The 72,089-nt window shown below is 36.3% G+C and overlaps 1 protein-coding gene across 2 annotated transcripts; it reads right to left on the minus strand.

The window, feature by feature from the left end:
• Positions 1-673: 673 nt before the first annotated feature.
• On the minus strand, positions 674-53,930 carry DNAJC10 (DnaJ heat shock protein family (Hsp40) member C10). 2 transcript variants are annotated; one of them, XM_058712174.1, is made up of 23 exons: positions 53,476-53,930; positions 51,650-51,998; positions 50,046-50,211; positions 48,401-48,451; positions 35,144-35,226; positions 34,717-34,848; positions 34,235-34,328; positions 33,113-33,190; positions 29,592-29,635; positions 28,550-28,687; positions 24,613-24,702; positions 23,742-23,855; positions 21,214-21,328; positions 16,253-16,380; positions 15,825-15,941; positions 12,672-12,773; positions 11,483-11,638; positions 10,407-10,540; positions 9,292-9,345; positions 8,882-9,029; positions 5,219-5,338; positions 3,285-3,389; positions 674-1,975 (listed from the first exon to the last, which is right to left on the minus strand). In XM_058712174.1, the coding sequence occupies exons 2-23, from the start codon at positions 51,851-51,853 to the stop codon at positions 1,964-1,966; spliced, it is 2,385 nt and encodes a 794-aa protein (XP_058568157.1). In that variant the 5' UTR covers positions 51,854-51,998; positions 53,476-53,930; the 3' UTR covers positions 674-1,963. The 2 variants fall into 2 exon arrangements, with proteins under 2 accessions (XP_058568157.1, XP_058568158.1); XM_058712175.1 differs by lacking the exon at positions 53,476-53,930 and adding an exon at positions 52,739-53,469.
• Between the last annotated feature and the right edge of the window lie 18,159 nt (positions 53,931-72,089).

Consider the following 72,089-nt stretch of genomic DNA (forward strand, 5'->3'; position numbering starts at 1 on the left):
ACCAGCAGCCCTGGCTTTAGAGCCAATTCCACAGGCACATACTTAGACCAAGTTACAGGATACATATTGTTTACTAATTTTTTTTTTTTACTGCCTAAAATGTTTCTTAATAAGTCTGGAATTATATGTATGGGTAGTAGTTTAGGTACCTTTAAACCTGTTTATGGGTTCACTGTCAGAACTGTGAATTATAGACACACGGGAGACAGGGACCATCCCTTGGATTCCTTTTACATATGCTTCACTGTCCAGCACAGTGGTATTCAAATAATTGGTACATTAATTCAATAAATATTTACCAAGACTTCTTTAGGTCTTCGATTTTGACATTCTTATAGAAGCAAGCCAACTTTGAAAGATTTCTAGGCAGTGAAAATTTAATAAATGAAAGACACTTGCCATTACTGATCATAATTCAGAAAGGCTGAATTAAGGTTAGAAGTGGTGGGTGTTCTGAAACTGCCCACGTATATGATGTGGAATCCAAGGTTAGGACTCCAAGGATACAACTGAAGCAAAATAGGAGAGAATATGAGGGATTGGGTTAGATTTGAAAATAAAATCTGTTTTTGTAGAAATTACAGTGATAAAATTATGAGGAAATATTGGGGAAGGAGATAAAGTAACATTAAAAAAAATAAAACGCTTCCAATATAATAAAGTAGAATCCTAGTAAGTTTTTGAGAAAACTGTTGTTGTTTAATTCACTGACCTCTTTTGATCAGAATTTTTACCATTCCATAAACTCTCAACTGTAACTAAATAACTGCACTTTACTGACAATGTTTTGTGAAAATGTGAGCAAAAAACTTCTTTGATTCTTTTAGTCTGAACAACCGAAAAATTAAAAGATCCCATCCTTAGATTTATATAATTGATTTTCTTAAAAAAATAAGTTCAGTTATGACAATATTTATCTGGAAACAGCAGCCTCCAGCAGCAAACTAACAATTGGAATAACCACAATGTCATTATGAGTCATAGTGAACCAAGCCTGCACACTTTTTGTATCTGAGTAACAAATCAGACAAGAGTGAAAAACGTCAACTATGGGGAAGGGAAATAGAGGATCTACATCAAAACAAAGTCCAAAAGGCAAAACCATAAATATTAGAACAATGCTTCAAAAGTCAATTGCTATCACAGGGAAAACATTTATGAAAGCAATTCAGAAAATAAATGAACATAGATCTTTAAAATATAGAACTCTAAATACTGATATATTTGGGATACTCTACAGTGCCCAGTTAATAGCTATAAATATTGTTTTCCTCAGGTATTTCTAGATGCTGTAGAAATCTATTGGATTTATTGTTAAAAATTTTTTCTCAATTGTGAAAAATTAAAATCAGTTCTTCAACCTTTAGAAAGGAAAGAAAAAAGAAAATCTCTTCACTATAATACAGCATGAAAATAGGGTATCTGCTTGTCACGTTGTGTGTTTTTTTTAAAGAAACTATGGTCAGAATCCATTTCACACAATCTTTAAAACAGGTAACTAAATGCCAAGTTTTTCTTTTCAGGCCAGCCACAAAACTTGAGGGAACAGATCCCAGACATGTATGTACATGACAGAGCAGGCTGCTGTTTGAGCCAGCCAGTTTTAGTATCATTTCTAGGGGTCAGCAATCCATGGCCCATGGACTAAATGGCTTGGCCTGTTTGTGCATGGCCCTGAGCTAAGAACAATTTTTAACTTTTTAAAGGGTTGTAAACAAAGCAAACAAAGGAATATGTGACAACTGTACATGGTCTACAAAACTTAAAATATTTACGATCTGGCCTTTTACAGAAAAAGCTTGCAGACCTTTCATTTATACTAATGTTGTACAGAATTCAGACAGTGCAATTCCAATTCCAATGTTCATTTTTTCCGACCCAGAATGCAGCAACGTCCTAAAGAGGTCTTCTTGATATCATTTGTTAGAATTCCTTTTCTCTTTCTTCTTCATCTTCATCATCATTAAAGTTCATCCTACAATAATGTAAAAGTGATTGAAAAAAAAAAGTATGAATTTACATTAAAATGTTGGTTACTTTATAGTACTTTATCTTTTAAAAAATAATTTAATGGATCACCATATGAAATATACCTTGCCTAAATGTAACAATGGAAAGGAAAAGGGATATCTCTTAGTTCTTACCTGCTCATGCAGATACTATCAATTACAGTTTTACAGTCATATTTTGGTACGTTTCTAAACTGAATTTCAATTCTGATATTCTGGCTATGACTAATAACATTTTCTGTTTCAAATGATTTTTTTTTGTTTTTTAAATTTTTTTAATGTTTATTTATTTCTGAGACAAGAGAGAGACAGAGCATGAGTGGGGGACGGGCAGAGAGAGGAGGAGACAGAGAATCCGAAACAGGCTCCAGGTTCTGAGCTGTCAGCACAGAGCCTGACGCAGGGCTCGAACTCACAGACTGTGAGATCATGACCTGAGCTAAAGCTGGACGCTCAACCGACTGAGCCACCCAGGTGCCCCTCAAATGTTTAACTTAAGATAAAAGTCACACTTTAAAACCTCTTGAGGAAGCGAAAATAAATCAAAACACCAGAAAAACATTTTTGTTTCCTAAACCCAAGGAAATAATTGTAACTATCTTTTAGATTTGGATAAAATGTAACCCTTGATACAGGATGTAAGGCTTTTTATACCAGAGTGTGCAGTTCTAATATGGTTCTATAAAGCCAGACATCTCTAGCCCTCCCCTCTCCAGAATATGCGCTGGTTCTTTTGTTCTTCTTTCACCTTATAGGGAAACAATCCAAGAAACTTCTATGTGATTTTATTAAGTTCCACTCAGAAAGCATTCCAGCATTCACGGACTCTTTGGTCTGTTTGTATGTCCTAGAATGACAATGACTTAGAAAAAATGAACACTTCTTCCAAAGAATAGCAGAGGTTGCACTGTTTGATAAAATTCTAGGAGGGGCTGAAATGAGTATGGGTTCTGATACATCCTGACTATACCAAAAGAAAATCTGCTATGCAAAGTATGTTACGAGGCTCCAGTGTATTTATTCCTAACAAGTCAATACTTTACATTTTAACAAAATCTAAATAATTTATGGCCATAGTTCACTATGTTTTAAATGGTTGTACTTGTGCAAATTTCTACACTTTTCAATATACAGAGGTTACATTCTGATTGTCCTATTTTTGAATTAAGAAACTTCAACTTTACTATTTTTTGAAGCTTCCATTGTACCTGTTTATTGATAAATATAAAGTACAGTATAAAGCTGGCTGAAGTCAGCTCTAGATTTAGTCCTTACCTTATCTCTCTTTCCATGATTTTGAAGATTTTTCAATTTTTCATATATTAAGGTAGCAATCTCTTTTGCATCTCTGGTATCTATTTGCTCTCCCCAAATGTTTCTCTAAAATAAAAAACATTCTTCTTATAATCTTTTAGGTGTCTAATCAAAACATGACATTTGCATCTAAGAAACTTGATTATTCCTTAAAGTTCTAAATGTTTAAAACTCTAATTTCTTCAAGGAAATAATGCTACAAAGCAGTTAACTCATAATTTACTTAAATATGATACTGTTATGAACACATTTAAAGTATTTCCTTGGAAAAAATGCATTGCCAGCTCTAACTAATCTAATCTAATTCAAAACAACTAAAATATAAAGAAAAGCCATCCCCCAGAGGACTCAAATCATTCTAATCTTATACATATGTCATTGGCACAGTTAAAATCCTGACCAACTACAACACTAGAAAGTAATGTGTATCTCCTGGTTTCCATCTGCCCACAGTAGGAAGGTGGCTGAAAAGCAGTGAAGGGGGCAGGTCAATATATCAAGCTTTACTTTGGATCTGGAGTCATTTGCTTCCTGCTTCCTAGTGGGAACTCCACACTATCTGTTAAGATCTTGCTTTTGTGTGTACCTGCCCACCTGGTCTGTACTGCTGTTAACTGCAATCACTATTCTGCTTTGGTTTTCAAATCTGGTCTGGTCTTCTGGATGCCACCTGTCTCGGTTTGTACAGGGATATTTTGGTGTCTAATGTCCTCGGGGCTCCTCTAGACACATGGTAACATCATCTTTTCAAAGAGCTCCTTCTATGGCCAGATTAATTCTGTGACTGCTCATTATATTGATACTTTGCTTACATCATTCTACCTGAGACCCCTACTTATGCTACCCATTTCTCAGCTATTCTGAGAATTAGAAAGCAGAGCTAGTGATTCCAAAGGGATGAAGTGAATTCAGATCCTGATATAAGCTCCTTTACTCTGAGATGTTTACCCTAGGCTGTTCTTAAGACAGAATTAGCCTCTTGGACCAATCAAAGTCCTTCACTGAAACATCTAGTTGACAATTCTAGACTTCTAAAATCCATCTAATTTCTTTAACTCTATTTTAAAATATAATTTCCAATAAATAACCTGACGTGTTAAGCTGATACTCCTTCTCAAAAAATATATTTATTTGAAATGTTTTACCATAAAACATGAATACATGGCAAATCCTTATTTATTTAATTACAATTCTATTGTCAAAAATATCATTCTTTTACTCAGGAAGATAGCAAAAGTCATGAGTATTTTCAGCTAGCAATTACAGTGGTTGAAAGATATATGCATTTATATAAATGATAGTAGAGGTTATTGCCTGAGTTTTAAGATCCATTGGTAAATGTCTAATTTTCTTTTTGGGGAAAAAAAAAAAAGCATATTGTCAGTGGCCCAAAGAAGGGAGTTGTGATCAAGCCATGGACCCTAACTTTTATTTTGTAGTCTAAACCACTAATAAATATTCCTCAAGACAAATGTTCAGGTACTAGTCTACTTCAAAAGTATGATAGTATTCTTTTAATTTTTTCCTTTCCTGGAAAAAATAATAATAAAGGTAACATGTTAATTGTATAAAAGTAGAAAATATAGAACTTCACAGAATATAATTATGTTGACTTCTCCACTCGGAAAAAACTACTCTAGTATCCTGCTATGTGTCTTTAGTAGTTTCTGTAATTCATTAGTATAAAAATTTTAAGGAGTGGATCATATCAACTTTGAGACAGAAAAACCTTTGAAAATCACTTGATGTATATGTGAAAAGAAGCTTCAGTAATATGCAATAAAATAAAACATGACAAAGGAAGGAGAAGCTAATGAAAACCTTCACACTAATAACAAACCTTTTCAACTGGATCTGCTAAAAGAAAGGCACATACGGGAACGCCAAATACATACCTTTGCTTTTTCGTAGGGATAAAATTTAACAGTTGGATAGGCTCTGATACCAGCTTTCTGGCATGTTTGAGCATAAGCCTGACAGTCTACTTTTCCAGCTTTCACTTTTCCTTTAATCATCTGAAAAGAGAGAAGTGGGGTTTGCCATTCACTGTGGCATAAACTATTTTGGCAACCACAAGGCAACATGATACTAAAATTTTCCCATCTTTGTAATAATAAAGACTTATTTCAAAAACTTAAGTTTTAATCCTTTCCATACTAATAAGATTGCTTCCAAATTTTTTAGTGGCTCTTATCAAGAAAAACTCCTTCCTGGTCCCCATACCTTGTCCACCACACCACAAACTCCTGATTCTGTCCTCAAACACCTTCTCCCATTCTCTGGTCTCACCTGCTGAGGTAACACTCTTCATTTTGCAGAAGGCTGTCAACACCTATATTCTCCAGTTCCTCTCTGTCAGGTGTCTTACATGCTCTTTGGGGTATGTGCATGTGGTCAAAACAGGATTCTTTTCTTAATTGTACTGGTTCCTCTAGCTACCTCCTTGCTTCTTTTTTTTTTTTTTTTGAGGTTAGTCTTTCATTGCTTTTCCTCCCTCATCATCTCATTTATCAACAGATTTTAGTCTAGCTTCTGTTTTTACTGCTCCCTCCACTGAAACTGCTGTAAGTTCTGCAGTGACTACTTGACCAAACTGAATGGACACGTTTCAGTCTTAATGGGTACCTGACATTGCTAAACATGCCTTTCTTTTTTCTTTCTTGGCATTTATCACTATTCTCTTAGCTTTCTTACTCCTCAGGCTGTACTATCTCATTTCTAGCATGGGGACCTCTTTCTACACCTGCCTCTCAAATTATAGTATTTAATCACAGTTGCATCTATGGTGAACACTTTTTTCACTGTAAGCAATCTCCCAAGGGAGATTTTATATATAAATGTGCCGAGATGTGCTGCCTAGCCCAACCTCCCCTGATTTCACACTCACCTATGTACTGGCCTGGTCAACTAAATAAGCATCCTGCACAGATGATTTCCAACACGGATCCTTTCCCTTTACCTACTCTTCCTTCTGTCCTATTATTCCCTCATTCAAGCCAGAAACTAGGGTCATCTTAGACTTCTTTCTCTGTCATACTTACCACAATTAATTGGACATTAAATCCTATTCTTTTATCTCTTTTACATTTGTCCCATTCTTTCTATCACCATTACCTTCATCACGGTTCAGATAACATCTCTCACTTCAGGACAATTAAAATACCTTTGCTGCCTCTAGTTTTGTGGCCAATGCCGGCTTATTCAAGAGGGGTTAGGGCAGCAGCAAAGCTGCATGCAGAAACACACTTATACTGAAGGTCAGAGAAATTTACAAAATGTTTATCTTTAACATTAGTTGACTTGTATCTTCAATTGCTTATAAAGGAACACCATATTGTTTCTGGTGCTCTCATATTGTTCTCTGGCCTTGCTGGCCTGTGTACAGTTCCATCCAAAGTGCTCTTTCTAAAATGTAAAATGGATCCTACCATATCCAATAGTTTTCCCCTAGTGCTTATACAGAACTTATTCTGAACAATATGAAATCACAAAGAAAGAGGACCAAACCTTCTCCTCCTCAATTATTTACTAAGCCTGAGTTTTTGCCATTCCCCTTCTGTGTTTACACTCTGGTAGTCTGGACCAACAGTGAAGTTGACCGAACATGCACCACTCTCTTGCATCCCTGCATCTCTGCAAATACTGTCCTCTCTGCTCGGAGGACTCTCTAGCCAAACTCCTGGTCATGTGGTAATTCTCATCTCAAATCCCAAGTTTTCGGTGGAGCCTTTTGTCTTTTCCTGGCAAGACTCTTTCTTCCTTCCATGTCCTTGCTCCCCTCTCATTTCACTAGAGCAATGATCCTGCTGTATTAAATGTATTTATTTGCATGTTATCTTCCCACTAGAATAAAACCTCAGACATGTAACTTTTGTCTTTAAATTTCTATAGCTCTAGTACTTACCGTAATGCTTCTAACCTAGTGCTTAGGATTTGTTGAATGATCTTTTTCATATTTAATAACTTTCTGGCATATCCAAGATATAGGTGTGTTATAAAATATATAACTAAGCTAAGTTTTTCAGTATACAAGGGAATGAAAACATTTTGTTAGAATTACTGGAGAAAAAGGAAGCACAAGAGGAAAAGAAGATCAAGTAAGCGGGAAAGATGAAGAACTTATTTGAAGGATGATCCAATAACAAATAATCTTTCATGACACCTAGGAGCTTTGAAGTCCCTTTGCTAAAAAATCCTGATGGGTTAGGATTGTCAGCTTTTGCTTTAGACTGGTGAAACTGGAGCTTTCTCATTCTAAGTGAGTGTTTTGTAGCCCAGGCAAAGCTCCCTGAAGCAAGAATGCTAACAGTCTGGATTAGGTCATTAACAGGATGATGGGGACAGAAACAAGAAAAAATTAGACTGTATTCTGTTTATGCATTCAGTTAAATTTTATAAGCATTTCCTGAGTCAGACTCAGATAAGACCTGTACCTTGCCCTCAAGAAGCTCCAGTCTTATGGAGGAGATAGATATCTAAATATTTATTCACTGTGTAAGTACACCAAATGGAGTACAAGACATCAAAGTGACACTGAGAAGGGCAGAGAATACAGAAGTGCCAATGTAGCTGGATTTTGTAGGATAAGGAGAGAAAGATTCAGATGACTAATAACGAAAAGGCATTTTAGAGAGAGGGAACAGTATCTGCTCAGCAAACCTGGAGTATTTTGCTGTGTCTGAACTGTGAGGTGTGGGGTGGTGACAGAGATAAAGCTGAAGAGGTAGGAAGGGTCCCACCAGAGACCTGCAATCAAGGTTGTAAGTCAAGAAACTTGGCTAACAGGAAGCCAGAGAAGGCAGTATTTTAGCAAGATCAGCAGGGCAGAACTGAATAAGGCAGACTGGCAATGTGAGACTCGTTAAAAAGCACACATGAGAAGTCTGGAAGAGATGAAGAGGGCTTGAAGAGAAAGGCTAGCAGAGGGCATGACGAGGAGATGACAGATTTGAAAGGCACTTAAGAGGCAGGACAGGATCTAGTGATGGGCTGGTGGGCAGCAGAGTAATGGTGGAGGAAGGAAATAGGGAATAAGCAAGAGAAATGAGTTGTCTCTAATGGTTAGATGATGTCATCCATCAAGATAGAGATGTTAGCCAAAAGTATTAATAAAGAAGGAAGAAATCTACCACAAAGATGATACTCATAGGGGCGCCTGGGTGGCGCAGTCGGTTGAGCGGCCGACTTCAGCCAGGTCACGATCTCGCATCTGTGAGTTCGAGCCCCGCGTCAGGCTCTGGGGTGATGGCTCGGAGCCTGGAGCCTGTTTCCGATTCTGTGTCTCCCTCTCTCTCTGCCCCTCCCCCGTTCATGCTCTGTCTCTCTCTGTCCCAAAAATAAATAAAAAACGTTGAAAAAAAAAAAATAAAAAATAAAAAAAAAAAAAAAGATGATACTCATAGAAATGAAATAGGATTTTTTAAAAATTCACAGGAAACTTCTTAGAAAAAAAGAATCATATATACCTTTACCTAATTATTTTATCTAATTTTTAAATAATCTAATTTTTAAAACATGCATGTAACTACAACTTACTTATATAGATAGACAAGACTTACCCTAGCCAAAAGCTCAAACTCTGGAGCAAAATTTTGGCAAGGTCCACACCAAGGAGCATAGAAATCAACCACCCAGTGATTTTTCCCTTGTATAACTTTTTCATTGAAAGTCTGAGGCGTTAGATCTATGGATGCTTGAGGTAAAAATCTGCGGCAAGGGATCAAAATTACTTTTCATTATATGAAACCAAGGAAAACGTCTAAAATATAGCAAAAGTTTCTAAGTTAAAACTGACTTCAAAGAATGACAATAAAGCACAACCCTATCTTGGTAAATTATAATTCTTTACTAAGTAGTTTAAAATGTGAGAGCCTTAAAAAACTTACAGTAAATTTAACTGCAGACATAAGACGAAGGTAAATAGCACTGAATCTATTTTATGCAATGATGCATATTTTTAATTACTCACCCTAGACCCCAAATCCTCAGGGAATAAGCATCTCTATTCCAACCATTGTAACTACTGAAAGAAGAGCAAATATGAAAGTTGTAAATACTATTTTCTATTATTGGATATGTTCAGAAAACAATCTCATTGCAGCAGTTTAAAAGTTTGACTGACTACTTAGCATCTCTCTTCTCAGTTACACCTAGCTACAAACGCTGCTTACATGGCTTCTCAAATACATTTTTCTCTAGTCTTGATGTTTTTTTGTGCTCCAGGTAGTCCTAAATGTTTAGCTGCCTGCTGGACATCTCCTATAGAAGCACGGGAATGGTGAAACTCAAAATGTCCGAGACTTCAGTTTCTGAACATTTACTCTGGTTATTATGTCTATCAAATTCCTACATACTTTTTAAGACCCATGTCAAAAGCCACCTCATAAATGCAGCCTTTCGTGATTTCCTCTCATAGTTGTGATCCTTTCCTTCTTTGAAATTCATAGTCTGTTTTTACTTTTCAAAGAATATTCCTTATATTCTGCCTTGCACTGAGTTGTCTACCTCACAAGTATGGGCACTGACACAGACCTGGGCTGAAACCCCAAGCAGCAGTGTGACTTGGGAAAGTTAATGAAGGTCTGTGGATCAGTTTACTTATCTGTAATAGTAGGAAAGGGTAGTAATTCTTATTTCTCAGGGTATATGTGAGGACCAGTGGACATAATGTGAGCAAAGGATCAAGTACAGTACCTGAAACCAAACACTGACTTAATAAATGTTAGTACTTCCTCTCTTTATCTTCCTCTATACTGGAGTGCCAGCTTCATGAACATTGGGATTGTTCAATTCTTTTTTTTTCATCTTCTGAGGTTCTCCTTAGCACACTATCTTAAAACATGGTGGACTCCCCAAAAATGTTTGTTGGGTTAACTTTTATTTAGTTAAGATAAACAAATAAATAAGCTTTAAAAAAAAAAGTTATCTCTACACCCAACATGGGGCTTGAAGTCATGACCCCAAGATCAAGAGTTACATGCTCTTCTGGCTGAACCAGCCAGGAGCCCCTAAGATAACTTTTAAATTTTAACTGTCTAAATAAGTGGTTATAATAAATGTCTTTAAATTTTAGGCAACACTTACTGATACTGAAAAGCTTTATTTGATTTTTGGGGAAAAAATCTTATCTCAGGGTATCTCCGAACATTTTCTTGGGCACAAAAAGAATGATACTGTTGGCAGTCTATACTGCCCACATTGATCAGTCCAGTTAATGTCTATAAAAGAGAAAAAGGAGAGATAAAATAGATCAAAGTGATAACAATAAAACTACCTCCATAACTATGTTTACAATAGAAAAATCATCATTTTGAGATGTTTCTTATATTATTTACCAGTGACTTTCACCAAATAAAAATGGGTAAGGGTTTAAAACATAACAGTATATAGTAATGAACTGAAAATGTAATGTTGCAGTTAAGACCTTACTACAATTACTGCAGATTAAATAACAGATTTCATACATGTACCTTATGGGGGGAAATGAAGTATTTCTAAAACTTAAGTGTTAGAAACCAGGAACTAATGAAGACCTCTGCAATGGTATTTCAAAGAGTTATTTTTCAAATAGAGACATGCATTGCAGCACACTGACTCATGCTTGAATTTAAAAATTTTACTGAGAAGAGCACAAAATTGTATTATCTTAAATGTTAAATACTAGAAATCACTTTTAACTCTTCCATTTGTTCATTTTTTCTTAGAAATATAAAAGTTGATTTCATTTCCATTCTCATATTGAAATAACTTTTCCCCAATCTTTCATGATTTATAACACTATGTCTATTTGTAGGAAATCTTAAAATTCCAAATGTTTTACTGATCAAAGCTATTTTTTAAGTCCCACAATATTGTGAAGAAACTGTATTGTTAAGCTCTAAAAATAAAGGAGTAGAAAAATTTTAATAGAAAATAAAGGGATCTTTGGGTTGACTTTGGCAGAAATTTGGTCAGATACATACCAAACAAGTGACACAGGAAAAAGTAAGGGTAGATTATTCTATACCATTCACCTATCAGACAGAGTTGAAATCTAAGTGGTGTAATTAAAGCTATTGGGAGTGATAATCTAGAGGTGAGTTCATCTCCATTTTAAAACAATTCTGTTAAATACACATTAATGCTAAATGTTAAGATTTAAATAAACTACTGTACTATACCCGGGCCATTCTTTTCCACTCTGGCATTAGGACTTGACATGGATGACACCATGGAGAGTAGAAATCAACCATCCAGACTTCATCATGTTTTCTTTGTTTAACTAGTTCACTGAAAGTGGTGGGTGTCAGGGAGATCACTGAAGGATTCATAAGATCCTAAAGAGAATTTAACTTTCATTATAACTGATATAAAAAGGTATTGATACATTCTTGGCAAACTGTTATCACTTAGAAAAGTTCCTGGTTTATTTTTGTTTCTGTTTTTAATTTTAGAGAGAGCACAAGTGGGGGAGAGGGGCAGAGGGAGAGCCAGAATCCTAAGAAGTCTCTATGCTCAGCTTGGAGACCAACACGGGGCTCAATCCCACAACCCTGGGATCATGACCTGAGCTGAGATCAAGAGTCGGATGCTCAACCAACTGAGACACACAGAAGCCCCCCAAAATTCCTGTTTCTGAAGAATCAAAATATACTTATTTATGTTTAAAATACAATCTAAAGTGAATTATTTTAAAAAGGACAAATGATTCCTAATTAATTTAGACTTTGCCCATTAATCTTCTGAAATCAAGGTATATTTTCTTGCTATTATGTATCATTAAAATCATCTTAGGTAGGGAAAAGAGGCAACTGTATTTAAGGTGATAGGAGATGGGACAAAAAGCTTAGAGGTGCCTAGATGTCTACAAAGGCCATATAGTTCTATTCTAGAACCAATGAGTGGTTTGGAAATAACCCTCTAATTATTACTGAAAAGCCTACTATTCTATATTTTCCTGACAGTCTGAATGGAGATACTGTACAACTTCCCTAACAGCTCACTTGCTCCAAATACTGTTTTAACAAAGCTTTAGTCTACAATGATGGGGTAATATTAACAAAAGTGTTAGCTTCACTGGGGAAATAATAATAAATAATACAGCACAAAATGAAAAACTATTTAAAAAAAATTTAGGGGCCCCTGGGTGGCTCAGTTGGTTAAATGTCCAACTCTTGATCTTGGCCCAGGTCATGACCTCACGGTTCAAGAGATCAAGCCCTGCATCAGGCTCTGCCATGACAGCATGGGGCCTGCTTGGGATTCTTTCTCTTCTTCTCTGCCCCTCCCTCACTTGCTCGCTGTTTCAAAATAATGATTTAAATTACCTCTACAATTGACAATACTATAAATTAAATTAATTTAAAATACCTCTATGAATTCCAAGATCTGTTCAGCAGAGTGATGTCCTTCATATTCATGAATGTTGGACTGGTTGAATACCACTGTTGTTGGATAAGCCTGAATGTTATACTGTTAGGAATGAGAATACAAATGAAAGATTTTATGCATTTTACCTATTGGTTTCAAATTCATAACCAGCTTGCTTTTAAGTAACAACATTTAAAAAGTCCATTGCTAAATTGCTGGGTTATTGCAAAATTTTAGCCTGGCCAAATTTGGCAAAGAAAATGGATTTACAGTTGCACTGATAAATTACCCTTTTTATAGCTACTCCATTAGCCACAGAATCCACGGAAAATGAAACACTGAAAAGTGAGCAAGGCTAATTATGAGTGTGGGCCCTTTTTACTCTCCTGAACCAAGAGGATAAGGCTGTAAAGAGTAGGCTAATCTCTGGCTTGAGTTTTTGAAACCATAATACTCCAATTTGTCTAGAAGAAAATAAAGGAAACAAAGGAGCAAGGATAATAATGGGTATACAACCATATTTTAAGGAATTGTGACTCATTTCCTAAGAATATGGCCATCTTTTATTCATCATTCAAGGTAGTTTTTATAGTACAAAATACTGTAAGTTCCTCCTCAGAGTAACATCAACACTGGCCCAGGAAGCATTTCTTCGAAGTTTTAACTTTTCTAAAAGTTAACAAGGCTATCTTGTGAATTTACTATAGCTAAACTTTGCATCCTTAAAGTTGATAAGCACTCAGTAGAAAATTGGAATTTTCTGAAATTGACTAGGATTCAAAAATAATTTTAGGAAAAACAATGGAAATATTTATCAAAATTTGTAAAATGAGTGTAAATTCAAATAACTCAGATATAATTGTTGTTTTGTTAATCTACTTAGTGATTGATTAGCATGTGTTGGGAATCTTTTTAGCACTTAAACATGTAGTTTCTAGTCTATTCTTCACAACTAATTACTCATTAGTGAGTAATGACCCCTGGCCTCTACTGCAGGTGAATTTGACACCACAGTTTTAAATCCTTACATTTTACTCAATTATCTAAAGAATATTTAATAGTTTAGATAAAAAGAAAAACTAGAAGAATTCAAATTAAGATAATTATTGTTTATCACATTAAGTTTGTGTCTTGCTTAGCATCTTTTCAAAGTCACATATAAGACATTCAAAACCAAAGGCCTTATTGTTTAAATATAGTTCAGTTAAATTTCAAACAGAATGAAGAGAGAAATCATCTAACAAATACCCACACATCCCCTTCCCTATATTTAAGGAAGATTAACTTCTTTATCACACTGGTATTACTAGGTCTTTTTTCTTGATCCTATTTGCTTTCCTTCATGAAAGTAGGAGCAATTGATGTTCTCAAATAAGTATATATCCATTCTACTGATGTTTTCCTCCTTTGCGATATGTTTATGTATCCCTGGGCAGTATAGTAAAATGTTTGAGCACTTAAAAATTTTCTGTAATTCTGTCATACTCTGTAAGCTATTATGCACTTGTTTTTGTCACCTTACATTGTATTTTTGAGACTTACCCATGCTGGTAAAGATAGACCTAGTTTAAATGCTCTATGATATTACATTGTGTGACTGGATAATTTATCAACATACTTGTAATGTCAGATTTCTAAATTTTTGTATATTTGATGGATTGCTGTAATTTGTACTTTCCTGATGACTAGTGAAATGCAACATTTTTTATGCTGGAATTCTTTTTCTAAAAAAAAAGTCTACAAACTTTCTTATTTTGTCTATTTAAAAAAATTGATTTGTAGCCTTGAAATATTCTGGCACTAATGCTTTATCAGTTACAAGTGCTACAAATAGTCTGTTGTCTTAACTTCATAGTGTCTTTTTTTTTGGTAATAGTTTTAATTTAATATAGTTAAAATCATTCACATTAATTTTTACCTTGTGTGTGTGGACTGAGAGATTACTCCTCACACAGATGCCATAAAGATGTCACCCTACATTAACTTCTACTATGTTTTTAAAACCTATTGTTTTCTTTTCCCTTCCCTTTCCCCTTTTCTCTTCTTCTATCTTTTTAAAAAAGTTTCCTCTTAAAAAATATTTAAAATACACACAAAATCAGAGAGTAGTAAGTTCTCAAGTACTCTTGTAGCTACAATCATCTGCTCACCACACTTATTTCATCTATTCTCCCTTCCAACTCTACCTCTACATCAAGATTATTCTAAAGCAAATTCCAGATGATTTATCATTTCATCCATATTTCAGTATATTTAAAATATAAGGACTTTCCCTGAAATGCAACTACACTGTCATTTTAATATCTAAAAATGAACAATTCCTGATAATTATCAGATACCCTGTCAGTGTTCAAATTTCCCCAATTATTGCTTGCTCATTTTTTTGCACTTGGTTTGAGCAGCATCCAAACAAGAAGACCTAAACACTTCATTTGAAGGATATGTCTTTTGAGTCTCTTTAATCTCTTCTGCTTTTCAATGTCATCTGTCCAGTAAATTAGGTGTTTGTCCTGTAAAATCCTCTACGTGCTGGGACTTGAAGAGTTCATGCCCATGGTGTCACTTAACATGTTCCTCTATCATTAGATTTCCTTAACACTGATGTCACAGCTTGATTTGATTTAGGTTTCATATACTTGTTCCAAGTATGTTTTATAAGTGGTATTATATACTTTCATCATGAGGTATATAATTTCTAGTTATTCTTGGAATGAAGAATGAATATTAATTAACCTAAGAACATATTTTTATGTATACAAAAGTTTCAAAAAGCTTGTTCATTTTTAAAATTTCTAGCTACTAACTACACTTAGAAGAGAATTATGAAGAAAACCTAGAATAAAACTATAGACTGCCAAAAGTGATATTATGTCAAAAATCATAAAGATTTTAAATACTTGAATGACCATGTATTTTATCAAATAAACAATATTTTCCCAAGTTTGATAAATAAGACCATGTCTACATTCACTCAGTTATGTTGTCTACTCATGTTTTAATCCAATCATAATTTTATATCATTTTGTTGAAATTATTTGTTCAAATAATGTTACTCTTCTAAATGTAGATATGAAAGACAGCTTTTGTCAGTATAACTTAAAAACTATTTTACAAAAATGTTGATTAGCATAACTATTTTATACTTAGCCTTACCATGTTACAGAGTCCCTCGTGAACCGTACAATCTAGTGTACCAAACTTAAGCTGACCATAAAGATGCTTTGATGCTTTTCGTAACTCTGGCAACAAAGCTCGACATGGTGGACACCACTACGGAAGAAAAAAATATTCATAAGCGCTGAGCTAAATGAAACAAAAAGACACATTTCTGCAACAAGCAATATATGCTAGATAAATCATACTTAGTGGTAAATCGTGTGTGTGTGTGTGTGTGTGTGTGTGTGTGTGTGTATTTTATCCCTAGAGGGGCAAGTACAATCCTGCTCTCATAGAAGCAATATGTGATAGTGGCCAAAACTGAGTAACACAATTCTAGTGTTCAAGATTATATAGCAAATGTCTTTTTGCTGTGACAAGAGAAAATTTGAAACACTGACATTTGACAGATAAAAATAACTTACTGGTGCAAAAAAATCAACAAGCCATGGTTCCTTGTCATTGGCAGGAAAATTTTGAGGTCCAAGTGTGGTAACATGAGAATTAACACTTTCTTTGGCAAAGGCAAGTATATCATATAGAATCTTCTTTCCTTTGAAAGCGAATAAGAGAAAAATTAAAATTCACGTACTGCCTTTCTATCCATAGAAACATTTCAAAGTTTTTAGACTTAAAATATTAAAGAAAGGAAGATAAACTTATTGACCAAATTGATTTTGGTGAGGTTTCATCCTCAAAGGCAGAGTAATCACTTCATTGCAATATTTGTTGTGTTCTTTAAAAAAAAAAATTCTTTTAATGTTTATATATTTTTGAGAGAGAGAGAGAGACAGAACGCAAGTGGGGGAGAGGCAGAGAAAGAGGGAGACCCAATCCGAAGCAGGGTCTGAGCTATCAGCACAGAGCCCAACGTGAGGCTTGAACTCACAAACTGTGAGATCATGACCTGAGCTGAAGTCAGATGCTTAACCGGGGCCACCCAGGTGCCCCTATTTGTGTTCTTTATGCTTACCCGAGCTATTACTGTTGCCTAATTACTACACCTGTTTCTTCCAACTCAACCTCCCTTACAAATTCAAAACCTGTATTACCAACTGCCCAGTGAAGATATTTACATGGATGTCATGTAAACATTTAAAATATATTAAAATCGGAGTTATTCCCCCCCAAACTTGCTCCTTTTCTCACCTTCCCTATGTTGGCATTGGCATAATCATCCACCAGGTGCCTAAGATTTCCCAGAGTGATACTCGCCTTCTTTCTTTGCTGGTGTACCATGGACCAAGACCAATTAGACTAGTGCCTAAATTCCGTCTTGCCTATTACAATAACCAAGCTGGTCTTTGTGTACTATCTTTCATAACTAATCCATTTTTTCATTGCTACCACAGTTAATTTACAAAAACATTTGTCTGATTACACTGTTCCTTGCTTAAAGGACTTTGATGATTTACTACTGCCTAAAGAATATACTCTTTGGTTTGACAAATAATGATTTTCTCAATTAGCACTTGATCCATTTTCCCATGTGCCCTTTGACTTATTCACTTAATAGGCAATATTAAGTCAAATACCTATTATGTGTCATCCTTGTTTTAAATGTCATAGGGCATGCAAGAATAAAGATATAATCCTCAGAGAATTCACAGCACAGAAGAAATATTTTCACAATTATTTAAATACAATTATAAATGATACCACATTCTCCTGCTTTTTTCTTACTCTGTAGCTGCAGCTTCTTGAACTGGTTTACACATTCCTTTATCTTTGATCATCCTTAGGGCCCTGATCTTGTCTCTCTACTCACCCTTCCACAAGCTCATTCTCACTGAAGGCTTCAACTATCGTTGATATGATGATTATTTACATCTACCTTTTTCAGCCCAAATTCCTCTCCTGAGGCCTAGGCCTACATTCAACTACAGATTGGGGATGTCTACTCCCTATCACCTCCTCCCCTCAGTGTTCTCCTCTTCACTCAATGGTACAGTCACTCAATTGCCAAGTGAATGTCAGAAACTTGGGCTTCTTTCTCTTACTTCCCCACATCTAAACAATTGTCAAGTTATACTGACTTTATATATAAATACTGACTTTGTATTTAAAGGTTGGTCTAAGTCCCTTCAACCACATTACCATTATTTAGATAAGGCAGCCATCTTCTCTTAGATGAATGACTGTATCAGGTTTCTATCTGCCTTCCCTTCCTCTAATTGTGCTTCTATCCATTCTAGGTGGCCAGTTGCTTTCCTAAAATGTAACACTAGTTAAATCATATGTCTGCATAAATCTGAGAGCATTTGCTTTGCCCTCAGGATAAAGTCCAAATTCCTTTGCCTGACAGATGATACACAGAATTTGGAACTCTGAGGCCTTCTCCAGCCTCAAGTCTCAATCCTTTCAAACACTCAAAATTCCATTTTGAAATCCTCCTTTCTAAGAATGGATGAGGCTCTCTCTTATCTCAGAGTCTAAGAGAACTTGTGCTGGTTCCTGTGCTTGGAACATGCTTGCTACTCTTCATTTGGTCAACCATCACTTACACTTTAGATCTTGACAAAGAGATTGCTTTCTCTTACCTCAGGAGATTGTTCCTCCTAAGTGTAACCCATACTTAGCTCTGGTGGTAGCCAGTCTCCAAGGCAGTCCTCAGTGACTATTACCTCATGTACTCACACCATTGTTGTACGTGTTGTACCAGGGTACAACAAATGGTGGATATGATGGTGTGTCCTGTCTGACATTAGATTACATAATAGATATTGTGTATCTCTCTCTGATCATTATTCTGGGAGAAGCCAGCTGTCATTCTGTGAGCAGCCCTACAGAGAGATCCAAGTGATAAGGAACTGGGGCTTTTGGTTGACAGCCAGCAAGGAACTAAGTCTTGAAGCTAGCTGTGCCAGGAGCTAACCCTCCTCCCCCCATAAGTATGACCACAGCAGCTACGGCTGGGTCTCTCACCTAGTCCACCAGCATACCCGCAGCAAATGTGGCTCAGCCCAACAGAAGGGCACATGCAGCCACACAGGGGACGCCCCCCCTTGAATACCTGGCTCTGGTGGCCAGGAGGGATTGGGCTTCTGGGCCCAACAAGACACTCTCTACAGAAGGCCACTCCTTCTAGACCAGATATAACTGATCTACCTAAAACACAAAAACAAACATGAAGAATCAGGCCAAATGAGGAGACAGAGAGAGATAAAGTAGTCATAGAAATATTTAGTAGTTTAGTGGAAGAAAAATCTGAAAAATGCCCATAGTTGAAATGCTACATTTGGCACACTAGAAACGAAAACTATAGGTGTTGTTTACTTTTGTTCACAAGACCCTTAAAGTCTGCACTAACCTGATATGTCACCAGCATTCTTGCTCAAACACTAAAATAGCAGAAAAAAGTGAATTATTTTATTTTTTTAATGTTTATTTTTGAGAGATAGAGCACATGTGCGTGTGTGAGAGAGAGCGAGTATGAGTGGGGGAGGGGCAGAGAGAGAGATAGAGACAGAATCTGAAGCAGGCTCCAGGCTCTGAGCTGTCAGGACAGTGTCCGACACGGAGCTTGAACCCACAAGCTGTCAGATCATGGCCTGAGCCGAAGTCGAAAGCTTACCCGACTGAGACACCCAGGCACCCAAAAGTGAATAATTTTAAAAAGAAGAGTAAAGAGAATAAAGCAACTAAATATAATTCAAAGTATCTTTCTCCAAAAGAAACCTATTTACTAATAAAAGCAAAGTTATTTACAGTGAGTACGTTTATACAAAGCAAGGTAAAAAGAACCACAAAAGACCCCAAAGAGCCAAAGCAATCTTGAGAAAGAAGAACAAAGCTAGAGGTATCATGGTCCCTCATTTCAAGATACACTACAAAGCTGCAGTAAACAAAGCAGTACGATACTGGCACAAAAACATACACTTAGTTCAAAGAAACAGAATAGAGAGCCCAGAAATAAACCCATGCTTGTATGGTCAATCTCTGAAAAAGGAGGTAAGAATATACAATGGAGAAAAGACAAGTCTCCTCAGTAAGTGGTGCTGGGAAAACTGGACAGCTACATGCAAAAGAATAAAACTCAACCACTCTCTTACACCATACACAAAAATAAGTTCAAAATGGATCAAAGACCTAAATGGGAAACTGGAAACCATGGAAGTCCTAGAAGGAAACGTAAGTGGTAATCTCCAACATTACCTTAGCAACAATTTTTCTAGACCTGTCTACTAGGCAAGAAAAACAAAAGCAAAAACTATTAGGACTACACCCAAATAAAAAGCTTTTGCACAGTGAAGGAAAAAAAAAAAAAAAAAGCCAAGCTACTGAATGGGAGAAGATATTTTCAAATAATGTACTTAATAAAGGGTTAATATCCAGAATATATAAAGAACTCCTACAACTCTACACACACACACACACACACACAAAATCCAATTAAAAATGAGCAGAGGACCTGAAGAGACATTTTTCCAAAGAAGACACATACATAAATGGACAACAAACCAATGAAATGATGCTCAACATCATTAATCATCAGAGAAAGCAAATCAAAACCATGATGAGATATCACCTTACACCTGTCAGAACAACTAATACCAAAAAGCAAGAAATAGAGTTGGCAAGGATGTGGAGAAAAAAGAACTGGTAGGCAAACAGTATAGAGGTGGAAAACAGTACAGAGGTTCCTCAAAAAATTAGAAATAAAAATGCCATACAATCCAGTAATTCTACTGTTATTTACCCAGAGAAAAAAAACACTAATTTTTTTTTTTTTTTTTCAAAATTTGAAAAGATATATGCACCCCATGCTCATTGCAGCATTATTTACAATAGCCAAGATATGGAAGCAACACAAGTGTACATCAATAGATGGGTAAGAGGATGTGTATATACACACAGACAACACACACACAAATGGAATATGATTACTCATCGATGAAAAAGAAGGAGATCTTGCCATTTGTGACAACACAGATGAACCTAAAATGAATGATGCTAAGTGAAATAAGTTTGAGAAGACAAATACCATATGATTTTACTTTTGTGGAATCTAAAAAACAAAACAAAGTAGAAACAGACTCATAGACACAAAGAACTGGTGATTACCAGAGGGGAGATAATTGGAGGGATGGGTGAATTGGAGTGGGGGCTAGACTTCCTGCTCTGGAATTAAGTAAGTCATGGAGTACAGAGCAGGGAATATAGTCAAAGGTATTATTAATACCACCATACAGTGACAGATGAGAACTACACTTGTGGTGAGCACAGCATAACGTACATAGTTGTGGAATCACGGTTGTATACCGGAAAGTAATGCAATACTGTGTGTCAACTACATTTCAGTTAAAAAATAATTAAAGAGGTAGAAAGTACAAATAAAAAATTATTTGAAAATACATACACATTTTTATCATTTTTCCCTTCTTACCATGATGAATTTCATATTCTTTGGTTCCTTGTCCTTTAAATACTGCTAGACATGGCTGAAACACATAGAGATTACTACAGATGTCTGGTGCAGAGGAACAGTCAAACTTGCCAACCTAAAGGAGAAAATTTAATTTGATGAAAACAAAATCTTATATATTCATTTTTTAAATATTCATAAAGAAATGCCATTGCTCTAACAGTTTCTAAACAGAAGTTAACTGGCCATGAAAATAAGAGATAGAAATAATTTACAATGAACACTGAAACTAAGTTTAGTGAAGGAAAAACAAAGCCTCCTAGAGAGTTCAAAAACTTGAGAGAAAATATTCTAGAAAACATGAAGTTGCTTAAGACATCCGCTCTTCTGATAATGCAGAAGACACTTATATAATCTTGGAGTGGGAGAGATAGAAAACTTTTTAAGACCTCAAAAGCAGAAATAAGAAAAAGGTTGACAATTTCATACAGTGTGAAAGAAAATTGCATAAAGAATACTAACAGGCAAATGATAAACCATGAAAAAATATTTGCAAGATTTTAGAGGATCCACTAAGAAATAAAAAGATAAATCTCCTTTCAGAAGAAAGAAAACAGGCCAGAGACAGAGAGAAAATAGAAAAATTATGATTTGTTAATAATCACAAAAGATTTTTTCAACCTCACTAGAAAGCAAATAAATGAAAATGAATATTATTAATATATCACTTTTGGCCTATAATGGTGATTACAAAAAATGATACTATCATGATTGGCACAGGTGTGGAGAAATGGCTACTCACATGTTGCCAGTAAGAATACAAAACGATATAAACATTATGGAGGACACTGGTAATGAGGACAATTAAAAAAAAAAATCTTGATTAAGAAAATTCCTCATACTGCATTTTTACGGTATTTTTGACATAAAATAGAAAAAACCTAAGATGGATCTGTTAAACAATTATGGTGTAATCATATAGTGAAATACTACCTAGTCTTTAGGGATGATGGTATCTATATGAAGATAAATATAGATATTTATTATCGTATCTATATTCATCATCAAATATCTATATTTATCATCATATATATTTAAATATGATCTAAATATATTTACCATCATATATATTTAATAATATATATATTGATCACCATCCCTAAAGGCTAAATTTATATACACACACACACACACACACACATACATATATACATATAAATATATACATATGCATATAAGAAAAGCATAAGGGACCTTATAAGGCATTTAAGAAAATACATGACATTGTCAAATGGAAAATTCTACAAAAGAGAATATAGTAGTTCCTTATTTATCAGTGGTTTTACTTTCTGTCGTTTCAGTTTGCATTTGTCCAACTGTAGTCCAGAACACAGGATTCTCTTCTAAAGCACTGTCAGGTCGGGAGTAACTTAACAACACACCATGGTGCTTACATTATTCACCTCACTTCATTTCATCATGTAAGCATTTTATTGTTTCATATCAATTCACAAGGGAGAATACAGTACAGTAAGATATTTTGAGAGAGAGCCCATATTCACATAACTTTTATTTTAATTATCCATTTTATTATTATTGTTAATCTCTTACTGCACCTAATTTATGAATGAAACTTTATTATAGGTATGTATGTATAGGAAAAAACATAATATATACAGGGTTTGGTACTCTCTGTGGTTTCAGGCATCCACTCGGGATCTTAGAACATATCTCCTGCAGATAAAGGAGGGACTACTGTAATAGTGAATCCATTTTTATTTAAAAAGTTCATATATAAATTTACATGTATGTCTATCACAATGGCCATTACAATATGTATGTATGTGCACATATATCCCTATGCCCACATACTGCAACATATGCAGAAAAAGTCTGAGAGGTTACACAGTAAATTTTGTAGGAGAGCCATTAATAGTAGTGAGAATATGGGTAATTTTTAAATATTTGTTTTAATTCATTTTGTTCTTTATATATCCTAATTTTTAAACTATGATTACAAATTAAAGAAATACAAATTTTACTTTATTTTTTAAAAATGTTTATTTATTTTGAGAGAGTGCATGCGTGCATGAGAGGGGGAGGGGCAGAAAGCAAGGGAGAGGATCCTAGGCAGGCTCTGTGCTAGTGCAGAGCCTGACACGGGGCCTGAATTCCTGAACCATGAGATCACGACCTGAGCGGAAATCAAGAGTCAGATGCTTAGCCGACTGAGCCCCTCTGATGCCCCAAGAAACAAGAATTGTAAAAAGGAGAAGACATTCTTCTATAGTATGCATTTCAGAAAAATTTTCTGATACAGATATATCACATGCCAACTATCCAAGAGAAATGAAAGTTAACTGCTTTTAGATATCGCTGTTGGTTTTTAACAGAAAAACAAAACTACAAAAGAAGAACAAAAGCATTTAGGAGTTTCTTAACCTAGAATCTCAAATAAACATTTTTACGTTCCTTAAAATATAACTTTATATATTAAATTAGTAGGAAAGCACACTAGCAGAAGGCTAGGCAGAATACATTTTCCTTACTTGAATATGTTCACTTTTAAGTAGAGTTTTTAGTTTCTTCAACTCAGGATCATTTGAATTTTCATGTTTTCCAAAATTAAAAAATAAGAGCCACCGATGATGAGCCAATCGATCCTTAGAAGTGATAAAAAGGGGGGAAAAAGTGAAAAATAATGTCAGAGTCAAGAAATTCTAAGGGTTCTAATCTTTATTTCTTTGACCTAAATTTTAGCCACCTACCCATTACTTCAAAATACTGTCTAAAATTCAGACCCATTTATGCTTATTGTGTATTTCTTTGCAATAATGCAATGTAAATCAATCCTCTACTAAAGAAGATAAAAATCACTAAGTTATAAAATCTTAAAGCAGACAATTGTACCAAAAAGTGTATCTAATTTTAATGATATATAGCTAAAAATTTGGGGGTAGGGAAGTAAACTATTTTTAGGCTTAGCAGTTTGGTAGGGATACGACTTGGAAGGCTCTGGGATCAAGAAGTAGAAAAGAAAAGTTGATTCTACTGCAAACTGAGTATTGCTAAAGCTGCTTAACTCTCAGTGAACAATATAAATAGTTCTATAAGCAAGAACATAAAATTCCAAAACAGATCCACAGCTGCTTTGTGATAAAAAAAATCTTGACTTTTCTGACACTCCTGCTGAAAGACGTCATTCAGGACTGGTTAAGTTTTCCTGAACTCTACACCCACCACGAAGTTGCAACTCCAGCAATTAGAGTTTAATATAGAGTAACTGGTATGTATATGAAATCCTTTGAAACTGCTACTTTCCGTCTAGTGATGAATGAGACACATGTTGATTTTAAAATGTTAACATGTGAAATGCTACCAACATTTACTACCATTTATCATTATTAATAGAAACATTACCTCTAGTGTATTTGCCGAAAGTAGTTCAAAATCTGGAAGATTATGCATTATTTCCAAATATATTTCTTTAGCATCCAGTGAATGAAGGAACTAAAATAAAAGAATTATACTGTAATCTTTTTAATCAACACCCATTTATTTTAGTGTCCTTTTTTAGAGAACTCTTTAAAAAAAAATCACAAAAGTTAAAGTTTTTAAGCTATTTATTCTAAATGTTGTATTTTTAAAAAAGTGTACCATAGTTTGCCAATCATTAAAAAGCTGTGTAACTGGGCTGTTTCTTAAAAACACTGATGTAGAATTACATTATATGGAATGTTCTGTTAATTGTGGTGCGCATTCTATAATAATCCTCATGATAATGTGGAGTAACCTCTGAATTACTGGGGAAAAACTGTATCATGTTCAGATTAATTTTAATGCTTAATCATGTCTTGTGGAAGGCCAATGCTTTATAAACTTTACAACTCAAGTACTACTTGAAAGATCTGAAACTCCAGTAGAAACTTGTTGGAACTACCCTGGTGTTCAGAGCTTAACTGTGCTCAACATGGGAGTAACCATTTGGATAGAAATGACGAGTATAACATAATAGAAAATGGTTTTTTCTAAGTTTCTTTCCTTAAAGCTTGTTTTTCTTTTCTTAGATTTTTAGCATATTGTTAAAGATCTATATGAAATATTTTCTGTTACCAAAGGGCTTACAAGGCCCAAACAAAACTTTCATGCCATGATACTACAGTTCATTGACATCGGTCACATTTATTAGGAAGGTTTTACTAAAAATACTCCTATAGCAGCTTATATAAATATGTAAGTGACTAATCCACTAGAATCTCGTTATAAACCTGTTTGTTGTAGAGTAAAACGTGGTACTTACATTTATAAAGGATATTGTCTAACCTCTGAATTTCTCCCTTCCTCCCTCCCCTCCCTCTTAAAAAAGTTCTTTATTCATTATACACAGAACATGTCTCCTATAAAATATACACATAAATCACTTTTAAAAAGTGTCATTTGGTGACCATTTTCTCAATTACAGAACACACTACATCAGTTGGGACAACAGCTCTGTCTGCCTCAAAATAACCTAATTATAGTACCCAAAGTCCTCTTTATATCTAATGCAAAGTTACAAACTTGTTTTTGGGATTATTTCCCAATATGTGTTTTAGGACACAAAATTAATAATTTAATATAACCTAGTATATTACAGTCACTGCACAATAAATCAGTTTATTACAAACTGAATTTTTCTCATTATTGATGGAATGCAAACAAATACTGGGTACTTTTAAATGGCAGATAACCACAAAATTACCTTTGATAATGGCATTTTGGGTTTTAGAATTACATTAGGATATGAATGGTATAAAACACTGTTATAAATAACACATCTTAAAACAATGGGGGCCATACTGTAGTGACTCACTATACTGCGTGGACATTTATCAAATTAAGTGAATTTTCTACCCAATTACCCAGTACAATTTTGTTGACAATAAGGACTCAGTAAATAAATGTTTGCTGAATATACAGGTTAGGAAAGGGGGAAAAGATGGATGTCAAGTACTATAACTGAAATTTACCTGGGAAGGAGAGTGTTTAAAGAAGATATAAACTACATATGTCATACAAGTAAATAAACTCAGAGGCCAACAAAACAAACCACCAAGCAGAAAACACTGTTGCTAGAATACATAAGGCAAGATTTGCCAATAGTGAAAACGGAATGGTATTTAAGAGATAACCAAGAAGATGTTTATGTTAGACCATATGTTTTCTCATAGACCATATGTTTTCTCAATCAATTCACTTTGAGACAGACCACAAGCTATTTTACTTTTTTAAAAACTTGAATGCTTTTTTTTTTTTTTTTTAATTTTTTTTAAATTTTTTTTTTTTCAACGTTTTTTTATTTATTTTTGGGACAGAGAGAGACAGAGCATGAACGGGGAAGGGGCAGAGAGAGAGGGAGACACACAGAATTGGAAACAGGCTCCAGGCTCCGAGCCATCAGCCCAGAGCCTGACGCGGGGCTCGAACTCACAGACCGCGAGATCGTGACCTGGCTGAAGTCGGACGCTTAACTGACTGCGCCACCCAGGCGCCCCAAAAACTTGAATGCTTTTAAGAGAGACAAAGACTATTTAATTCATCACTCTCTGTTACTACAGTATTACAGTATTTCCAGAATCACTGATGTATATCTCCTAGGGTTGCATCTGAGCTTGCAGTTTTATATCAAAAAGCAGAAAGATCTCACTAAAACATGAGATTGTGGTACTGAAGGCAAGAGCCTATGTTAAGGGAAGAGGCATGCTCATACACTGTGGCACAGTATAAATAGAAATTTTCTGTAGGGGCAATCTGGCAAAACAAAATTAAAATTGCCATGGCTATTTCATCTAAATAGGTAATTGAAGAAGTGCACAAAGATGAACAAACATTGTTCATTACAACACTGCTTATAATCATGAAACAGTAGGTAACTTAAATATCAAGAGAGCACTGATTAAGTAGGTCACATTTAGTCAATGGATTGTTACTTAGGGATTGTTGATATGTATATATATCTCTAGCACATAGCATATAATATACATAGGCATTATATATATTGTCCACTTACATGCCAGATAATCTTCTAGGGATTTGACATAGAACAGTAAAAACATCCAAATTTAAAAATGTATTGTGGGAGAAAAATAAAAATAAAAAGGTAAGATATTAGTGTATATTATAAGGTGATAAATGCTCGAATAGCAGTGGGAGTGGATTTTAGAAAGATTTTAAAGAGCCACAGATTCTCCTGACATAGGTTACAGAATATGAGAAAAATAAGAATCGAGAAGGACTCCAAAGTATTTGGCCTGAATGATAATGGATGGGGTTTTTATCAACTGAGATTGGGAAAACTGTGGGTAGAGCAGATTTATGGGAGAATACTAGGAGTATAGTTATAGCCATCTAAGTTTGAGACATCAATTCATATCCCAGGGGAGATGTGGAATAATTCAGGCAGTAGGATATATATATATCTGGAGTGGAGGCCAGAGGTCTGGGCCACAGATAAAACTGGAGAGTTCTCAGCATGATGTCATAATTCAGGTATATGTAAGTAGAGATCTGGAAGAGTATTTATCAAGATTTGATGGTGCTTGTCTGTGGGTGATTTGGTTTTAGTGAATTTTCCATCTGTCTTTATACATTTTTTTTTTAAAGATATTATTTTTAAGTAATTTCTACATGCAACGTAGGGCTTGAAGTCACAGCCCTGAGATCAAGAGTCACATGCTCCACTGACTGAGCCAGCCAGGTGCCCAGCCTGTATACATGTCTATACCCATTAATGAATTTCAGTAATGAATATGTTATTTTTGTCAACATCAAAAAAGCAGAATTAAAATACAGAGACATAAACTTATGAAAGTTTGTCTTTTATTATTTTCTTTTGAGGTTCTTTAGGGATCTATCCAATATCCCATTATTTATCTCAGCTTCTTGATAACTAGCTTGAACCTTGGTCTCCTCATTCATAAAATTAGGGAGGTGAACCATACTGGTGATCTCCAAACTAAGTATATACCAGAAAATCTAACAGGGTACTTTAAAAAAAACAGATACTGACTCTGAGCCAAACCTACAAATGATCTATATTTTAACATTAGAAAATACACACTTAAATGAAAACCAATGAAAATTCATACAACCTAAGAATGTTTTCCACACTTTTGGGCTGTAAATTTTAATGGTTGATACCATTGTAAAAAATAATCCTTATAAGTAGACTTTACCATTAAACAGAATCCCAAAAGTTAAATATTTGTTCTAAATAATTAAACATTATAAATGGACTTGTTTCCTTGTTTACAAAATGGTGTATTATGTTTGAATGTGTGTGCTCACCTATATGTAAAGAAATTAAAGTAATTCATACCAAAACACTGCTCTTCTCTTTGTTATTTAATGTGGCGCCAGGAGGAAAATAGGCAGTAGTACTTGTCGTAATATCCAAACTTTTACAAAGGTTGTCCTGGGTGGCACAGTCCATCCATCCTATGTTAACAAGACCATCCTACAATGCAAAGCAACAAAAAATAGGTCGCGTGTAAGTAAAAGAGAAAGTTCGAGGGATTTAGCTTTATTCAGAAAGCCCCAACTTTTGTACTGTAAATTTAAAACTTTTAAAAAAGTTTACTTGGAATATAAATGATGCAGATTGGAGTAACATGATTAATAAAGTTGGTCTAGTAGATAAAAAAAATTATACCTAATAGACACAGAAAACATATCGAGCACACATAGATCTTTCACAAATTTCCTAACTGACAAACTCCCAGGCAGCAAAGGGAACTTCAGTAGTGTTACAGTATCAACAACACACATATTATGTCCTCAACCATAGCATGATGAGAGCTAAATATGCAACAAAATAACAAAACATAACAGTACAAAATACAATTTGGAGATGATACGAACACTAAATATAAACTCCTTTGTTTAAAGAAGAATTCATAACTAAATTACAGAATATTCAAAGTGAATAAAAGCACCAAAATTCTAGTTAGGAAGTTTTATAGCTATGAATACACTTATCAAAAAACAAAATTTATGGGGCGCCTGGGTGGCGCAGTCGGTTAAGCGTCCGACTTCAGCCAGGTCACGATCTCGCGGTCCGCGAGTTTGAGCCCCGCGTCGGGCTCTGGGCTGATGGCTCGGAGCCTAGAGCCTGTTTCCGATTCTATGTCTCCCTCTCTCTCTGCCCCCCCCCCGTTCACGCTCTGTCTCTCTCTGTCCCAAAAATAAATAAAAAACGTTGAAAAAAAAAAAAATTAAAAAAAAAAAAAAAAAAAAAAAAAAACAAAATTTATAAATAAGTGAGTTAAATGTTCAAGCAACTACAAAGAAATATTTGGAATCAATTTTTAAATGTCTTTCTTAACATGGCCATATAGTTTTGCAAAACAGCTGATGCTTACCAACATGCCACTGAGCCTGAGTCGTGTCTGTGAAGTTAAACAATCTAGGGAGGAAAAAAAAATTACGACATAATTTTAGCTTTATTAAGTCTATACTTCCTTTTGACTTTCCTCCCACAAACTACCATGTTGATTCTAAGGCAACTGACTGGACTCCAATGGTAAGAATGACCCATTTACTAAGTTTCATACTACACATGTGCATATACACACACACAAGCACACATGTGCATATGCACTCTCACACATTTTTCCATTCTCTCCTGTTAATTTCCTAAGGTTTCTAGTTAAAGAGAATCGCTTTTGGATCTTACTCTCAAATCTGCTCCTATCAACAATCCCCTTTATCGAAGAGATCTCATGATTTTGGGGAACGAAAACGTCACAAATCTATATGATAAAAACATATAAAGAACCTTTAAAATATAACAGTCTTTTATTTATTTAATTTTAATTACAGTAGTTAACACACAGTGTTAATTTCAGGTGTACAATATAGGGATTAAACAATTAGTGTTTATCATGGTGTACTAAAGTGGTTGTTTTCTCAACACTATTTGTTGAAGGGACTGTCTTTTTCCCATGTATATTCTTGCCTCCTTTGTCACAGACTGAGCATATAAGCATGGGTTTATTTCTGGGTTCTCTATTCTGTTCCATTGACCTATGTGTCTTTTTTGGCGCCAATACTACATTGTTCTGATTATTACAGCTTTGCAGTATATCCTGAAATCTGGGATTGTGATACCTCCAGTTTTGCTCTTTTTCAATATTGCTTTGGCTATTTGGGGTCTTTTGTGGTTCCATACAAACTTTAGGATTATGTGTTCTACTTCTGTGAAAAATGCTGTTGGTATTTTGAGAGGGATGGCATTAAATTTTCAGATTGATTTGGATAGCATAGGAGATTTTAACAACATTTGTTCTTATAATCCATGTGCATGGAATATCTTTCCATTTGCTTGTATCATCTTCAGTTTCTTTCATCAGTGTTTTATAGTTTTCAGAGTACAGGTCTTCCCTTAGTTGAGGGAACTAAACTTAGTTCCCTCCTCCTTAGTTGAGATTATTCTTAGGTTTTTTTTTTTTGGTGCAATTCTAAATTCTTAATTTCTCTTCCTGTGGCTTCATTATTAGTGTATAAAAATGCAACAGATTTCTGTATAATAATTTTGTATCCTGTGACTTACTGAATTTGTTGATCAGTTCTAATAGTTTTTTGGTAGAGTCTTTAGGGTTTTCTATATATAGTATCATATCATCTGCAAACAGTGAAAGTTTTACTTCTTTCTTACCGATGTGGATGCCTTTCATCTCTTTTTCTTGTCTGACTGCTGTGGCTATGACTTCTACTAGTATGTTGAATAAAAGTGGTGAGGGGACATCCTTGTCTTGTCCCTGATCTTAGAGGAAAAGCTCTCAGTTTGTCATCATTGAGTGTGATGTTAGTTGTAGGTTTTTTGTATATGACCTTTATTATGTTAAGGTATGTTCCTTCTAAACCTACTTTGTTGAGAGTTTTTATCATGAATGGATGTTGTACTTTGTGAAATGCTTTTTATGTACCTACTGAAATGATCATATCTTTATCTTTTCTCTTGCTGATGTAATGTATCACACTGATTGATTTGCTAATGTTGAACCATTCTTGCACCCCAGGAATAAATCCCACTTGATCATGGTGAATGTTTTTTTTTTTTTTTAGTGTACTGTTGGACTCGATTTGCTAATATTTTGTTGAAGATTTTTGCATCTATGTTTATCAGAGAGATTGGCCTGTAGTTCTCTTTTTCTGTAGGGTCTTTTGGTTTTGGTATCAGGATAATGCTAATCTCACAAAAGGAATATAGAAGCTTTCCTTCCTAAAATATTATACAATCTTAAAATAACTTCTTCTTCATTTTCACGGAAGCTCTTAAAAATATGAATATTGGGGGGCGCCTGGGTGGCTCGGTTGGTTGACTTCGGCTCAGGTCATGATCTCACAGTCCGTGAGTTCGAGCCCTGCGTCGGGCTCTGTGCTGACAGCTCAGAGCCTGGAGCCTGTTTCAGATTCTGTGTCTCCCTCTCTCTGTGACCCTCCCCCATTCATGCTCTGTCTCTCTCTGTCTCAAAAATAAATAAAAACGTTTTAAAAAAAATGAATATTGGGATACAATGAGACAGATTTAGAAGGAAACTGTAGCACCACAGAGCCTATAAAGACACGTAAAATCAATTTACCTGGGATGAAAAGTAAAAGAATATCAGAAAGTTTAAGTTTTCTTAATATGTGGAATGAACAGAAATTTCTGCATTAGGCCAAAATGGAACAAAATCCCTCACTGTTAGACTAAGGGTTATTTTTGCTTGAAGGCAATACCTTCTTAACATGGGTCTTACAGGATAGGGTGAGTGATTCATTTTAGCTGCAAGGCAATTCATTTGCAACAGAACAGTATAAAGCTGGTAGGTAAAGTTTGGGTTAAAGACCCATGTTAGGATTAAACGTATAAAAACATGTTAATGAATTTTGTAACACTGGGCCAATCTCATTGTTTGAATGGAGTTTGTGGTTTGGTACATGGGGTACTGAATTTTCAAGTTAATTTACTGGTGGAAAGGTTCCTAGAAATGGAAAGTTATCATCTTCAAGTATAATTTTATAAGGCAAACATACATACGTTTTTTATATGTTAAGTCTGAAGAAAAGTCCATAATACCAAAAAATTATTATTTGGGGAGGGTTACATCTGTCAACAACTACAAGTGGGGGAGGGGCAGACAGAAAGGGAGACAGAGGACCCAAAGCAGGCTCCACACTGTCAGAACAGGGCCCCGATGCAGGGCTTGAATTCACGAACTACAAGATCATGAGCTGAGCTGAAGATGGAAGGTTAATCAACTGAGCCACCCAGGCGCCCCAACGACTAATCATTTTTGCAAACTGCCAAACACATCTGTGGCTATCTGAAGGTATAATTATAATGAATGTAATTAAGCTGGAAAACTTGTCCACCAAACAAAGTTATAAATGAAACTTTAACAAATTAATAATTGTATAACAAGTGTAAAATAACAAAAAAAGGTAGATATTCATTAAATAAAAAATTATGCTCAGATATATATTATAGTTTGAAGTACTGAATAATCAATTATGGTAGCATACTTAAGACTGACACCTAGTCAAAGGGTACAAGCTTCCTGTTATAAGATTAACAAGTTCTGGGAACGTGATGTAGAGCATCGTGATTATAACTAATACTACTATATTATACACTCAAAAATTGCTAAGAAAGTAGATTTTAAATGTTCTTACCATGAAACAGAAATTGTCCTTATGTGACAGGTTGGGGATGTTAGCTAATGCTATGGTGGTAATCATTTTGCAATATACGTAGTATATCAATAGGTTGTATACCCGTAAGTTACACAATGTTATAAGGCAATTATATCTCAATAAAACTGAAGAAAAAAATATTGCCACCTAAAAATTAAGTGTTATGATTTCTTCAACATAACAAAGTAACAAGTAAAATTACCTCCTCCTTTGGAACAAAAAGTGATCAGCCAGCCAACACCAGCAGCAAAAGCAGTTTCTATGGAGTTAACAAAATTTCCTTAAAAGAAAATAAAGCAAATTACCTATTTTTTGAATTCTGGAATTCATAAAAATCCTCTTGAAGCATGTCAAATTCCTATACTAACTCTCCATTGTTTTCATCACATAAAATCTAAATTCATCATTTCATTAAGAAAGAAACTAAGAGTGGCAACCAAGGCCCCTGTGGTCTGAGCTTTGTCTGCCCATTCAGCTAGCCATGTCTCCCCCCAGGCCACTCCACTCACTGCCCGTCTTTTTGTCAGATTCATGATGAAGCACTGCCAGTTTACCAAGTTCACAGTGATCTTTAAAGGCTTCATTTCCATGGCAGGTTGGGTCTGACTTCATTCAAGAAGTCTTTTCTAACCCTTCCTCTTTTCCACATCTGAGTTTTTATGTTCTTCATGTTTCTCTAAGATTGCCTCTATCATAGTAGTTACTACATTGCATTTTAATGGTTTTACTCATGCCTTACTTGCTAAAATAATGAGGCCCTTGAAGCAGGGATTATATATTTTATTACTGCAGCTCTAACATTTAACACGGTTTCCGAGACGTAACTTGTATTTAATGAATGACACGAACACCTTACTAGATGTGAATACTACCATTTCATGGGTACCACAGAGTAGTTAAATAATCCACCTAAAGTCACTTGATGCATCAGAAGTCTAAGATTAGAAGTCAGAGTTTTTAAACTTTCAAATTACACTGGCTGGGCAGGAGGAAGTGATGGCCTGATGCAGTACACTTACGAGAACAATAAAACACTTCGTTAACTAGACATTCAGTTCTACTTTGAAAGTTGTTTCACCTCACATCACATCATATTCATTTCCCACATCTTAACTGTTTGTTCTATACAGATAAGATTCATTTGTTAAATGCCAATTATTTAGCAGAGGTCAGATTAAATAACAAAATTCCCTTCTAAAAAACATGGAAAAGATACTTTAAAATTTCAATATGACCAAAATGTTAACCCTGTTACTGGAGAAAACTTAAAATACCATTTTCAAAGTATCCTTGAAAATAAAACAAATGAAGAAAATAAAATTACCTGTCCATAATTCTGTCACTGTGCTTCTAACATGCTGCATGGCAAAATTCACCAAACTTTCCTTTGATCTGTCACCATGATATTTCACTGCGGCCTATTATTTATTTTTTTTGTAAAAAGAGAAGCATCTTTTACTATTTCTTTTAAAAATTCACTGAAAGTATTACTGAATACTTTTAATTGTACATTATTTTGTATACAATAAGCACTCTGTCTCAAGAGTACAACATTTATAATGGTTAAATTGTGTTAAGACAGAAACTGATGGCAAACATTTAATTTTGAAGTAAAAAAGGTCAAAGTAATGGCATTGAATGTATTCATAACATAATCCAAAATGTTTACTATGACTAGAGCCTAGGTAGATGGCACCTAAAATAGGATTTAAAAACCAAAACATTCTACAAAACGACATATTGGTTTTTCACTATTATTTTTATCATTAAGGTTCCAAATGAAAAAATGCCAACTTTACCCCTTACCATTCCAGACCTAAACATGAAGAGGCTGGGATAACTGTTGACTCCTTTCATTCGGCAAAGCATTCTATCATCGCCACAGTTAACAGCACCGATTCGAAGTAATCCATCTACTTCTTTAGCAAAGTCTCTCCACTATGAGAAAAAATGAACAAGTATTTCTCTGATAAGATAATCTGTCTTTGCTTGAACACTCTCCAAGCTACACATTATCAAAGGAGAGTATTTTTATTTATTTATTTATTTATTTATTTACTTACTTATTTATTTATTATGTATTATTAGTATTTTAAAATCATACAAGTATGCAGTATTTGACAATTGATAGTTATCATTACTATTAATAGAAAAAAATCCTCATACATTAAAAAAGCACTCAACAGATTAGAAGTAATAAAACTTTAATAATCAGGATGTAAAAAATACATACTGTGGGAGCTAAATCATGGCAGTGTGAACATCCTGGGGAGTAAAAGTTCACAAACCACAGTTCTCCAGAATTAACAGCAGCATCTAAAGTATATAAAACCAAAACAACTTAGAATTATTTATTAAAGGTTTCTACATACTTTAAAGTTTTGTTAAGATCAGAATGAAGAAGGCAGGCCTATATCTTTCATACTGCCTTTGTCATTTTCTATACAAGTTTTTCTATAAAAAGAGAACAGACTACAGTTGACCCCTGACCAACATGGATCTGAACTGTGTAGTCCACTTATATGTGTATTTTTCTGATACAGTATAGTACTGTAAATGTATTTGCTCTTATGATTTTAACAATTTATTCTCATTTGCTATAAATATACAGTACATAACATATATGAAAAATATATGTTAACTGTTATGTTATTGGTAAGGCTTCTATCAACAGAAATCTATTAATAACTTTTGGGAGAGTCAAAAGTTTTATTTGGATTTTCTTTTTTTAAAAAATTTTTTTTTTTTTTAACGTTTTATTTATTTTTGAGACAGAGAGAGACAGAGCATGAACGGGGGAGGGGCAGAGAGAGAGGGAGACACAGAATCGGAAGCAGGCTCCAGGCTCTGAGCCATCAGCCCAGAGCCCGACGCAGGGCTCGAACTCACGGACCGTGAGATCATGACCTGAGCTGAAGTCGGCCGCTTAACCGACTGAGCCCCCCAGGCGCCCCATCTGGATTTTCAACTGCAGAGGCAGGGGGCTCAGTTCCCCCAACCTCCTCATTGTTCAAGGGTCGGCTGTATATCAGCTATCAAACTGACAATACCTTAAAAAAAAAAAAAACCTTTTAAGCACATACTTGAATAAAGAGCAACCCTGAGCTTCAGGACACTTGTCACCATGAAACTGTGAAAAGAGGTGGCACAAGGCATCAGCAGCCAAACCTCATCCAGGAGTTTGTGTGGATGAGAGAGATGAAGAAGAGAAACAGTGAGAGATGGGGACTGAAGTTCATCTACTATCTGCAGCACAGCTTAAATACCTGTGTCAGTCAATTCCAACAGCTACTTCAAATTCTGAGGGGATGAAAGATGAGAACTACACAATATAGTAGGACTGTGGGGATTAAATTTAAACTTTGCCCTTACGTCATTTATCTTGGAAAACTGTATTATTAAAAAGTATTAGATCAAGGTTTTTAACAATTTAAAACAAGTATGTATTTGTTAAGCTAATGGATCTGAATACCACATGATATCCAGCCAACAACACATTATGCATTATAATCTATAAAATGACCGATGCAAACTCTTAGAGAACACAGGCAGTAATTTCTTTGGACACTGGCTGTAGCAACATTGTTCTACATATGTCTCCTAAAGCCAACGAAACAAAAGCAAAAATAAACGACTGGGATTACATCCGAATAAAAAGCTTTTGCATAGCAAAGAAACCATCAACAAAAGAAGCAACCTCCTGAATGGGAGGAGATACTCACAAATGATATATCTGATAAGGGATTAATATCTACAATATATAAAAAGCTTATCCAACTCAACACCAAAAAAGCACACAATCTGATTAAAAATGTGCAGAGAATCTGAACAGATGTTTTTCCAAAGAAGACAGACAGATGGCCATTAGCCATATGAAAATCACTAATCATCAGAGAAAAGCAAATCAAAACCATTATAAGATATCACTTTACACCTGTCAGAACAGCTAGAATCAAGAAGACAAAAAATAACAAATGTTGGTAAGGACATGGAAAAAAAGGAACACTGGTGGACTGTTGATGAGAATGTAAATTGGTGCAGAGAGGATCCTCAAAAAATTAAAAACACAAGTACCATATGATCTGGTAATTTCACTACTGGGTATTTACCTAAAGAAAACAAACACACTTATTTGAAAGATAACATGCATCTTTTTGGTTATTGCAGCATTATTTGTAACAGCCAAGATGTGGAAGCAGCCCAAGTATCCATTGACAGATTAATGGATTTAAAAATGTGGTGTACATGGGGGCGCCTGAGTGGCTCAGTCAAGCATCCTACTTCGGCTCAGGTCGTGATCTTGCAGTCCGTGAGTTCAAGACCCGCACTGGGCTCTGTGCTGTTGGCTCAGAGCCTGGAGCCTGCTTTGGATTCTGTGTCTCCCTCTCTCTCCGCCCCTCCCCTGCTCACTTTGTCTCGTTCTCAAAAATAAACATTATAAAGGAAATCCTGCCATTTATGACAATATGGATGAACCTAGGGGGTATTACGCTAACTGTAATAAGTCAGAAAAACAAACACCATAGGATTTCACTTTTATGTGAAATCTAAAAAACAAAACAAATGAATAAACAAACAGCAGAATCAGACATATAAGTATAAACAGATGGTTTCCAGTGGGAAGGAAGGTGTGAGCAAAGGGCAAAATGGGTGAAGGGAAGTGGGAGATACAGGCTCCCAGTTATGGAATAAGTCACAGGAATAAAAGACAGTTGTAGAGAATATAGTCAACAGTGTTGTAATAGAGTTACACAGTGACAGATGGTAGCTACACTTGTGGTGAGAGCAGCATCATACAGAGTTGTTCAATCACTTTGTTGTATACCTGAAACTAATGTAACACTCTGTGTCAACTATACTCAAAAAATAAACAAAAACTTTTTTAACCCTGTAAGGATGCACTCTAACATTCAAGGTAAAAAGGCAAAGACAATTTGCTTTTGGTATAAGTGTTTCTGTATAATTCCATTATCAAAATCAGTTATTAGTAATTTTAAGTAAGTTTCATAAATTATGTAATTATAGTAAGATACCAAAATAAACATACCATTTTATTTATTATTATTTTACTATTTATTTTTGAGAGAGACACAGAATGTGAGTGCAGGAGGGGCAGAGAGAGAGGGAGACACAGAATCCAAAGCAGGCTCCAGGCTCTGAGTTGTCAGCAGAGCCCCATGCTAGGGCTTGAACTCAGAGACCGCAAGATTATGACCTGAGCCAAAGTCAGATGCCTAAGTGACTGAGCCACCCAGGCGCCCCTCAAACATACTATTTTAAATATGCATAACTAATTTAGGTTAGATAGAGACGTGCAAGATTCAATGTTTACCTTCAATTGTAAGACACATGGATCTATGGAAAAAAAAGTTAATCTGTATATTACAGGTAAAGTGTGTAATTTAGGATAAGTTGTTCCGTGGCAATGTTTAGAAAGTATGACCAACAGACCACTCTAAGTGGTTGAAATAATTGCCACCCTGACTTAGGCCCCCAACTGGTAATAATTTAGGTGAAATTTAAATAAACTTAGTGCAAACTTTAACAGAAATGGGATTATTTCATTAGCTATAAATAACTAATGAGGTGGGTATTTATGTATGAAAAAATAATGATTAGACAAAATAGGACTGTTATAAGTCTTCAATAAAAATATGACATATAACAAATCTGAATGGCATTTGACACAAAACCTTGTTCAGAGGGAAAAAATGTCTATTTGGTACTTCGTTTTCATAGAGCACTTCTATCATGTTTGCTCGGTTCCCACTGTTGTTGACTAAGATTAAAAATATTCTTAATGCCATGTTATTAAAGCTCAATGGGATGTTTTTCCAAAACCCAGCAACATAGAATAAAACAAGTATATTTTAAAATGTGACACAGCTAATAACTTTGTGGCCAAGAAAAATGTCAAAATAGGATGAGGTCACAAAGAGAAGAGATAACAGAGATAGATCTAAGAGTGAAAAGCATAAATTACAAAGTAAGAGAAAACTAAAGTATAGGGTATAGGTCAATAAGAAAACATTGATGAATAACTCTTAGGCTAATAGGTTTATTTCCCTTAAAAAACAACAACAAAAAAAAAGAGTAGCATAAGCATGGGCTTTGACATGAATTTGAGCGCATGTCCTGTCTTGTACTGTGTCAGTCAGGAAAGGTTAAGCTACAGAAAACAGATGATTCCAATTATGTCATGGGCTGACAATAAAGGTTTATTCTACCATCTATCACAATCTTATACTAAGTTGGCTGCAACGCTCTTCCAAATCATTTCACCGCTGACCCCTGGCAGGGAGAAGGCTCTATTTTGAACATTCTTATTTCTCATGACAGAGCAAAATGGTGAACACATGCTAGCTTTTAAAGCTTCTGCCCCGGGGGCACCTGGGTGGCTCAGTCGGTTAAGCGGCCGACTTCGGCTCAGGTCATGATCTCGCGGTCCGTGAGTTCGAGCCCCGCGTCGGGCTCTGTGCTGACAGCTCAGAGCCTGGAGCCTGTTTCAGATTCTGTGTCTCCCTCTCTCTGACCCTCCCCCGTTCATGCTCTGTCTTTCTCTGTCTCAAAAATAAACGTTAAAAAAAATTAAACAAAAAAAACTTCTGGCCAGAAGTGACATCCATTACTTCTGTTCACATTTCATCAGCCAAAGCAAGTCATACAGTCACGCCTGACTTCTACAGAGTGGGATGTATAATTCTCCATCACAAAGGAGCACCTCAAGGATAAACAATCAACATAGATGATTAAAATAAAATATACCACAAATACCTATTAGCTGAACTTAAGCATATGTTTTCTTCCTGAAATGCAGTTTGTAATTTATGAAAATAAAACTAGTAATATCGAGGACTGTTGTGAGGATTAAATATGATAAATATTAATTGCCTGGAATAGGAACTTTTGCTCACTAATTATAGCAGTATTTTAATATCATTCTCTTCTACTTATCTACAAAACATTCTAATATGACCACATATTAGTTGACAGGACTTTGTTGTAATAACTCAGAAAGAGGCAGCACAGGACCTGCTGGCAGACAGCACTCTTTTGAAACAACAACAGCTCTATGACACTACACTTTAAAAAAAAACTTTGCCACAATTTTTGTCCCTCAGAATGAAGCCTTTTAGAGGATATTTAATTTTTCATTGATTCATTTTATTGACTGAGGAATAATTCACTCCCTGATATATTATGGGAAAAAGGTAGAAAATGTAGTATATTAGTTAAAGGAAGTTTGTGTAATTGTTTCCAATGCTAGAATTTCATCATTCTTGGTCCAAGGAAAAGGGTTCCAAAAAAAAAAAAAAGCCTACGTCGATGAGAAGCAATCCAATCTAGCCCACATTCCTGAGATTCTTCAAAACCTAACTAAGGATCCAGTTATTGCACCTACTCTAGCAAACAAGGCCCAGAATATTCAGAAATTCACCCTTTATGGGCTGTGCTTTGCATCATTTCCAACACACTGAATGGAAAGTTTTGCTAGATGCCCTTATACCTTGTGTTAACTAGTGTTAAGTATGTCTGGTTCATGATAAGAAGACCCTGAAAATAACACTAACTACTCTCCAAAGAAAAGTTTTCTGACAAACGTTAATTGAACAAAATCCTAGATTTCTCTTTATTAGGAAATGATGGGGATGTAAAAAAAGAAGAAAAAGGAAAAAAGAGGCAGAGGCGCTGTGAGCTCCTCTGTCATTTCTTAAGCATTTCTTCAAAAGGATGCCTATACTGTGTAGGCACTACTCAGAATGACTAGTGTAAGTGCAAGATGTCCTCTGCTCCTGCAGATACTGTCTAGAACCTGCTTATCATGACAGATATCATATTCTTCTGTGACATGTAAAAAGATAATATGCACCATGTTCAAGGGGAAGAATAACATTTTTAAAGCTTTCAAAGTGAATTTATTAAACACATTTTCTCTTCTGTACTATAGTTAAGCATTCTGGAGTTCACTCCTGATAAAAGTGAACTATGTAATTTGGACTAACTCTCCCAATACAACTGCAAAATTGGACAAAATATAAAAGATTTCTGTTGAAAGCATCAGAGAATTACCAATGTAGTAAAGAATTGGGGGGCCAAAGTATGGGAGCAGGTGGAAATCACAGAGCCAATGTTAGAAAAGGTAGTTGATAGGCAAGATACTGAGCAGAGTTTTCAATACATTCAGGAGGCTAGAGGGACAAAAATGGGAGTGGACACATAGAAGAAAGGGTCCTGTGAATAAAGATGAACTGGAAAGTGACCAGTCCTCTCAAAGTCCAAAAAGCTCAGCTTTTCGATCGCAGTCCCTGCTTGGATAAAGCTGATCTGAGATTGTTAGTGACCTCACCCTAGAAGATAGCGTAACTCCTCTCAAGAGAGAGAACATACATAACTTTAAAATATCTTTGTAATTATACGTGTGATTACTTATACAAAAGACAAGCCTGAGTAACCCAAACGAATAGAAATAACTGGTAATAGAAAGAGACCCACAACCAAGAAGGCTAATGTGATATTTATACAAGTACAAATTGATACTACTCTCTTGCCACCTCACCTCAGCTTCTTCAACTAAAACTTCACTCAGGACCAGCTAGTCTCACCCCAGTAACACACAAAGTAGTATCAGACATGAGATGCAATGGCAACAACTATACACTGAACCTATCAGTATTATTTATTGCTTTTGAAAACTTACCTCTAAGGTTTTGTATTTTTAACTACTCCTTGGGGTTCTATATGAAATATTAGCAATTCTTAACTGTTCCATAGTGACACACTGAAAAAAGTTTGAACCCATATACAGTGTACATCAGGGAAGTCTCCCCTTCCTGGGTGGGCTCATTAGCTTGCAAGTTCTGTTCAGTGCCTCCAACTATATCTCCAAATCCAGTTTTCTGCCCCACTGTTCCACAAAACACTCACTGGCAGACTAACAGACGAGCGATAATAATAACCATACAGGAAGGCAATAGGTTCCTACAACTACATGCAGCTCATACCATCAGTTCTGTCTACCAACAATCTAAAATAATCAAAGTTTCTTCAATCTCCTTTGGATGGAAGGTACGTTTTCTATTCACTCCACTCAGAACTTGAACAAGCATTCATGTGTTGAGTCTATGGACAAAGTGATGTACTAGATAGCTCTGTGTAGGCTGGAGCTTACCGACAGGATGTAAAAAATAAGAATAAAATTCTTGGTCAGAAGAAACTGTTCAAAATCAAGTAACTATAATATATATTTTTATAATGATGTATGTAAGAAACATACATATACATTTATTGCAGCTAGATGCTATTTTTCATTTCTAAATTAGAGATTATAATAGAGCAAAACAATTGAAATTTGAAATAAAATATACTGATCAAAATAGAAAAGAGTAAACCTATTTCATTATACTTGTACAAACTCTGAAAAGTGTAAGACTAATCCAGTATTTAAAATTTTCTAAAATGCAATGGAAAACTGCAACAGAACTGTATTTTTATATCCATTTTCACATAAATCAAAGTCAAAAGAAATCTGCTTCCAAAATAACCACAAAGTTACCCCTAACTCTGCAATCCAAAAGCTCCCAAACTGGAAGTTTGCAAGTTCGCAGTAAGCTCCCCGGGCTTCCAAACCTGTCCTGACCTGATCTGGGGCTATGTATTACTTTTACTTTTTTTTTTTTTTTTTTTAGTATACATACTTATGCATTTCTTGGCAGAAATTATAACGTTTTAAGAATGCCTAGGTGGCTGAGTCGGTTAAGCATCTAACTCTTTATCTCAGCTCAGGTCATGATCTCACGTTTCTGATATGGAGCCCTGTGTCACGCTCTGTGCTGACAGCAAGTGGCCTGCTTGGGATTCTCTCTCTCCCTCTCTCTCTCTGCTCCTTCTCTGCATGTGCACGTCCCTCTCTCTCTCTCTCTCTCTCTAATAAATTAAAACACTGTCTTAAAAAAGTATACTGCCCCACATTCTGCAAAGAACATTATTTGATACATGGTGTATACTGTGAAAATTATTATTTAAAAAAATTAAAAATCTGTTTTAACATGTATTCATTTCTGAGACAGTGCGAGTAGGGGACAGGCAGAGAGACAGGGAGACACAGGATCTGAGGCAGGCTCAGCTATCAGCTCAGAATCCACAAACCGCGAGATCATGACCTGAACTGAAGTGGGACGCTTAACTGACTAAGCCACCCAGGTGCCCCTATACTGTGAAAATTATTAAAGGGTAACTTCACTAGAGTCAGAGACTAGAATGAGGAGCCATACCTCTCAGCATCAATTACAGGAAGAATTGTCCATTACAGACCCCAACAGAATCATCATCAACAGAAAAGAATCATCAATTATAGGCCTCAACAAGAAAAGATGTATTTGAATTTCCTATAAGAAATTGACTACTTCTACATATCAGCCCGCGAGAAACTGTCATTACCCTGAACTCTTGCTTTCCTCCCAATGGATTTTCATTCAGAACCCCTCCCAACTTCCTCCTTCTCCATAAAATAACGTTCTTCTCCTTTGTTTATTGGACCTTGCCTACAATCTTGCCCTAGCTTGCATATCCCAAAATGCAGTTCTCTGCTATTCCTCAATAAACCCATTCTTTTGCTAGTAAAACAACTATTTTAATGTTACATTATTATTACTTGGTGATCAGCCATGGGATCCAGACAGGACCCCCAACAACCAGGAGACTGGTGAGCAAACAAGCGCAGGTATCCACAGAGCCAACTGAGCATACTGCTTCCTTACAAACCTGGAGTTTGAGGTTAACTTTTTTCCTGGATTTCAAGTTCTGTTCTCTGTGTTCTAAGCTCTCCAAGCTTTATTCAGGATTTGTTTCAAGGCTTTGTCCTTAAGAGTACTTGTTTGGCCTTTGGTCCAACTCCTTTTTAGAACCAGACTGCTCCTGTTGGAACTGTGTCGACCTTTGGCTCAACTCCTTTTTGTGACACACCATTTCTATAGAAACTGTTTTTGTTGGGAAAGTGCTAGCCTTCGGTCACCTCTTTTCTGGAACTGGACTGTTCCTGTTGGAACTGTGCTGGTCTTCAGTCTGATTCCTTATGGAATCAGGCTGTATCTATTGGAATTTTTCTTTTTGCCTTAGAAAAAAAACCTCTAAGAAATGGGATCCCAGTCATCAAAATGTTTTTCTAGGGCACCTCCACTTCTAGGACCCCAGCTGGTTTTATGTTTAAAACTACGGTCCTTCCTCATGCCTATTTCTAACTAAATGGACCCACTTAACTAAACATAATTTAGAACTTCAGTGGCCATTACAGTGAACTTTTGATTTCCTTAAACCAACTTTTCACAAAACTAAATTGGATAGACATGGCTCTACAACTGTCAAAACTGAATGAGATGTCTACATGGATTGGCATTTGGAAGCATCCAAACGTTATCAGGAACCTAAAATTGCCTCTATAAAATATAATTTCTACACTGACTGAGGCAAACAACTAAAAAAAGACAAAAAGGCTTCCAAGGCCTCCCTTCCCCAACCCATCTGGTCTCAAGACTCCTGGCAGCCCCCCTCCTGCTCAGGCCCAACTCCATTGCCATCATCCTCCCTCACGCCTCACCTCTTCTATACCCTTGGTTTCCTCATTCAAATTCTCTCACTGAACTTCTCTTCCTCAGAATCTCTCCCAGCTCTCTCCTCTCCTAAATCTTTTAAAACCTGCCCCATTAGAGACTTCTGAGGATCCAAATAACCCCCAAATTTCTTCTGTTCCCTGGACTAAGGCTGAATTCACAAGCCATAGTTAAAGAGTTTCCTAAAGTGACTGAGGACCCCCACAGATTTGCTGAAGATTTTAGCAGAGTTATTCAAACTTACCAACCTGGTTTCTCAGATATATATCAGTTAGTCTACATGCTTGTAGATGAACTGGGCCAGGCCAAGGAGTGGAGAAACTAGCCCGGTGGAAACATCCTGAAAGGGATTCAATCACACAAACAGATCCCTAACTTTTGGCAAGACATCAGAACACTTGGCTGGAAACCTCCACGGAGAAATTACAGTGGCCTTTCCTAGGCCTGTTGATTGGAACTAAATTTAGGCTTGCACAAAAGCCTGATGAATCTATTCATGACTATTACAATCATTCAAACTGTCTTTAAAGAAAATTCTGATCTTGCTGTAGATGTTGAATCCACACAGGTAGCATTTAACTTTATGTTTATTAGCAGGCTGAACTGGGGTCTTTCTCTTTTAATTAAAAGAACCAAGATGAATGTGAAACTATGTCCACTCTAGATTTAATTTAATTTGGCAAACCAGCCTGCTTGCACCCTAGACGAATTACCTGAAAGACTGCTAAAATTCTTAATTTTCAACTCCAGCAAATGAAAGCCCCTAAGCAAAACCAAAAACCTCCTACTTTCTATTACTGCAAAGAGCCAGGACATTGGAAAAAAGATTGTTACCCTCTTAACTGCTTCAGACATCTTCAGCCTTCTAGCCAGCCTTTCCAATGTCCTCCTAATTCCCAATGATGGGACTCCAAGGAACTACAAGTGGTCTTCCCAATCTTCCCACTTCATCAGGTTGGGGAAATCACTCTCCAGATTGGGAATGCATTTCTCTCTGTCCTTGACACCAGAGCTACAGTCTGGAAGCTCCATCTCACTGCTATGAAATAGACCTGCTTCAGCATACTAAAACAGTTCAAACAGTGGGGGTCTTGAATCAACCTCTGCAGGTTCCTATCATCCTATCCCCTTTTGTCTAGGCCCTTTAAGGAGTACACACTTTTTTCTCCTTAGTTCTGCCACCCCATTCAGTTATCAGGCTGAGATTTCTTAGAAAATATTATGCCAGAATTCCTTTCTCCCAAAAGGGGGAAATAATTTTACAATTTGAGATTGGTAATTAAAATACCCAACCAGGTAAGTTAAACGACCCTTCAACATCTTTTATTATATCTGATGGTAACACAGCGGAGCCTGGGGACAATGATCATTTGTTCCTATTGGATCGGCTATCATCCTCTTTATGTGCAAGATCTTCCACTGATACTGGCACAATCTACAGTGCATCTCCCATCAAGATTCAAACAGATCCCTCAACCCCCTCCCCAGAATTAATGAATACCTTAAAGAAGTCCTTCAAGGCATCCAGCCCACACAGAAGATTACAAGGCTCAGGGTCTCATTATTCCCTGCACTAGTGCCCATGACATCCTTATTTTACCTATGAGAAAACTAAATGGCCAAGAAAGGAGGTTTGTTCAGGACCTCCAAGCAATAAATAACATTTTTATCACTTGGCACCCTGTTGTTCCTAACCCCCATAGGCTACAGATATCTATTCCCACACAAGCAAATTTTTCACTACTATCTATATAGTACACTTTTAGTATTCCAGTTGGTAAGGCTAGCCAATTTATTTTTGTTTGTATTCTGGAAGAACAGAAATATACCTGAACAATAATGCTCTAAGGTGTCACAGAGAGTCCTTCTCATTTTTTCCAAACCTTAAAAGCTGATTTGGATGACATAGTTTTCTCAGGTTCTACTTTGTTACATTTGCTTCTCTGCTGCCCTTCTCAAACCTCTTCACAGGAAGACAATACCTACCCCTTAAAACTTTTGGACTTGGACATAAAGTCTCCAAAGAAAAAATGCAGTTTGCTCAAACTTAGGTTCTACACTTAGGGTGTAGACAAACAAAACCAGGGAACAAAACCTGATTTCAGAATAAGGGCTACATTTGGATTCTGGGAGGCTTCATTGCATCCTGACTTCCCTCAAATCTAAAACTAATATTTAATTACAACGTTTTCTTGGACTGACTAGCCAATGTTGAAACTGGAGTCCAAACTTCTCTCTTATAGCTCAACCTCTATATGCTTTACCAAAAAAAAAAAAAAAAAAAAAAAAAAGACAAACCTGACTCTATTATTTGGAAACACCAAGCACAGCTTTTAGGACTTAAAAAACAAAACAAAACCTGATGAAGTCCCTCGCTTTTGGACACCCAACTTCCCTTTTTTCTCTTTGTATGTGAGAGAGAAGGGAAGACTGCCTGCATTTCCCAAACCTCTGCAAAAAGGGGGAAATCTCTTCTTCTGATTATGGCCTTTCAGAAACACCCTCATCATGATTCTGTGATCACATTAATTCTTTAGCTGCTTTTTCTGAAGGATTAGAAGCTTTGGAATCCACAAGTCTTTCTTTCATTTATTATCTGACTCTAAAACTCTTATCTAAATTCATGGCCTCTCAATTTGCAACCTTACAGGCTGTATTATTAGGTAACATTTGTTTCCAAACAGTTGTTTTGAGATAACAATACTGTTTTAATACATCTTTGAGGTTTTGCTATTTTTTTTTGAGGTTCTGTTATTTTTTGCAAGAAGTTGATTAGCTATTACTTCATGTTTATACTTGCACAGTATCCTCCCAAATGCACTTGGTTAGTTCAGTGTGCTTTTGCAGTATTCACCGTTTTGCTTTCATGGCCACTTTAAGTGGGACTTCCAGAAGGCATCCATAACTCTGCAGGGAGAACTTTTCTCCCTGAAGTTGGAGTAAATGCCAATAAATATTTTCAGTTAGCTACTTTCAGATCTCGGGTCTTGGTTTAGAACCAAGAATTTTGTTACTTCTTGTTTTGCATATATCTTAAGTGTTGTATTTTGTTGTCTGCCAATCTTTTGTAACAATCATGTACCCAATAAAGAAATGATCTCCAATGTTTACGATCTTTATAAATATGAACTATACACGAGAAGTGCATGAGAGTTCTCTTTTCTCGCCTTCCTCATTAATGAAATGAGGCCATAAGTGGCTTCTAACTGCTATGTACCTTCCTGAAAGATCCTTCTTGGGATTGAGGAACAAAACCATTAAATATGAAATAACTGACTCTTGATTAGGTATACTTTCAGAAAAAGATCTTGATCAAAAAGGGGAAATGTAAAAATTAATACAGGAAAACCTCACTAAAGTGGACTGGGAAAGTGAAAAGGTGGAAATCACATGACTCAATGTCAATTACAGGAAAAACTATCAACTGCAGACCCTAACACAAGAATTATCAAAGGAAAAAATGATCAATTATAGGTCAGAACAGGAAAAGATGTACACTGAATTTTTATAAGAAATTGACTACCCCTGCAAATCAGCTAATGAGAAACTGTCATCACTTTGAATTCCTGCTTTTCTAATAGACTTTCATTCAAAACAACCCCTCTGAACTTCCTCCTCCTCCTCCATAAAAGAACATTACTTTTATTTGCTAGACTGGCCTTTGGTTTTGCCATAGCTTGTGTGTCCTGAATTATAATTTTCTGCTATTCCTGAATAAACCTATTTTTGCTAGTAAAACTATTATATTTAAAAAGTTAACAATACCACATTATCTTGCTGCAATCAAAAAATTTTCTAAATTTCAAATATATCTGTCCTCAAGAGTTTTAGGTAAGAGACTGGTCTTGGACCAATTTTAGAAAATCATATGCCCACAAACTTACCAAACTCTCTTCTATCCAATGTTATGATTTCAGGATCATCATCATAAATACCTAATTTAAAAGCAAACATTATAAAATTAACAGTTTATCATAAAAATAAATTACCACATAGAAACAGATTACTTAGGTCTTGTTTTAAACACCAAAAAAATTAGATTACTATACTAAATGTCAAAGTTGAAGAAAGTGCAATAAACAGAAAGACCAAGAGTAAATAATACCACTGGTAATGCATCTAAAGAATGATAAAAAACAAAAAATTAGTTTCCCGATATGGACTGTTGCAGCTATGTTTGTGGGTTCCCAATACCCACAATTTCATCTCCACAGAAAATTTCTATTATTTTTTAATTTTTAATTTTGCAATAATTATAGACTACCAGGAAGTAGTAAAAATAGCATAGACTTACATGTTCCCTTCACTCAGCTTCCCCTAATGATGACTTATGTAGTTTTAACAAAATCTAGGAAATTGACACTGATACCTTACTGTTAACTAGAGACGTCACTTCCTTTTCTGATTATGTTTTTTTTTAAATAAATAGTATCACTAAAGTATTTCCTACTGTTAAAAGTCTTATTAGAATGTTTATAGAGACAAAGACCAACTTAATTAATACAAATTTTACTTATCGTAATTAAAACCAGTGTGAGAAAATTTGTTTCTATATAAGATACCAAAATAATACTAGTGATGGATATAAACCAGGTGTCAGTAAACTTATTCTGCAGAGGCCAGTTAAATAGGCCTTGTGGGACACATGGTTTCTGTCACAACTATTCAATTTTGCCCCTGAAGTGAAAGAAGCCACAGATAATATGCAAATAAATGAGCATAATTTTATTCTAATTATCATATTCTCATAATTCTATGATTAATTAAAACCTTACAAGAACAGGTGGCTGGCCAGATTTTAGCCCATGAAATGTAGACTACTGATATCAGATATATACTACTGAGCTGCAGTGATATATTAGAAAATACTATTTTGAAGGAAAAAAAAAAGGCAGTCTTGAGAAACAAATACTCCAGATATGAATTTAAAATATTTTATGTAGTCTAATATAAAAGCATACCTCAGTTCTTAGTGTGCATTTGAGGCTAATCAATAATGAAGAGAAATACCGGGTAAGCAAATGCTCCCTCTAGCCTTGCTGGATACCTGTGTTTACTTTACCTGCCCTTGATTTCTTTAACTTGCTTCCTCCCTCCACACTTCCCTCATTTCTTATTCCTGTCAACACGTCAATCCTATTATTAATAAGGATTCCACAAGAGAAGGATGGCATTTCTACTGAACTGACCACTATTAAAGGAAACTTTAGATTTTCTTGGAAAATATGATGCTTTAAAAATACCAAAAGGCTTTAGGATTTAACATCTACTGCAAATATTCTTTTTTTAATTAAACTACAATCCTTATTTTAAAAGTATCTAACAAGATCATAACCAAAATACCTTCACATCTGTGCAGACAAGATCTACATACCACCTGACTTTCCTTTTGAACGCAGCTCCCATGTTACATTAAACAGAGTCAAGGTGACACATATTAACTGCCTATGTTAAGTGGTGAAACAAAATTAATTTTCTAAATTTACTCAAATAAAAAACAAGATTTCACAGGGTATCATATCACCTTACCAAAATCATAACGATAATAATTCCAGCTTTCATATTGGCCACCTTCTTGATTATCTGCAAGTCCCTTTTCTCCGTATTTGTCATACTTTTTCCGCAGATCTTCATCTTTGAGTACTTCATATGCTCTATTTATTTTTAAAAAATCACTATGTGCGTTTGGGTTATTCTATTAAAATATTAGACATAATAGTTGTTTCAGATATGTGATCAAGTATCTCCAAAACCTCTATGAAGTTTTAATTTAACCTTGAAATTTCTGGGAGAACAGACATCAAAATAAGGAGGAAGAATACAGTATGAAATGGGTTATTATGGATTGAAATTAGAAAGTATTTTGAAGAACTATAATCTTCCAAAAAAAAAAAAAAGAATAAGAAAAGAACAGAGAAATGAGAATTGAGGCCTCAAAAAGCTGAAAGATATGGCCCTACAATATAAGTCATTCCTTAGATGAAATGTAATTGAGAAAAACTAATAAAACCTTGAAACCTTTAATTTTGTAAATATTATTTTTTATCCCAAGACAATTACAAAGAAATTTGTAGGTAATTTTTCTATTTGAGGCAAAATCAACATATTAACCAAAACAAACAAACAGAAATGTCCCCCAATCCATCAAATGATTAAATGAGACTAGTATCAGAGTAAAACTCAAAACTGGATTGGAAATGTTCCTCATTCGTTACTCTTTCACAGAACTGGTTTTTGAAGAATGCTTTCATCTAAATAATAATTAGGTGTAAAAGGTTTACTATCTTTCATATGGAAACTTAAAAATCATATTTCTGAAATTTTAAAGAAAAATATGAAAAAATAAAAATTCTAAATATAATAGAAGGTAAATCTCCAGGGAAAGATAACCAACCAACAAGTTTTAGTGAAATATTGATTCTACTGCTGAACTTTATGCAATCAAAATAAAATAACCCTTTTAGGCATTTTATATAGAAAACAGAAAATTATAAACCATACCTTTCAAATCCTTGAGGAGTTAAATCTCATTAAAATAATTAGATACATTATAAAAAATACCATAAGTATTAAAACTAAATTAGTTTTGAAAGATGACGTAATTGAATACATAATCAAATATTTATGCCTGGAATTACCTGGATTTGGCTGCTCTTAAGTTTTCATTTGTAATAATTTCTGACTCTGGTGTGGGATTTGTGCATGGAGAAAACAGTACAAGTTGAAGCATGTTATTATGAGTTATTACTGCCATTTTTAGCAAGAAACTTCCAAGTTCTAAGGGAGTAATTTTCCTATTACAGTTATAAAATACTTGTTCTTAACTTACTTTACTGAGAAAACTACTTCAACGACCCCATAGACATTATCGTTGGTTTTGGAATTAACATCTGTAATGGAACTGGTACAACTCAGTTTTCAAATTAACAGGGAATTGCATTTTTGATATCAATATTCTTTCACACTGTTCTCAACCAGAATATTTTGCTGCTTCTGTTTTTTAGTACAGAAGCTAAATTGTGACTTTTGACATGTGATTGTTTTTAAGCATTTTGAGCACTTAAAATTTAACTATGTATCAAAACTTCACTGAAATACATTAATCAGATGTATTTAAAGAGAAAACTACCTACCGGGTTTTTATCAGGATGTAGCTTCAACGCCAATTTCTTAAAAGCTTGTCTTATTTCTCTACTGCTTGCAGTTTTGGATACTCCAAGTAAACTGTAAAAATCCTGATCTGTGCCCACTAAAACGGCCATATACACTATTAGAAAACACAGAATGACCCTTTTCAAGTCTCTGACGTAGTCATTTTTATTTAACCAGACTCCCATTCTTTTTCTTACACAAGTTCTGATTTAAGTGAACATTAAGATACACGCTGGTTCCAACTGATAGAATATGCAGGTTTGAGAACTTCTGTTCACATTACTCCCAGGGCGAATCAAGCATCATGAAATTTCCTCCCAAAATGTCAATCTAAAGAGAGGAAACAAGGTAGTTAAAAATACATTAAAAAACAAACAAACAAAAAAACCCAGCAATAACGCTGTTAAATAACATGGCCAGTAATACAAGCTCCATTTGATGGCAAATCAGGGTGAGTGCCCAGGCTCTATTCTTTGGGGGCCCCTTCACTGCTTCCATATCCAGGTAGCCAGATTTGTGAAACCACTCAAGATAGGAGGTAAGTGTAAAGGGTAGTGTGCGGTTGTAGCTAGCTAGAACACTTTGAAAACAAATTCAATGATTTGCTCTGATCAGCACCAGAACACAAGTCTGGGAAAAAAACGTTTCCTTCCTTTTCCATCTAGCTTAATTAAGCACAGCTCTTTTGTAAAACCACTTCCTTTTTGGCCACTTCTTTTACCACTGTAAGACTACATCGTTTTCATTTTAATCAGATTTCACTTGTAGAAAATATCCTTTGGAAGGACTAGAAGGAAGGAAGGGTCCTTTCAAAGAGTATTTTTCATACACCTCTTCCAACAAGGGCAGTGAATTTACATTGTTAGACAACATACTTAGTATGCCCGGTTTGTTCCGAATTTTCTCAAAAGGTCCTTACACTACATGTAACTAGGGACTACTTTATATAAATAGTCGAATAATAACTACAAGTTAACAGTGTAATTTTATCGCAAAGTTTACATCTAAGATAAATAAAAATGAAAAGGGAACAGAAAAGGAGAAGGAATCAGTTACTTTAACATGCTCACCTGTGTAGGGTCAATAATCTCCACTTCATCAGATCACAAAAGATACCAAAACACTTTGCAAATCTAACCTTCTTAGCATTGTTTCTCCTTTCTTCATTTAATCCTAAATGTCTAAATCTTCTCCTTACCTGCGAACGGTCTTTGGCTCATTTCTAACTTGTTTCATGCAACCAAAACATAACTTTGTAAAGCATAGTGATGGCGAGTAACAAGTATCAGACTAAAAAACTAGAGGAAAATAGAGAACATATTCTCCAATACCACTATGGGACAAGTGGTGTTGCTAGCGGTCGTTCTCAGTCAGCGTGGGTGTGGTTGACTTGATCTCCGCCAAGCTTCGGGGACAGGTGGAAGCTGCAGGTAAAGGCAGTATGAAGGATTTCTGGCTGCCATCACCCCAGAATAGGATGCGGGGAGAGGGGAAAGTTGGGGAAGTCCCGTGAAAGAGACCAAGAAGTGCTGCTGGTGTGTGAAGTCTCCGGCCGGGTTAGGGTGAAAAGAGACTGAGTGACTGAGGCTTAAGTGAGAGAAACTGTAGCAAGACGTGGGGAGACGAGGTCAGAAGGGTGATGATGTAGATAATCAGAAAAAGATGGGGAGCGAGAACACAAAACCCGTCGCAGGGGCAGAGAGGAAGGGAGGGGAGACTGAGGTGCACAGGCATTGCGCTCTCCCTTCCAGGAGGGCCCAGGCCGCCGCCGGCTCCTACAGAGCCCCGGGCCCCGGCCCATGCCCACCTCAGTGTAGCGGGGTCGCCTCCTGCAGCTACTCCCCCATCCTCAATTCCCGGCGGCGGACCCCACCCGGCCGAGCGCAAGCTGTGCGCGCGTTAACAAAGCGCGCACTCTCCGACCGCCGGGCCGCCGCGCTCGGGATGGGGGAGGACGAGCCGCACCGGCAGCAACGAGCGCTGCAGTTCCAGTCGGCTCCTCGCGCCCCGGTCCCCACGGCGAACCGGGGCGGGGCCTGGCGCGGGGCACTGTGGGAAAGGCGGAGAGGACGCGGCCTGGGAACACCCGCAGCAACTCGGCGGGCGCGGCGGCAGCTGGGTGGGGAGGGCGGTTTAGCTTTAGGTTGACGTGGCCATCAGCGTTGAATCCGGGTCCGGCTCCGGGTCCAACCCGGAGCTGAAAAACCTGTTCAACCCCAGAAGCCCGCGCCCCCGCATTAAACCAGCTGGCGCACGCCGCAGGCCGGAAGGTAGGTTGGGGGAGCCCGCCCCTTCCTTCTCCCGTTGCTATGGTGACAGGGAAACCTGGGAGGCGGGTTTAGGCGTGCAATTTCCGTGTGGCCATATTCTTAAAGGGAAATTAGAGCTATAGAGCGTTTTTCTGGTTGGTGGGTGGGTGTGGCAGAGAGGGGAAATTTTGTGGATAAAGGGGAGCTTTATCTAGCGGGCTGAAGAGTCAGTAGGAAACTTGGGAGAAATAAAAATATTTGTGTGTGTGTTAGAACAAACATTTGAGCATTCTACAGTATTGTTTGGTTTCCTAGTCATTCACGCTAGAAACTGGGGAGTTATCCATACTTCCCTCTCTCACCTTTACATTTAAGTGGTTTGGTACAAAAACTTCAGTTTTGATCTGTGGAACACAGAACAGTGGAAGTAGCTACATTTGCAACCATCAAAAGAAAAAAAACATTGTGAGGATGCCTGCTTAAGACATTAACCCTAATATGAAATACGTTGCAATTGGTAACAATTTCATGGGTAGTAAATCAAATGTAAGCTTATAAAAAACTGACTGAATGGGATCCATAGCTGAACTAATACATTGCAAGAAAGAGAAGGAAGGAGGTGAACAAAGGCAGAAATATTAGAAGAGCCTAATGTAATAGTAAATATGTGGTAGGAACTAGTCTAAGTATACACGTATTAATTCAGTCCTCCAAATATTCTTATATTATTTTGACTATAATTATATCCATTTCACAATTAAGGAAACAGGTAAATATGTGATAGACCTGGGATTCACACTTAAGCAGCTTGACTCCAAAGACTGCGATGCTAATCATTATGTCACACTGTGTGTGTACCAACAAAATCTTTAGAGTAAATTGGAAAGCAAAATAGAAAACTGGCGAATCAAGCAGGGAGCTGATCACAGTGGGTTTTATGCTATGATGAGAACATAGACTATCTTTTTGGTAATGAGGAAGCCCCTTAAAGCTTTTAAAGTAAGGGACTCAGGCTGTATTTTAGATTGTTCTGGTAGCTTTTGGAAAGTGAATACAAAGGGAACCAGATGAGAAAGGAAGAACAATTAGAAGAGTGACTGCTAGAGAAGGTAAATTTGGCAAGAAATGGTTATTGCTTGGATATGGGAAATAAAGGAGAGGAAGGATCTAAGGTTAGTTCTGGTTTAGGTAGCTGAATACATGCACTGAATGAGGATTGGGGGAAAAAATAAAGGGTTCTGATTTGGATATATCTATTTCAAAGATCCTAGATTATGTCCGAATAAATATATCTGGCCTAAATTTCATGGGGAATATTTAGACTGAAGAAAAAAATAGGAGATTATCAAATAATCTGTGGTAGTTGGAGCCATGAGTATAAATAAGAGTACCCAGAGAAAGTATGCAGAATAAAAGCTGTGAGCCGAGGATAAAATCTTGGGGAATTCTGATACCTAGAATTTACACAGCAAAGGAAACCATCAACTAAATGAAAAGACAGCCTTTGGAATGGGAGAAAAATATTTGCAGGTTATATATCTGATAAAGGGTTGATATCCAAAAAATATAAACACCTATAAACTCAATAGCAAACACCCCAAACAATTTAATTTAAAAAATGGGCAGAGTGGGGCACCTGGGTGACTCAGTCAGATGAGTGTCCAATTTAGGCTCAGGTCACGATCTCAACGGTTTGTTTTGTAGGTAGGTTTCATAGTCCCATGTTGGGCTCTGGGCTGACAGCTCAGAGCCTGGAGCCTGCTTTGGATTCTGTGTCTCCCTCTCTCTCTGCCCCTCCCCTGCTTGCACTCTGTCTCTCTCTCTCAAAAATAAACATTAAAATTTTTAAAATGGGAAGAGGATCTGAATAGACATTTTTTTTAAGAAGACATATTGGTGGCCAAGAAGCATATGAAAAGGTGTTCAGCATCATTAATCATCAGGGAAATACAAGTCAAAAACACAATGGGATATCACCTCATACTAGTCAGAATGACTATTATCAAAAAGAGAAAAAAAATAACAAGTGTTAGTGAGGATGTGGAGAAAAGGGAACCCTTGTACTGTTGATGAGAATATAAATTGGTGCAGCCCCTATGAAAAACGGTATGGAAGTTCCTCAAAAAATTAAAAATACAACTACCATATGATCTAGCAATTCTACTTCTGGGTATTTACCCTAAGAAAATGAAAAGACTTATTAGAAAAGATCTATGCACCCTCATGTTCGTTGCAGCATTATTCACAATAGCCAACATATGGAAACAACCTAAATGTTGACTGATAGATGAATGGATAAAGAGAATGTAGTATATATGTAAAACAATATTATTTAGCCAAAGAAAAGAATGAAATCTTGTCATTTGTGACAACATGGATAGATTTTGAGGGCATTATGCTAAGTGAAAAAGGACATAAAGAAAAAGACAAATACTATATGACCTTACTTACATATGGAATCTAAAACACACACACACACACACACACACACACACACACACACACAAACACCAAACTCATAGATACAGGGAGCAGATTGTTGATTGCCAGAGGCTGGGAGTAGGGAGTGGGTGGGATGGATGGAGAAAGTCAAAAGGTACAAACTTCCAGTCATAAAATAAATAAGTCCCAGGGATGTAATGTACAGCATGGTGACTGTAGTTAATAATATTGTAATGCATACTTGAAAGTTACTAAGAGAATAGATGCTAAAAGTTCTCACCATAAGAAAAAAAATTCTGGGGCGCCTGGGTGGCTCAGTTGGTTGAGCGTCCGACTTCGGCTCAGGTCATGATCTCACGGCTCATGAGTTCAAGCCCTGCGTCGGGCTCTGTGCTGACAGCTCAGAGCCTGGAGCCTGCTTCGGATTCTGTATGTATCTCTCTCCTGCCCCTCCCCCGCTCATGCTCTGTCTCTCTCTCTCTCTCTCTCAAAAATAAATAAACATTCAAAAACATTTTTTAAAAAAGAAAAAATTCTGTGACTATGTATGGGATGGATGTTAATTAGACTTACTTTGGTGGTCATTTCACAACATATATAAATGTTATGTTGCATATCTGAAACTAATATTTCAATTATACCTTAATAAAGAATTTACAAATTAAAAAACAGAACGTAAATTCTATGACGGAATTAGTGCAGGTGCAGAGAGATAAATAGATTCAAGAAAAAAGTAAGAGGATATATATATATATATATATATGTGTGTGTATATATATGTGTGTGTGTGTGTGTGTGTGTGTGTGTAATTTGGTGATGAATTGGTCATGGTAGGGTAAGAGAAAGACATTTGAAGACACATTTCTACTTCAGATAATTGACATCAGGGATGTCCACCTGCTTTAGGGAAACCAAAGCCTTACCAGCATCAGTATAATAAATCAAAATTTGATACCCTTGTTCTATCATATCTGCATGAGATATGTTATAACAAGGGGACTGTTTTCATTTCTTTTTTTTTTATTCCATCTGGGGCATTGCTACTCATCTTTTAAGACCTGTTCATGTTTCTTCTAAAAAATAATTTTCTGTGAGCCATTCAAGCATATTTCAGGATTTCATCCATTATTATTGCATTTATCATTCCATATAGTAATTATGTTTCATTGGTTGGTCTATTATAATGAATTCTTTCAGATCAGGAATTAGATTTTATTTACTTTTTCCCTCAAGGTCTAGCTAGAACAGTGCTTGGTGCCTATTCAATGCATGCATTATGATGGAATGAAAAGTCAATATTTATCATGTGCAAAGAGGAAAGAATGGATCTTTGTTCCTAAAGTCATTATCATCTGGCCAAAGGGGAGGGACATGAAGAACACACATTCACATGTAGAAATATAATATAATAATAAATATCAAATGAGTAGTATAAACAATAAGTTCTATACAGACTCAAGTTGGGGCTTAATGGCTCAGAATCAAATGAGGGTGCAATATGGGTGTTTCTGAATTTCAAAAAAAAATACATAATAAATTTGGAGTTTCAGAACCAGGTAAAATCTTTGAGGTGATGGAGTGCATTCTTTAAATTTGTAGGGGAGGAAACTGTGGCCCAGGAAAGTTGATGAGTACTTGCCAAAGACACTGAAATGTAAATGGATGAAATGAGAATATAACCCATGTTTCCTGTCTTCCCAACCAGTGTGAAATGATAATTATCATCACAATAAAACTTACATGTGCTTTATATGTCCTAGATACTCTATCAAGCACTTTACTTGTATTAACACATTTAATTGTCATAACAATTCTGTGAGGTAAGTGCAATTATTACATCAATTTTACAGATGAAGAAACTGAGGCTAGAAGAGGTTAAGCTACTTGACCAATGTGACCCAGTTAGTAAGTGGCAGATGTTGGATTTCAGCCTGGGTGGTCTAGATCTGGAGTCTGTAAGGAGCACCACAATCAATTAATTGAAATATTTTTGACAGCATTTATTTAAGCTAAAATTAGGTGTTATTTCCATATATTTTTTTCAAAACAACATAATAACCTGTCACCAGTGTTTCATTTTGGGAGTAAATTGTAATAGCTTATTAGACCAGATCAAATTTGTAAGGACACAATAATTGATATCTTAAAATCACCTACAGCATCCACTAATGGAATTGGTATTTGATATATGTGTTGAAAATATTTGAATTTGTGGTTGCTTATATTTCCGCGATGATTATAATTTCATATTCTTATCTCCAACAAGTAGGTCAAACTTTAGCTGTAGTTAACCTTTCTTTTATGCTTGTTTCCCTATATCTCAATTATTTTGAGACTACAGTTTTTAGTGTTAAAAAAAAAGTTATGTGGTAACTAAGCCCTTAAACTAAAAGTCAAAATAAAGCAGACAGGAATGTACACACACATATGTATGTGTATTTTGTAAATGATGGTTTTTCTTGGTACTAATTCCTACATAAATACTTGCTACTCTCAACAATAGCCAAATTATGGAAAGAGCCTAAATGTCCATCAACTGATGAATGGATAAAGAAATTGTGGTTTATATACACAATGGAATACTACGTGGCAATGAGAAGGAATGAAATACGGCCTTTTGTAGCAATGTGGATGGAACTGGAGAGTGTGATGCTAAGTGAAATAAGCCATACAGAGAAAGACAGATACCATATGGTTTCACTCTTATGTGGATCCTAAGAAACTTAACAGAAACCCATGGGGGAAGGGAAGGAAAAAAAAAAAAGAGGTTAGAGTGGGAGAGAGCCAAAACATAAGAGACTGTTAAAAACTGAGAACAAACTGAGGGTTGATGGGGGGTGGGAGGGAGGGGAGGGTGGGTGATGGGTATGGAGGAGGGCACCTTTTGGGATGAGCACTGGGTGTTGTATGAAAACCAATTTGACAATAAATTTCATATATTAAAAAATAAAAAAAAATACTTGCTAAATTGAAATGAAAGAAAATACAAAGCAAATATGGGTTGACAGTCCCAAATATGGGAAATATTTTGTCTTTCCATTTTACTCGATAAACAATAGGGGGCCAGGAGATAAGATTATCAATTGATAAAATGTGCCTGCCAGCCTACCTACATCCCAGGTTTTTGGAGATGATAGAGAAGTTTATTTAAAAAAAAAAAATCCACATCATTGTTGCAGAACAAGTGCCCTCTTCATTGGACCAGAAACTTTGAGGAATCCCTGAAATGTGTATCGACAGAAGAAATCACTGAGTAAAGCACAAGGAAAAACACTGTAAAATGTGAGAATGGCTCTGGATGTTTGTAACTAATGAAGAGAAGGACATGGGAATGAGGGAGCTTATAGGTGTCTTTTGGTTGAGTCACTGCATTTAGGGTAGCTATGCAGGTTGTCCCCTGTGTGGGATGTCCCCAAGACCATCCCCAGGCTTGACACTTCACTAGAATGATCCATTGGAATAAGAATATAATTGTACTCATGGCTGCGATTTAATACAGGGTAAGGGAACAAAGCAGAATCAGCAAAGAGAGGAGGTTCACAGGTTGAGTCTGGAGGAAACCAGGTGGAAGCTTCCAAGGGTCCTCTCTCAGTAGAGTCACATAGGGGACACAACTCCAGCAGCGAGTTGTGGCAACACGTGCAAAGTGCTGTGACCACATGTGCAAAGGGTTGTGTTCAAGGGAAGCTCAATAAAGACTAAGTGACCAAAATTTTTCCTGGGAGCTGGGAATGTAGGCATCCTTTGCTTAGCATGCACCAAAATTCTAGACCCCCAGAAAGAAAATAGATTTTCAGCACAAACTACATTGTTTTAGAGTTCAGCCACAGCAAGCCATTCAGGAAAGGTGTCCCCGCCCCGCCCCCTCCTCCAGAAGTTCTCAGCCAAATTCCCAGACACCAGGCAAGGACCAACTTTCCAAGCAAGTCTTTCCAAGAACGAGAATCTCAGGTTTACTATGATAACTTTTTTCTAGCTTCCTCTAATACTCTACTTCAACCGATCGAGTAGTGCATAGTGGAAGCATCTTCTGCCAGACAGGTAGAGTGAGGAAATGAGCATTTTCGAGGTGTCAAGGAAAGACCCTAGTTTGCTAAGGTGGAAGAAGATGCCATATTCAGAAAATTAGTGATTGGCACCATTCTCCCAGCAGCACATTTTCCCTTCTTTGTCAACACAAAGGAGATCGTATAGTGCATAGTAATAGCAAGGGGAGTTAAGGAGTGTACGCAGAGTGGGCTATGTGCATCCCAAGATGTACACAGTTGATTTTCTGGGAGTGGGCACAGGGAGAAAATTTTTTAATTTCTTTCTTTCTTTCTTTCTTTCTTTCTTTCTTTCTTTCTTTCTTTCTTTCTTTCAGGAGGAATTTTTAAAAGCTCTTTTATTTTTGAGAGACAGAGAGAGAGAAAGGGCGCAAGCGAGAAGGGGAGGGGCGAGAGAAAGGAGAGAAAGAGAATCCTAAGCAGGCTCCGCACTGCCAGCATGAGCCCCAGATGTGGGGCTTGAACTCACAAACTGCAAGATCATGACCTGAGCCGAGACCAAGCAAGGGTCAGTCACTTAACTGGCTGAGCCACCCAGGTGCCCTGTTAACTCTTTATTTAAAAAAAAAAATTTTTTTTTTTGAAAAATTTAACTTGTATTACTAGAATGTCAGCTACTTGGAGTCAGGGATCCAGAACCCTGATCATGACAGAGAGGGGCTAGTGTTTTCCCAATCAAAATCCCCACAGCACTAGGACTAGGGTGCCTTTTCTGAATCTGATGGGTGGCCTTCTAAATCCCTGGGTCCTTGCCCAGAATGTGATAGGCAATGGAGGACCTGAACAGCTACTGTTTCTTTCTCAGGAGTTTTATCACAGGCCTGGTGTGTTTGATGTCTGGTTGTTTGACATTGTTCGCTCAACAGTTGGCACAAAAAAACGGGGCATCTGGGCCAGCATACCAAGGTCTGCAGATCAAAGACCTACTCTAGAAATGGGAAAAGCCCAAATAGGGCAGTATGACTAGTTTCAAGGATTGGGAAGGATAATTACTAACATTACAAGAACTAGTCCTTTGGAGTCTCAAGTTTCTTGAATAATAAATTTGCTGAGAATGCCAAGATTTGGGGAGAAAGATTGCCAATATCCCGTGGCTGTTATTAAGGGCTTCGAGGGAGTTGCATAAGATGTGACACAGAAGAAGGGTGATCCGGAACTTCAGGTGAAACTACTAGTTGAATATTCTGGTGGGTGGAATGTGCAAAGAATTTTAGATAAAGTAAGACCAAATAAATAGACCATTTCTCTAATCCACTTTCTATAACTAGAGCAGTGAAGGTTGTCATGTAACCAGCATAAACAGTGTTCTGTCAACACTATGTAATATGAGATAGATAATGCTTTTAGGTCACTATGTAGAGCAAGAAGAGGGGGAAGTTTAAAGTGTGTGGCCATTATTATCATCCCATCTGCTCCCTGCTTCCATGAAAGTGATAACCTTAAATCAGACCAAGTGAGTGATAACCTTAAATCAGACTAAGTGAACTAACAGAATTTCTGGGTTGGCCTCCATAATGAGGTTACCCCTTGGAAGGCTATGTGTTTATGGCATTTAGATAAAGGGGCCAAATGGTAGCTGCTAACCAATCCCACCCCACCATGATCCCCAACTTGACTGATGATTCATTTATTAAAGCTGTGCAATTGCAGATGCTCACATAACACCGTTAAAGCATTGAGAGTATAATACTGTTCACTTTGGGGCTATCCAAAGACCCTCCAATCAGACATGGATTACACTTTATGGCCCAGAAAATAATAAGCTAGGCCTTCCAGCGTAGGATCCTATGACTATTGCATGCACATATCATCTGCAGAGTGTGTGGCAATAAAGTGCTGGAACAGGTGCCTAAAAAAGACAAATTTCAATAGTCTGTTACTTACCATGCTATTGGTAGACTGGCTGGACCACCTACGTAATGCTATATCTGCCCTAGGTACATCTCCTCAAGGATTTATCCATTCTTAGCCATGTTTTAGCAATCCAGAAGATTTGGGACATGGAAGTATCTGGAGTGGAACAAATACAGTGCAGGACCTCAGCCTACATACAACTTCCCACAATCTCTCCTTTTCTTTCCTACCCTGACTTGATCAATTAGTTAAGAAGCCCAGACTGCATCTTATGTGAGTGGGTGGGTAGACACTAACCTAGATGCACTGTTGTGGCCCCTCTCTCTACCTTGCCCCTTGCTATATTGCACTTCTAGATGCAGACATTGCACTTCTGCACTTATGCAGACACTCTATTGTGTGGTCACTGCAGTTATCATTCTTATGATACATGTACTCATTATTAGCTCCATGAAAGGTGGGAGAGTGTGGTGACAACAGGGAAAGTCCTAGATCCCAGAGAAATTGATTTATGGTTTGGTGGGTCAGATAACAACTTATGATAACTGTTTGAATTGCATAATCATTTGGTAACCCACAGTCAGGCATTCACTATCTTCCAGGGTCTATAGAAAGCTGAGGACTACTTTCATGTTGATAATTGTTATGAAAGGACACCATTGCCATGTAAACTCTAAAGGCCTAGGCTGTGATTTTCCTAGTGGGGCATATTAGAAGCACCTTACAGTATTTCAGTCTGTCACAGGCATTTCAGTATCATTTAGATCTATTGCTCATAAGGTTCAAGAGAAAGACCCATTTGCATCACAGCTTAGATCTACTTATTTCAGACTCTTTCTTAATTCAGATCCATCAAAAACTGGCCAGTCTCATGAATTACTTGGCAAATGAGTTGAAGTAACACATCTATATATTGTAGATACTGCCTCCAAAATTTGAGAAACCACCCAATGTTGAATCTCTTCCTTCCTGATTGATGCAGCAACCCATACCTTTATGCCATTTACACTACTTATGCCATTATAACTTATATCAACTCATACCATTATAACACTTTAAAAGAGATATTCCAGGGCACCTGGGTGATTCAGTTGGATAAGCATCCAACTTTTGGTTCTAGCTCAGGTCATGGTCTCGCAGTTCGTGGGTTCAAGCACCACATTGGGCTCCGTGCTAACGGTGTGGAGTCTGCTTTGGATTCTCTCTCTCTCTCTCTCTCTCTCTCTCAAAATAAATAAATTAATTAAAAAAAAGAGATATTCCATCATGTTCTGGACCACTGGACCTCTAGAAATCTTACTAATATGACAGGGTCCTGAAGTTTATCTCCTATTCTCTGGCATATGTATGGACTTGTTACATTCTGCTTATCTATTCCAAATCAATATAGTGGATCTGTATGATGGTCTTAGGATATTGGAATGACTAAATTCCCTCCAAACCATATTATGACAGTAAGAGTTTTAACATAGTCCTGGAATAAGGTAATAGAGATATGCTGTTGGTGGTGCCAGGTACATGGAAATTGTTTCCGTTTTCTCTTCTATAACTAAAAAACCCAGCATTTAACAGGTTAATTACTAACTGCATACCAGGTGCCAAAGATTGTGCTAGATTTTTTTTTCAGCTATGAAAATATATTTGAAAATGTAACTTTCTTTAGCATTATCATTTTATTCTCCAAGAACCAATTACTTTTGCCCTAGCCCAAAAGGCAAGTTAAATGAGAATATGTTAGGAATCACCAGTCCTGCATGTCTCAGACTTTCAGTGGTGCTACTAATGTTTGAAATTCACCCTGAGGTGTAATTTTCCTTTTAGTTTACTTTCTTTGTGTCTGTGTCAAACAGTTTCAGATGCTTCAAGTTGACCCTTTCTAGGATAAAAGCTCTACCTTCCCTCAAGGAACCAATGCTGGGATTTTGCTTGTTACTAAGCATATTTATATTATACAATCTAGGGCAAGGGAAGTAACCATAGGATGGTTTTACATCCTCTTAGACTTACTATTAGACTCAGGCTAAACTCTATGAACCCTACTGTGCTTAGCAGATTATGGTGGCATTTTGGGTTGCTAGGGATCAACAAAAACTCAGAATTACTGTCTAAAAATTCCCAGAAGGTCTGGTTTGTTTTCCTTTCCCAAGGGAAGTGTAAGTCTGGACAAGGGCACTGGTTCCCCTGGGGCAGGCTAAAGGGGGAAAATTCATAGTATATTCCTGTTCTCATGTTGCAAGTCTCTCTCTCTCACTTGAAGTCTTGGAGTTGGTTCAGTCTGGGAGCTAAGGAAGTCTGTGAATCTCCACTATGGTAACTTATTTTTCTGTCCAGAATATCTAGACGTTTTTCTTCTGTATCTGTTAAATAGTAAATAGCTGCCTATCATTTACATTTGTTGGGACCCTATAGTCAATGAGCCATTGCTACAATCACTGAAGATCAAAACACTTTATTTTAATTCCATTTCTGTAATAACTGTACCCTCCTATCCCTGGTAGTTTAACCCTATCACCTGGGCTCTACAGTTTTGGGATCTTATTGTTCTCAATGAAATCAGCAACTCATTTCTACTGCAATATTCTCCACCATCATTTCTGGCCAATAGAGGATAGCTAACACAGAGCTCTTTAAGGATGTTACTGCCCCTCTCCCAATGTATTTGTTAATACTTTGGTTAAGTTAATGTTCTTTTGTTCCTCCTGAAGGGATGGTTTGGGAGTGGCAGGGTAGATTGAATATCATAGATCCATTTCAACTTATCCGTTTTCCTGAGCCTTTAGACTTCTTCCTCTATAGTATTCCAGGAAAGTTCTGACATTTAGACCTCATTAACTACAAGGAATCATTTAATCTAGGCTTCATTTAGCTAACCTAACAGATTATTAACAGGCGCTGATGCCAAAATATTAGACATGATATCCTTAAGTGAGTGAACTTATGTCAGTGAATTTGGCCCTACTGAATAGTATATTCTAGACTTCTTGGTCTAAATAGAACTCATTTTTCTACATGCTTCCTGGGCTCTGGTCAATATGAATTGGAACTTCTATTATTTTCTAAATTTTTACATTTTTCTATGAGATTTAAAAAATGGAATAATTTTGATTTATAGAAAAGATACAGCGATAGTACAGAGAGTTCCTGTATATTCTTCACCTAGTTTCCCCAAATATTTACACCTTCCATAATCACGGGACATTTGTAAATCTAATGTTTAAAAATTGGTACTATACCATTAACTCTACTACAGACTTTATTTGGATTTTTCCAGTTTCTGCACTAATAATTGGCAGTTCTTCTAACTCATTTTGTGTGCACACTATTTCTTGAGGAAGCAGGTCTTGTACTGCTCCATCTGGACTATGTTGTGCCTTGAATGAATAAGATCTAGAATGTTATGGGCCTAGAAAGAATAAGAAATGGTAGGGATGAGTTCTGGGAGCATCATTGTGAGGAGCCCAAAATATCCAATATATAAGGGTAGAAAAAGAAAAAGAAAGCTTCAAAAAAATTCTTATTTCACTTAGCATAATGCTCTGTTCTCTAAGTTCATCTATGTTGTTGCAAATGGCAGGATATCCTTTTTTAAAAGGCTAAATAATATTCCATTGTGTGTTTGTATGTCTGCGTGTATGTGATATTTTCTTATCCATTCATCCATTGACAGACACTCAGGTTGTTGCTATACCTTGGTTATTGTAAATAATGTTGAAATGAACATGGGAGTATATCTTTTGGAGAAAATTATTTCTTTTGTATATTCATATATCCAGAAATGGGATCATATTAGTTCTATTTTAATTTTTTTGAGGAGCCTCCACACCATTTTTCATAGTGGCTGTTTCAGTTTATATTCCTACCAAAAAGGTTCCCTTCTCTCCACATCTTTGCCAACACTTGTTATTTCTTGTCTTTTTCATAATAGACATCCTAACAAAAGTGAGGTGATATCACATTGTGGTTTTGATTTGCATTTCCCTTATGATTAGTGATTTCAATTACCTTTTCATGTACCTGTTGGCCATTTGTATGTCTTCTTTGGAAAAATGTCTATTTAGGTCTTTTGCCCATTTTATGAATTTTTTTAACTTTTTGTTTTTATTTTTTAGAAAGAGAGAGAGAGAATGAGTGTGAACAGAAGGGAAGGGCTGAGGGAGAGAGAGAAAATCCGAAGTAGGCTCTGCGCTATCAGCACAGAGCCTGAAGTGAGCCTTGATCCCATGAACCACAAGATCATGACCTGAGCTGAAATCAAGAGTCATGTGCTTAACCAGCTGAGCCACCCAGGCACCCCTGCTCATTTCATTATTGGGTTAGTATTATTATTATTTTTTAGCTAGTAATTTATGTATCTTGTATACTTTAGATGTTAACCCCTTATCAGAGATGTGGTTCGCAAATATTTTCTCACTTTCAGTAGACTGTCTTTTCATTTTGCTCATGGTTCCCTTTGCTGTACAGAAGCTTTTTAATTTTCTGTAGTCCCACTTGTTTATTTTTGCTTTTGTTGCCTTCACTTTTAGTGGCAAATACAAAAAAAATTTTCCACGATTGATGTCAAGGAGCTTACCACTTATGTTTTCTCCTGGAAGTCTCATAGTTTCAGGTCTTAAATTAAAGTCTAATTCATTTTGAGTTAATTTGGAGGTATGATGTAAGATATGGCCCAGTTTCATTCTTTTGCATTTCACTGTCCAGTTTTCCCAATATCACTTAGTGAAGAAACTGTCCTTTCCTCACTATATATTCTTTGTTTCTTTGTCCTAAATTAATTGACCATACATGCATGGATTTATTTCTGGGTTCTCTATTCTGTTCCACTGAATAGGTGTCTGTTTTTATGCTAACACATTACTGTTTTAATTACCATAGCTTTGTAGTGTAGTTTGAAATCAGGACGTGCAATGCATCCAGCTTTGCTGTTCTTTCTCAAGATTGCTTTGGTTATTTGGGGTCTTTTGAGGTTCCATACAAATTTTAGGTCTTTTTGTTACTATTTCTGTTAAAAATGCCATTGGATGGGGCGCCTGGGTGGCGCAGTCGGTTAAGCGTCCGACTTCAGCCAGGTCACGATCTCGCGGTCCGTGAGTTCGAGCCCCGCGTCAGGCTCTGGGCTGATGGCTCGGAGCCTGGAGCCTGTTTCCGATTCTGTGTCTCCCTCTCTCTCTGCCCCTCCCCCGTTCATGCTCTGTCTCTCTCTGTCCCAAAAATAAATAAAAAACGTTGAAAAAAAAATTAAAAAAAAAAAATGCCATTGGAATTTTGATAGGAATTACATTGAATCTATAGATCACTTTGGATAGTATGAACACTTTCTTAAAGCTGTTTAAAAAATTTATTTATTTTGAGAGAGAGAGAAAGCAAGCAAGCAGGGAAGGGGCAGAGAGAGAGGGAGAGAGAGAATCTTAACCAGGCTCTGCACTGTCAGCATGGAGCCTGATGTGGGGCTTGAACTCATGAACTGTGAGATCATGACCTGAACCAAAAACAAGAGTCAGACCCTTAACGGACTGAGCCACCCAGGGACCCCTGGATAGTATGGACATTTTAACAATATTAATTCTCCCAATCCATAAGCACAGGACATGTTTCCATTGATTTGTGTCTTCAATTTCTTTTTTTAATGTTTTATATTTCTCAGGATACAGACCTTTCACCTCTTTGGTTAAATTTATTCCTTAGTACTTTATTCTTTTTAATGCAATTGTAAATGGGTTTTCTTAATTTTTCTTTCTGATAGCTCATTGTTAGCATATAAAAATAAACTGATTTTTATGTCTTGATTCTATATTCTGAAAATTTGCTGAATTCATTTATTAGTTCTAACATGTTTTTTTTCGATGGAGTCTTTAGGGTTTTCTATATATAATATTATGTCATCTGCAAATAGAGACTTCTATCTGCAGATTTTACTTTTACCTTTCAAATTTGGATGACTTTTATTTCTTTTTCTTGCACAATTGCTCAGGCTAGCACTGCTGGTAGTATACCAAATAAAAGTGGTGAGAGTAGCCAAACTTGTTTTATTCCTGATTTTCAGGGAAAAGCTGTCAGCATTTCGCCATTAAATATGACAATAGCTATGGGTTGTCATATATGGCCTTTATTTATGTTGTTGTATGTTCCTTCAATTGAGAGTTTTTACCACACAAAAATGTAGAATTTTGCCAAATCCTTTGTTGGTATCTATTGAGGCGAGCATGTGATTTTTCTCTTTCATTAATGTGGCATATCAAATTTATTGATTTGTATATGTTGAAGCATCTATGCATCCCAAGGAAAAATCTCACTTGATCATGGTGTATGATCCTTTTAATGTACTGTTTAATTAGATTTGCTAATATTTTCTTAAGGATTTTTGCTTTTATGTTCATCAGGGATACTGGCCTGTGGTTTTCTTTTCTTGTAGTGTCCTTGTTTGGCTTTTGTATGAGGTTAATAATGGCCTCATAAAATGAATTTGGAAGTGTTCCCATCACTTTAATTTTCTGGAAGAGTTTGTAAAAGATTATTGTTAATTCTTAGAATGTTTGGTAGATTCACCTGTGAAGCCATGTTGTCCTCAACCTTTTTTTGTTGTTGTTGGGAGGTTTTTGATTACTGATATGACGTTCTAACTAGTAATGGGTCTGATTAGATTTTCTATTTGTTCATGGGTTTGTTTTGGTAGGTAGTGTGATTCTATACATTTCTTCTACATTATTTGATTTGTTGGCATAGGATTTCTTCACAGTAATTTCTTATGACCTTTGTATTTTTGTGTTATGTGTTGCAATGTCTCTTCTTTCATTTATAATGTAACTTATTTCCTTTATAAAATAACTTAACATTGTATAATACAATATAACTTATTTCCTTTATAATATAACTTATTATATTATTAATATAATATAATGTAATATAACATTTATAACATAACTTATAAAGTTATTTTTCTTGGCAAGTCTAGCTAAAGGCTTATATATTTCTTTTATCTTTTCAAAAAAGCTGCTTTTAGAGCCATTGATCTTTTCAGTCTCCATTTCATTTATTTCTGCTCTGGTATTTGTTATTTTTTTTCTTTTGACTAATCTTGGGCTTTTTTTTTTTCTAGCTCCTTGAGGAAAGTTAGGTTAAGATCTTTTTTGTGGGTATAATGTAGGCATTTATAACTCTGAACTTTGCTCTTAGAACTGCTTTTCATCATCCCATAAATTTTAGTATCTTGTGATTCCTTTTTTATTTGTCTCAAGGTCTTTTTTGATTTCTCTTTTAATTTCTTCTCTGATCCATTACTTGATTAGGAGAATGTTGTTTAGTCCCCACACATTTATAAATTTTTCAGTTTTCTTCTTATAATTGATTGCTGGTTTCATATCATTGTGGTTCAAAAAGATGCTTGATATGCTTTCAATCTTCTTACATTTTTAAGAACTGTTTTGTGGCCCCACATATGATCTATCCTGTAGAATGATCTATGTATTAGAAGAATGTTACCTGAGATGATCTATGTCTGTTGGACCCCAAGTGTACAGCTGTGGGAATTGCTTCTGCACCATTAAAAACTGCTTCATTTTTTTTGCTATAGTTACATGGGACTTGTGAATGCAAGTTCTGTTGGCTATCAGGGCTAGGTGATTTGGTGGCCTGGCTTTTGGGTTGCAGCTATAAAAGTTGGGGTGCTAGTTATATAAACAAATGCCTTCTAGGGAGATACTAGGGACTTGATTTTGTTGTTGGAATGAGCTGGATGGTAAAGGTGGGTGATGTGTCCACTAGTTCCCCCAGTCTCCACGGAAGATAGCAGCCAGTCCCTAGATGCATGTCAAAGTAGAAGCTGGACCCTGAGGCAACAGCTTGTAAAGTATGCAGTTAGATCCATTTTAGGGAACAACTGGGGGATGGGTGTTTTTGCCTGCCCCCTCTGCTTTGAGCCTTAGGGGAACTGTGGCAAGTGATCATGTACACACTTGTTAAAAACTATTTCTTTGTTAGCTACAGTCCTGTGGAACTCATGAATGCAAGCCATGTTGGTTATCAGAGCCTAGCAATTTGGGGTCCCATCCCTCAGGCAGCTGGGAAAGGGGGTGCCTCCAGACATTTGTACAAGCGCCATCCAAAGAGATACTGGCAGCCTTGTTTTATGGTTGGAGCAAGCCATGAGAAGTGGGTGCCTTTGCCTGCTCCCTCTGCACTGAACCCTGAGGCTGATAGCTGTGGTGAGTGTTCATGCACCTTTTAAGAATTTCTTCTTTGCTTTCCTTCATCCCATGGGTCTTATGATGCATGCCCTATTGGCCCTCAAAAGCCAGATAACTTGGGGTCTTGTTCTTTGGATGGGAGTCTTAAAGTTGGGTGCTAGATGTATGACCAAAATTCTTCACTTCTCAGGGAGAAGCTGGAAGCTGGGGGTTCCCTCCTGTGTATATGGTGCCATGGCAGGGTGAGTTTATGGTGAGAATGTGTCTCAGCTTTTCCTAGCCATCTTGATGTGGGTACGCTCTCATTTGCACAATATGCAGGAGTCAGTCAGTAGTTTCTGGATTTCTTTCAGAGGGAATTTCTGTGTGTAACTTTGGTGCATTTGTGGGAGGAGCAAAGTTCAGGAGCTTCCTGGGTCATCATCTTGATCCTTCCTCCTCTTTTAAGTTCTGAGTACTATTTTATCCCATAAATTTTGATACCTTGTGTTTTTATTCTCATTCAGTTCAAAATATTTTCTCCTATGTTTTCTCCAAACATTTCTCCAAAATATGTCTCCTATAATTCTTCTTTGACCTATGGGTTATTTAGATGTAACAAGGAGAATACACTAGTGTATATATGGAAGAATTTTTGTGAAGAAGTGAATAGACCATGGCAGAAGTGATGTGCCTAGGAATAGTGCCTGACACATAATAATTGTTATGCATCAGCTATTATTTTTCACCTCCAAATTTACCTTTGGGTTTCCTCATTCTGGTTTAAGGAGGATCTAAATTCTCTTATCTCTGCTACTATAAACCCTGCTTACTCTTTCACACCCCTTTGTTACTACTAGTGTGAAATAGGAATGCTTCAAGGGCCCAGATTTTCTTATAGTACTAATATATAATTGGTTTGTTTAATTAACCAGACTCAGTGAGTAAGAGAGAACCACACTTTCTTTTTCTTTTTCCTTCTTTCTTTAAGTTTATTTATTTATTTTGAGAGAGTGTGTGCTCGCACACACCGGGAAATGGCAGAAAGAGAGGAAGAAAGAATCCCAAGCAGGTTCCATGCTGTCAGCACAGAGCCCAATGTGGGAATCCATCTCTCGAACCATGAAATCATGACCTGATCTGAAATCCAGAGTTGGTCGCTCAATCTACTGAGCCACCCACGTGCCCTGAGCCACAACTACTTTTTGTAACTTTTGCTTGCTGCGTGCCCATTAAAATTTTGTGGCCAAAACAAGAAAACAAGAAAAGAACAAAGGTATATGTTTTGTTGTTGCTGTTGTTGTTTGTTTGTTTTTATTTTATATTTTTAATTTAAAAATTTTTTTTTAATGTTTGTTTATTTTTGAAACAGGGAGAGACAGAGCATGAACGGGGGAGGGTCAGAGAGAGAGGGAGACACAGAATCTGAAACAGGCTCCAGGCTCTGAGCTGTCAGCCCAGAGCCCGATGCGGGGTTCAAACTCACGGACCACGAGATCATGACCTGAGCCGAAGTCGGCTGCTTAACTGACTGAGCCACCCAGGCGCCAGTTTGTTTGTTTTTAAAACCTTGTTGCTTCATTGATTGTCTTTTTCAATCTGAAAAGCTTACTTTGTCTACCTTGGAATGTATTACTCAGAACCAATTTCAAGTTAAATGACTCCTTCTCA

This window comes from Neofelis nebulosa, chromosome 2, assembly GCF_028018385.1.
Source record: "Neofelis nebulosa isolate mNeoNeb1 chromosome 2, mNeoNeb1.pri, whole genome shotgun sequence".
Classification (NCBI taxonomy): domain Eukaryota; kingdom Metazoa; phylum Chordata; class Mammalia; order Carnivora; family Felidae; genus Neofelis; species Neofelis nebulosa.

What these genes read in the sequence shown, in the direction of transcription:
- DNAJC10 (XM_058712174.1), bottom strand. Translation starts at nt 51,853, where the DNA reads ATGGGAGTCTGGTTAAATAAAAATGACTACGTCAGAGACTTGAAAAGG. An exon ending in AGAATATGAAATTCATCATG is followed by an intron (nt 16,381 to 21,213) that starts GTAAGAAGGGAA and finishes TCGCTTTCAAAG; the next exon opens with GAAAGAAGATTCTATATGAT. An exon ending in AGTGGAAAAGAATGGCCCGG is followed by an intron (nt 10,541 to 11,482) that starts GTATAGTACAGT and finishes TCTCTTTTATAG; the next exon opens with ACATTAACTGGACTGATCAA.